The sequence below is a fragment of the Prorops nasuta genome, unplaced genomic scaffold (assembly GCF_024137725.1).
Source record: "Prorops nasuta isolate Cenicafe-Biocafe unplaced genomic scaffold, Cenicafe_Pnas_1.2 PNAS00020, whole genome shotgun sequence".
Classification (NCBI taxonomy): Eukaryota; Metazoa; Arthropoda; class Insecta; order Hymenoptera; family Bethylidae; genus Prorops; species Prorops nasuta.
The window spans coordinates 1,078,361-1,150,449 of record NW_027116817.1 but is presented as its reverse complement, the minus strand read 5'-3'; the positions used below and the strand labels follow the sequence as shown (position 1 = coordinate 1,150,449).

At 32.9% G+C, this 72,089-nt stretch overlaps 3 protein-coding genes and 2 long non-coding RNA genes across 5 annotated transcripts in view; 3 read left to right on the top strand and 2 right to left on the bottom strand.

Annotated features, from left to right (window-relative positions):
• Window positions 1-35,499: 35,499 nt before the first annotated feature.
• On the bottom strand, window positions 35,500-36,626 carry LOC136780764 (uncharacterized). Its single transcript, XM_066739322.1, has 3 exons — window positions 36,227-36,626; window positions 35,923-36,125; window positions 35,500-35,853 (listed from the first exon to the last, which is right to left on the bottom strand). The coding sequence occupies exons 1-3, from the start codon at window positions 36,624-36,626 to the stop codon at window positions 35,500-35,502; spliced, it is 957 nt and encodes a 318-aa protein (XP_066595419.1).
• A 14,243-nt stretch (window positions 36,627-50,869) lies between these two features.
• LOC136780782 (uncharacterized) lies at window positions 50,870-51,993 on the bottom strand. Its single transcript, XR_010823833.1, has 5 exons — window positions 51,875-51,993; window positions 51,565-51,792; window positions 51,326-51,491; window positions 51,055-51,235; window positions 50,870-50,985 (listed from the first exon to the last, which is right to left on the bottom strand). It is a non-coding gene; the product is annotated as an uncharacterized lncRNA (long non-coding RNA).
• Window positions 51,994-54,983: 2,990 nt separating this feature from the next.
• LOC136780784 (uncharacterized) lies at window positions 54,984-56,107 on the top strand. Its single transcript, XR_010823834.1, has 5 exons — window positions 54,984-55,102; window positions 55,185-55,412; window positions 55,486-55,651; window positions 55,742-55,922; window positions 55,992-56,107. It is a non-coding gene; the product is annotated as an uncharacterized lncRNA (long non-coding RNA).
• A 10,619-nt stretch (window positions 56,108-66,726) lies between these two features.
• Window positions 66,727-68,007, top strand: LOC136780763 (uncharacterized). Its single transcript, XM_066739319.1, has one exon. It carries the CDS (start codon window positions 66,727-66,729, stop codon window positions 68,005-68,007), a length of 1,281 nt encoding a protein of 426 aa, XP_066595416.1.
• Window positions 68,008-68,046: 39 nt separating this feature from the next.
• LOC136780762 (uncharacterized) overlaps window positions 68,047-72,089 on the top strand; it is a 5,021-nt gene continuing 978 nt past the window's right edge. Inside the window, exon 1 of the mRNA XM_066739318.1 lies at window positions 68,047-71,791. Coding sequence (XP_066595415.1) covers window positions 68,047-71,791 — 3,745 coding nt within the window. The remainder of the gene's footprint in view (window positions 71,792-72,089) is intronic.

Sequence of the window (72,089 nt, the reverse complement as noted above, 5' to 3'; positions counted from 1 at the left end):
TATCTTGGTTTTCACCCAAGATTTACGGTATCATGTTTTTCCGCTCTTGGAGTGTCGTAACATTCTCGAGAAATTTTACGAAATCCTCTTTGCGTTTTTTGAACAGCACTTAGGGCACTCCGCTGTAGAAACACCTTTGCTGCCACATCGATAACAGAACATTGTTATCTGCTCTTTACACGCACTCCAACCGTGTCCAGCTTTCCCGCAATTAAAGCAGGTAGCGCTCGGGCCCGGTTGTTTACGTTTCGAGCCTTGCCGGCTGTTATTGTTGCCAGCTGCCTTATCCGATTAAGGTTTCGACTTGGAACTGGTTCCTTGTTGATTTGAAGGTTTTCAAATGCTCTTCGTTATCATTCGAATCATCCGTTGTTGATTCGTCGGTATCAGAGCTGGATGTTTTATCAACTTCTAGGGCACGCACACCGTGTCGCCTAGACTCTCGGGATCTTCCATGACTGCCGGTATACGCCAACTCAGGAACTAAGCTTTCCTCAGGCGCGGCAGGTGGACGGTATTTTAATGACAGCCTATAAGCGGTTTCGAAATTGAGTGCCAAATGCTCGAATTCTCGATACGTCATGTATTTGTGTATAGCAATGCCTCTTCTATACACCGGTAGCATATTCTTGTGCGCGATTGCGATTCGGCTCCAATCCGATCTTTCTCTTCCTATTTTCCGAATATACGACTGTATAGTCTGCAAATAGGCTCGCACAGATTCGTTAGCACCCCGAGTTCTTGTTAGAAGCTCAGTCTCCAGTTCTTCCTCCCATGATTGTGATCTGAAATAAGACATTAAGTAGGACTTAATGTCAGACCAGGTTGAGAATTCGTTATCCTCAAACCACATCCTCGCTACACCTGTTAGGTTGTGGGGAAAGACGTCAACCAGGTCGGAATCTCTTACCCTGAGGAGGTTCAGGACGGCATCGGTTCGAAAAATAAAACTCTTAACCGCCTCCGTTCCGTCGACCGCAAAGGTTAAATTTGACCTCTGGAGAGATTCGAGAACACGCCAACGGGGCATACAGTCATCCCCTTGGCCGGTAGCTTTTCCAGGTCTTCCCTTCAGGATCCTCGTCCTGTAGGCCCCCTGGAATAACTCAGCCGAAGCATCGTCCGATGTCGGTTGAGATTCGGGATCATCACTCGGCCTTGTCACTGTCAACAAAGGTTGACCCTGATTGGCCGATGCCGGTAGAACGGCCGCGGTCTTTCGCGGTCGGCCTCTAGCGCGCTTATCGGTAGCAGATGCAGCTGCCACTGCTGCTTCATCGGGAATAGTCTTATTTTTCAGCAGCTTGTCAAAAGCCTGCTGGACTTGAGATATGAAATCCTGGAAAGACCCTTCCAGTTTTTCCATTCTCTCGTGTAGACTCGAGATCTTCTCCAGGCTTGCCTGGGAAGCATCGATAGCCGTAGGTTCTGCGAACTCATCAGAGTCGCCCGACCCGGCACTCCTTTTCCGTCCTATGGACTCAGCCATCTACGTATGGATATAATAGTGCCAGTTGTGTCTGGTCCAAGGGTTGTCGCTGGAGTTATCCGGCAAAGTTTTTTTTGCCCTGTTAGCCGTCCGTCGGGAAGGTTACCCCCACCCGAGCTTCGGACATGCGCAGACGATCTAAGTGATTCTCGTATTCTCACTTATCGCTTCTGCTCGATAACAATCGCCTTTCGATTAATCGAATTTCGATTTAGGCGTTCGATAGCTCTGCTTCATCTAAGGGCCGTTAGATGGCAGCACTAGGATCGAGTTTATCGACCTCTAGTACCATCGATCACGACAGACGGCAGCACTTCGACGAATTATTGATCGTCTTGCCGGCGATTACCGCTAGATGGCAGTACCGGTATCATTTTCCGACAGAGGGTCCACGTGTGGTCTCTGTCTCAACTCGTCCTGAAAATATTGGCCTTTATTGGCTCAAGCTCATCAATATTATTTTGTTTTTGGATGGTTGGGAAAGGAATGAAAAGGAAGGAAAATAGGATGGAAATTGATGGGAAATTCACCGAGGTGTACGATAGCGTGCGGGATCGTACGATTTCTCGTACCGGTAACATTCGGTAGCTTTTAGGAAGAGTAGCTTTAGGGCTCCACTAATTGCAAAACCCTATAAATACTAACTTCCTTACGAGCCGCCTTCGTGTTTAGCGGCTTCGGATGTTTTTCCTTCGATGGGGTCACCACCTGGGGAACTCCCTTCGGAGTCGCTTCGGTAGGCCGTGTACTTTCCCACGCTCGGTTCTGCATTTTGCCGCTATCACCTTACGTGGTACGTTCGTACCCGCTTTCGCCACGTATGGACCGATTGTTTCCTAATGCGGCCCACAGGAAGGACAGGTGCGCAATGTTTTCCCGGTGTACCCACGCCCTTTACAGAAAGCATCTGTAATTGGTGTAGGGCATTCGGAAAACCGATGGCCTTTACCTTGAAATTCCAGCTTACATGTATGCCGAAATTGGCGGCAGCGTGCGTGGCCACCGATTCAGTGGCAACGGTTGCTCTGCTCCTCTAGGAGGCTTAGCGGACGCCATCGCTGCGTAGATACGACGGCCGCTTCGTCTCCGGCACAGCTACCGCTGTCTCCCGTTGGGCCTCCCTGGCCCTTGTTACGTTAGGCGCTACATCATCAAAGCAGCGTGGCTCGAGTGGCTACCAAATATAATTTGGTCAGGAGACACACTACTGAATTGCGTTAACAGAGCCGACGATACAATCAAAACGTCGGTCTTCGAGCGGCGAAAGATCGACAATGTCAGCGGGATTCGTGGTATTTCAAATAGAAGGGAAAATGCCTCTTCGTTAGAGTTCAGATGGTACCATGGAAAATGACCTAATAAGAATATCGCCTAAAAATGCTATATTCACATTGGTCAAAAGCCGGTATTACAGATTATTGATTAAATCGTCTAAATGCCTAAAATTGAGGAGCTGGCAACGTTGCACTACATTTGGTTGTGTGCGTGTATATATCCATGAATTCTCTTAACCTAGAAGTTTGAAGATTTGACTGCAAAATATATCTACTGTGTAATGTGTACCCTGTTACCATTTTCATGAATTGTGTGCCTATAACCATGTTAATAAAGTAGCAGATAAATAGCAGGCAAGCAGATAGCATTACCCTTGCATTGATAGAAAGTAATTTTCCTCATGTCATAGAAAAGATACAGAACAAGAATGAGAAGGGGTGGTTTGCAGCTGATTTGATAACCTTACTTTATAATAGAATAGTGGTAAGCTTAATATTCAGTATAAAAATCAAATTAAAGTTAGCAAACAACTTTATGAATCCCTTCAACTATAGTATGGCACTACGATAATGAGCTATCACTCATTATGGCAACGTGGTGCTACTTACCTGATGTATCGTGAGTGCAAGGCAAATCATTATTAGAGATTCTTTTGCAGTCACTGCCAATGAAAAGTGAATCTAGAATATCTAAAATAATAGATATTGTTAAGGATAATATATGAATCACGTTGGTAAGTAATTTAATTTGCTTTTTGATGCTGACAATTAATAGATATTTAAAGGACTTGTATTAATTACTAGAATTTGCAAGATCCAAGGAATTCAGTGCATCAAATAAGGACAAATGGGATATGCTTTTACTTAGGCATTTAAAGCGCAAGATAATGGATTTATTACTTATATCCCTGACCAATTCTTGAAGTATTATGCTGATAATGTTGAATTGGAATGTCGTTAGCTATTCAAAAACTTGGGATCCTGTATGCTGGCTATTGGAAGAATCATATTTTCAGGTTGGTGAATATTATATACTTCGCTAGTACCAAAATTAACGCAAATGGAGTATATTTTGTATAGACTTATAAAACTTGATTAATTCCCCTAGTAGAAATTTTCTCTAGGTATTTTCTAGGACCTTACTAGTTTTCCCATATTAATAGCTAGGCCCTACGTAGGAAACTACCAAGGGCCCAGGCAGGCATGTAACGCACTGCCTATCTAGCGCCTACAAATTAAACTATGCGGACCCTAGTATTGGCATTAGCTAGGCCCCAGTATTGGCATTAGCTAGGCCCTAGCATTGGTATTGGCTAAGCCCTAGGCTGAACCTAATGTTGTTATTATTGAAAATTTCAATTAAAAAACTGGTTTCATAATAGTATAATAATACTGGCACTTCAGTATCATTAGTACTATTACAAAATCAGTTTTTTAATTTATAATATAGTGGATTACTGCATTGTAAACGTCATTCTATATTATTTAATTATTAATATAAATTGCATTTCTTTTACAAAGGTACTTTCTTAAATAGAAAACTTAAATTTATTTCTGCATTTATATTATTTATATTGTAATATATTATCTATTTTCTTCTTAAGTTTCTTCCTCCATCCCAGTCTTTAGCATTCACTAAAGTAGTAGAAATTGCGTTATATACAGCTTTATCAGTAATATCAGTTCCTGTTTGTCGATCCTTATGCTTTGCACGAATTACATCTATAATAATACGTAATTAGAATTTATAAATTAGTCATTTATTTATGATTTTTTTGTAATAATTAAACAACGATAAGATTATTATAAAACTTACTCAAAATACATAAACAAAACATAGTTTCTTTGAAAACTTTTTTTCCAGGACGCTCTCGTATGCAAGAGAAAGATGAGGTTAAATCTCGGGACATAAACTTCTTTAACATATTTACAATGCTTTTTGATAGTACATTATTTAGATCAACGGACATAAGCAAAAGAGTCATCTGAAAAATAAAGTTATATGAATTTAGATAATCAGATTAAGAAAATTCAATAAAACAATTATAATATTCTCTATACAAATATACATACCACATTTTGGCGAAATATTTCATCCTCTTTCAACTTTAAGTCGAATGTTATAAAGTCTTCCATATTTATTAGGGGTAAATTAAATTCATCTGATAAATCAATTGAGCCTACAGTTTCGGCCATTAATCTTGCGCCGGGCGAGGTGAAGTAGGAATTAGAGGGGTGAAGGGATATCTAGGGTGTTTGTCCGTAGCTGTCAAATGGCGCGATTAACCCTCAATTTTGGATCGTAAACAAAAGTAATTTTTTCGGAAAACGATTGCGGAAAAGAAGGAAGGATTTTAATACATAACAGAGAAGAAAAAATATATCAGATGAGTATAAATTAATAACACAAAATGAAAATTATTGTGAATTTATAAAGAAATATACTTTGTGGTTATTTTATTTCTGTTACAGGCTAAATCCAATTCTTCATGAATTTAAATCGCAGGAAAGAAATACTTAAAGAACAATTAATGAAAAGGACTAATTTATAAAGCATTTCTGTGTGGATCAATAGTTTCAATAATTGTGACATAATGTTATAATAGTGAATGTGTAAGAAAGTTTGCTGCGTATACAAAGAAATTTTATTATAAAATAATGATGTTTAATAAGGTTTTGATTCCTATTATTATAAATTAAAGTTAGTTCAATAAAAATATTATTTTAATTTCTTCCTTAACCATACACAATTTCTATACGTACATAGTAATTACATATTCTTGCAGAACCTATCTTTAAGCTACTTTAACTAAATTGCAACTATTTTAAATCTACAGCTTATAACTATATACTTCAATGATTTTTATTATTCAAATTGAGACAAATTGCGTAGAGTTTCTGCAAATTTCTTATTAGTCTGTCACATTCTTCGACATATTACCTTTTATGATATTTATATGCCTCCTTTGCACTATTTTCTTCTAGTCTATAACATATAACAATAATTTTATTATCAATTTTAAATACATGCAGATAAGATGATTATATGTTGATATGTAATTAATTTTATAAATATTGGAATGTTTGTTAAACCATTGTCTTATTAAATTTGGAAAATTGGCATTTGAATGATGCTATGTAAATTGGGCCTCTCTTCTGTGAGATATGTTTTCATAATACTTGGATAGATAAAGTTCCTTAAAAGTTATATGTGTATAATACTGAGTTCATCTTATTTTTTAGCTTCAAGTAGTTTTCCAGCTATGTGTTTGAATATACATTTTGAATATAGAATACTCTTATTTCCTTACTCTTATTATAATGTTGTCAGGATTGATAGAAAGATATTTCAATCATCTGAAAATGATAGGATATACATATGACGACTGGATAAATTAAGGTTTTAGGACAGATAAGTCTCATGAACAAATGGGAATAATAAAATAAGTATTGCATATTGGGAATGGATATCCAAATATGTATAGCTGGAAAATATAATTTGAAGCTAAAAACAATACATAAACATATTGGTCGACAATATCCTCTCAAATGGAAGGAAAAGATATCATGTGGATGAGGTGCCAAACATATTTAAGTACAATAAGTCCAGTGTCCCATGCATTCTTCAAATTTAATACAGCAATAGTTTACCAATTATCCTAATTATTATAGAAATAATTAGACAGCAGAATAAGCATATCTGAGCATATTTGAAAATATTTAGAGAATTATTGGTATATATGTTCAAAACTAGAAGAAGAAGGAATAATCAAGGCAAATAAATGTCATACGAGATGTGGAAGCATGTGAAGTACGGATGAATAAGAAATTAGCAGAAACTTTATACAAATAATCTCACATTGAATAATAAAAATCATTGAAGTAAATAGTTATGAGCTGTGGATTTAAAATACTTGCAATTTGGTTAGAGTAGCTTAAAGATAGGTTCTACAAGAATATATAATTAATATGTACGTATAGAAATTATGTATGGTTAAGGAAGAAATTAAAATAATATTTTTATTGAACTAACTTTAATTTATAATAATAGGAATCAAAACATTATTAAGCATCATTATTATTTTATAATAAAATTTCTTTGTTTACGCAGCAATATTTCTTACGCATTCACTATTATAACATTATGTCACAATTATTGAAACTATTGATCCACACAGAAATGCTTTATAAATTAGTCCTTTTCATTAATTGTTCTTTAAGTATTTCTTTCCTGCGATTTAAATTCATGAAGAATTGGATTTAGCCTGTAACAGAAATAAAATAACCACAAAGTATATTTCTTTATAAATTCACAATAATTTTCATTTTGTGTTATTAATTTATACTCATCTGATATATTTTTTCTTCTCTGTTATGTATTAAAATCCTTCCTTCTTTTCCGCAATCGTTTTCCGAAAAAATTACTTTTGTTTACGATCCAAAATTGAGGGTTAATCGCGCCATTTGACAGCTACGGACAAACACCCTAGATATCCCTTCACCCCTCTAATTCCTACTTCACCTCGCCTGGCGCAAGATTAATGGCCGAAACTGTACTTTTAAATTCCCATTTATATCACATTTTTCAATCAATGCTCTTATCTCACGCATCTCAAGCTTCATTTCTTTCATGTCCATATATAGATCTCTTACATCTGTACTTAGTTTTTTTAATAATGTTATGACTACATTAAAACCTGAAAAAAATTATTATTTAGCCCAGACATCACCTTACAATGCCATGACAACCATTGAATCTTAAATTACCCTCTTCATCTCTAATTGACACTTTATTGTATATAGCATTAAAATCCCGTTGTCTTTCAGCTTGTATACTGGTCCTATTTTGAGTTTCTTTAATTACAACGTTATTTGTATTACTTTTGTCAATCTCGTCTGGATATGTATCATTGCTGTCTGCTATTTTAAAAAATATTTGTTAATATTAATATATAAGTTCACAAAATTAAATTAAAAAATTATAAACACTCACAGTTATTGTTACTTCTAATCTCTAAATGAGACAATTCTGTGTTAATGCTTTTAGTTACCAAATTTTTATTGATCGTAGAATTACATTTTTTAGATTTTTCAGCTTTCGTACCATGTTTCTTCTTAATTTGCTTCGCAGCACCTTTATTTTTCTTTTTCATTTTCTTTTTACTGATTTTATCAATTTTACCTGAATCTGTGCTAGTGTCTGCAGCTTTTAAAATATTGTTCAGAAAATATGTATAAAAATAAAGAACAAATAATATTGAAATTTAAACAAATTAAACAATGACTTACAGCTATAACTATTTTTCATTTCATGATCAGAATCTTCAATCGAAGGAACATTCATTAAATTATTCAATTTGCTTTCACTCTTCTTCAAACTGTTTGTTTTAAAATGATTTGTAATTAACTTCGCTTTATCTTTAGGTGATATCTCAGATTCCGTAGTGAAAGAAAATAATTCAGTTTCTAAAATTTTTAATTTTTTGATTGCTTCCTTATATGTTCCTAAATTTAAAACAAAATGTAAAATGAATAAAAAATTTCAAAGTAATCACAAAATTATTTAAATAAACTTACTGCCCTGTCCTCTAATTTCCACAGGATACTCAATCCAGCTTTCTGGGGCTTGTGATCCTAGTTTGATCATATCTTGCAGCAAATTAATATCATCCTCAGAATAAGGTGGCTGTAAAAATTTGCACACACACTTTCCTTTTTTAGGATCAAATCTGATCCACGAATTTGGTACACAATCAATTTGTTTACTTTTGCTTCTACCTCGTTGAGAAAATTCAACTAATTGGTATTCAAAGATATCAGTAGAATCTTTTGAAGAGCACATATTAATCAATCGTAAATTGAAATTCAATAACGTACTAATGTAGTTATAATACAACTTTTTAGGTTAAGATTGTATCATTCGAACTTTTCTTCCGAAACTTTTTGTTGTTTGATCGCGTGGTTGGTTCGCTTTCAGAAAACATTCGTTCATTTGTTTTCTGCATTCAGCGCTTTACTATACACACGACACGATTGGTTGATAAATTAGGGCTTTTATTTTAAAAATAATTTACTTAGTTGTGCAGTGTAATATAGGAACAACAAATACCTTTTTCTTTCCACTTATGAATAATGATAATTTCACAAATTTATTAATGATATTTTTTAATTTGCTTACTACAAAAGAATTTGATGTTTCTTGATCATGTAGCTCAAAACTATTCAGAACAGATGAATTGCAAGGATACTTATAAATATGTTGTTTTACTCTCAATTTATATCCATATATAATGATTTCTTCAGAATCCTTAATAATTTGACTTATTTTTAAAATTTGTTTTTCTCTCGTTAAAATTATATTATCAGGCTCGGTACTTGTAAGGACTATATTATTATATTTAATTTTTACTATGTTTCCATTTACAGTTTCTTTGAGAATTTCATATAGTGGAGGCAAAATAGGTTGACTATTATTCAGCATATTTGATTCAAAATATCTACGATAAAATTGCTGCAGTACACAATTTGCTCCACGTAGTAACCGTTTGATATTCCCTAGATAATTTTCGAAACTGAAAGCTGTAAATGTAGTAATGTTACAATTCATGTAATCTATGTCTTCACATATATGACTTAAGTGATGCATATTTAATGATAATGCTTTTCTACCATATATAATCTCCAAACTTGCACAGAAACTTTCAATATAAATTTTGGCTTTTTCCTTATATTTTTGCAACAATATGTCTGAACTTAAAATTCTGAATGCTACATGTAACAACAAAAAGTGCTTGTACTGATCTTCTTTCAATAAACCTTTTAAAACAACTGGACCACAATATAACAGTATGAATCGAAATTCTGTTGCTTTAAATTTCTGATGATAGAGAGTGGATCTTGGTTTTCTTAAAAATTCACAGGGAATTTTTGTCCTTAAGACAGACATTCTTCGATGCAATTCACTTCTATTTCGTCTGCACATTCGTACATTTAAATCTACAAAAATCCAATATTCTAATAAATTTTTCATTGTGCCCAGGCAAACCAAATGCATTGAGTCTAAAATAAAACATGATATCATATCTATAGGTGGCTGTATATGTATTAATGGCGTTGTACTGTTATGGTGGTCTGGTTGCAAATAATTTCTAAATGAAAAATCAGATCTTTTCTTAAATTGACCTAATGGGTACGTAGTAGTACCATCAATTTTAATTCCTGTTACTTCACACCTTTCGCATGCAGAATAACCTCCATGCCCTTTTGTACGTTTCAAGAAAGCTCTGGCAGGTGTATCACATATGAAACATTTCAGTCGTACTAAATAATCATTGTTACAAATTTTCAGCCCTTTGTATTGAAGATCATTTATTTCATAAATAAACTTGATCAAATACTCTTCTAGACTATTAGGTTTTGAATCACCATGATAAATGGCAACAACAAATGGTTTATATACATCTTTCTTACTATGCACTTTGCATAAAATTGGCCAAAAATATTGTGAGCCTGATTGAAATAACTGTAATCCATCTATGTTCACTTGTAAATCAATTCGTCTTGTTTTGTGTAAATCAGTATTGATACAAGCTTCTAATTGTTTACGCATGCCAATATATAAGAATTGACCCATTTTTCCATTGTGAGCATCTTGCATTTGCTCAATTTCATAATGTGCTTGTGATGTAAATAAAAAAGTTTTTGATGATTTTGGTAATTCAGGCAATAATCTGTGTCTTAATATTTTTAATAGTTCATCTAAATGACTATGAGGTATTTTAAATTTAATTGCCCGTTCTCTCAGCTGTTCTACTTCATTTAAAATTGGACTGGGATTTTTACCTAATATACAATAGCAAATTGTTCGAGATTGGGAGGAGCAGAAAATGTTGCGAAGTAGATTCCGCATTTCTCTGTTATATCTCCCATCTCTATTGCGCTCACAATAGACGGCTAGACCGACAGCGTCTAGCCGCTCTATCTGTCTCTCTCTCCGCGGCGCGCTTGCGCGTCTTCTGGCCCTGGCGCGTCGCGGCCGCGAAGCGACACTACTTGCGCGCTTGGCCACTAGGTGGCCAGCGCCCGCGGCAGCTCTCTCGCTGGCAAGATTAGTGTCGCGTAATTATATAGATGGGTCCTTGATAAGGACCCATCGCACCTCAGCATTGCTCGACCGCTGCTACCCGCAGCAACCGGAGCACCTTTTTTTGAGCCTGTCGGCACCACCGCCTCCACGGCAATTTTGACGCCTCCACCAGGCCAGCCAACGAGCGCCTCCACCGGCGAACTCTACGGGTCGACTACTTTGGTAAGTATCACCCACCACCCACTGCCAACCAAGAGGGGACTACCCCTCTGCGGCATTTCCTCCCTCCTAAGGGAAATTTCTCCGGGGACTGCCCGGGAGAAGTCCACCCTCTCCTTCCCCTCCACACTGCCTCCGAGGACTACCTCGGACCCAGTGTTCCGACCCTCAAATCCAGGGCTCTCGACGAGTCGGGTAGTGGGAGGGGTAGATTCACCCTAGGGGTTGGGGTGGCTCGGAGCCACCATAGCTCTGGGAGAAGGGGGCTGAGGGGTAAGGGGACTTCCCCTTCCCTAAATCCACCTCTCCGACTTCGCTTCCTCCCGTGGCTGGGGATTTTACTAGGGAATACCCTAGGAAAAATTGTCCAGTCAGGGAGTTTCTAAGTCCGCGTTCCCTCCTGGGGAATTTTGAGTCTTGGGATTCTAGGGAATCTTCTGCGAAAAGAAAATCCCTAGAATTTAACGGCAGCAAATTCCCTAGGCCTTCGCCATTGTAAATATCGCGGTTTTTCTTGTACATAAAAATACTTTGTAAACGTTTGTATATATTTTATTTATTTGAATAAAAAACACTTTTACCTATTACCTCTGCCTTGAATATTTTATTCTAGAATAAGACCTTCCTTTCTGACCACAGGTTAGGAGCCAACTTGGGGCACTGTTTCGCACACAAATTTAGTTACATATTAACAAAATACGTTGTATATAACTTACTAAATTCGTTGAAACTATTATTGGAAGAAATGGTATTCAAATTTAAATTTAGCTCACAAAAAGGAGATTGATTTTCACTGTCAAAAGATTTCCTAGAGCTATTACTATCGGAATTTTGAATATTTTGCCCTGAAAAATTTAATCCAAATATTTTAAAAACTGTAGAAGTTATTATGGTGGTACAAAATGGATGCAAGTACTAATAACTAACCTTCTTTTTCCGTTGAACTTGATTCACTTTGCACTGTATATATGTCACTATTTTTCGAAAGATCAAGAGTCTCATTAGGTGAAATTATATTATTTTCCCTTTTAACCAAATAAAAGCAAAGAATTAATTGAATATATATATATATATATGCATGTAATTTAGAGTCGGCGACATTTTCCCACCTATAGTGAGGGACTTTTATGACACACTGTTGGCTGCACTCAAATTCACCCTAATACCCCTATATCCCAAAATTTATTGCGGAAAAAGTTTTGACCAATATGACAGTTAAATGGAAGGTTAGTTTTAGCCGCAATTAGGACTCTTGCAATTAATTGAATTGACACAAACACATATGTGTGTGTTTCTCACTCCCAGTTATTATTGCACTAGTTAGAGAAAAAAGGCACGGAATTGAATCGTAAGAATGATTGTACAAGTGATTTAGTTAAAATATGTAAAAGTGTACATAATACTTTGAGAATAAATAAATATACAATTATAATTCATTTTCACTGTGAGAAAGGGTACCGAATATACAATCTCATTTTCACTTTATATAAAAATAAGCCTTAGATACTTTGTAGATTCTAGCTGCAATATAAAAAGCGCCAAACTATTATAACTTTATCAGATAAGTAACAAATCAGTTTAATCTTTTATCCTGCTCTTCTTAGAAAGGAAAAATTAAATCAATTTCTTTGTGAACAATTTTATTTTCATTTTCAGGTGGAGAGAAAGGGATCGACCTATAGCAAGGATAGATATGCTTCTCTCTGGTTTATATAATACCTTCATTCTTATTATAAGAATAAAATAGTAAGAATTTAAAATGAAAACAATTATAGTACTTCTTAAAACAATAATACTATCTCACAGACATCCCTAGACAACATTATTGTGCAGAAATCATCCTAAGAAATTTTTGGGGATACCAGTAATAAAATGAAGGATATCCATAGGAGCTTTTCAGATTGTTTCCTGTACCATTGTGCTATAGGGCTGCTGTAACAATTGGATTCTCGTAACTAAAAATTTTTATATTTTAACACGTTAACTGCCATAAATGTTACCAGTAATTGTCAAGTCTAAATGGATTATATTGTAAGAAATTGAGCATTGCACACAATGTATTAAAATTAGAGATTTTGTATTTTAACAGGATTTGCTAAGTGCATTAATTTTTAAAGTATTAATATAGAATAAAATTAATATTAATTTTATTCCTTTTTATAGATATGAAAGGCTTCAAATGTTGAAGGCTGTATTATTACCGAACATCTTTTTCAACAATAAAACTAAGCGATCTATAAAGAAGCTGAACGAAGATGTAGATGTGAATGCGTTCTTATATATAAAAGTAGTTGAATATCATAACCAAAAGCAGTAAAATCCGGACTTATAACAGCTTAAAATCTACTGTTTATGTTAAGTGTTTTTCATGATTTAAGCAGCTTTGTGATTGGACATAGTAAAATTAGTGTTTCTAAATGGTCAAGGAGTACATAACTTTCATACTATATAATATCTGTATATACAAGGTGAAAGTCAGATTGTTTAAACAATGCTATATTGTTAATAGAATATAGTGATATATTTTTTTCTATGGTATATAATTTTAAAATTCAAATAATTAAGGTGCTTCTGTATGTTTCATTATAATATGTTACCATACCTTAATTATAGGATTATTTATTAATGATTTTTAATTATTAAATATTTATATATATATAGCATTGTATAGAAATTAATATGTATATACATTCGAAATTAGTCTTTCAAAATATTACAATTCTTTATTACAACATTTAATCTCAGTTTTATTATTTTTGGCTGCGCATCTACTCTTTTTCTAATAATTCAAATATTCACAATGATTGTAATTTCATCTTTTTAATGAAGTTTATATTCTGTTTTAAATCATGTTATTATTAAAATTATTATTAATCTGTTTTTTAACTTATTCTATCTGCAAAACTCTACGCGACATATACAAGATATTATATAAATATACTTAAATGTATAATTTGCCCTCTATAAGATGGAAGTTCAAAAATTAAATATTTTATGTGCCTAAATTTTTACCTAGAAAAAGGACATTTAATTCCAAACTTTACACCGAAATAAAAATACATATAAACCCGGTTTAAAAAATTAAAATAATAACAAGTGAATGCAAATGTAGAGTTTTGTTTTGATTTTATTTTCGAAAATTGCTTCGAACAAACTCTCAGTGCCGATTTATAATTTTCTGCAAAATTATTCAACAGTTTTTGACTGATTATTCATTCTAAAAATTAATATATTTTTCGTTATACGTATATAAATATTTTTGCAACTTCCGATCAAAAGTCATATTACATTATTCTAATTCAAATAAAACGAAGGCTATTTTTCTAATTTTTAATGGTCATCATTTGAATACACCAGAATTTTTTTGTTTATATGCAATTGGACAACCTGTTGTTTACTTTGGATAATCCCTTTTTAGTTTAGAAGTTGCAGTCAGAGAAATCTTCTATACAGAAAGAACATTTTTCTTGCATGCCCAAAATAGTAATATTTACAAAATGTCAAAATTGAGAAGTGAGAAGAAAAGTTGGGTGTTTGAAAATTTTAGATATTGCGTGAAGAAGAGAAGTGATGATAAAATGTAAGCTAATATTTCCTAATAAAAAAATCTGGTTTTCCGTAAAATATTCGTTTAATTAAGTTATGTGCATTATCATATATGTTTAGATTGTTATACTGTATTAATAAGAAAAGTAATTGTAAAGCCCATGGTATTTTTAAAGATAATACCTTTTACAATTCAGGAATAATGCACAATCACCTATCCGATGAAAGAAAAAATTTTAAATCAAAACTATTTGAAAAAACTAAAGAACTAAGCAAAGTGCCAGGTGCACAACCAAAACAAATTTTTAATACAGCAATATCAAAGTGAGTTTTATATACTTTATATTTTAAACCATTCGCTATGTGCATGTATTACTCAATTCTATAAAGTAATACTTATATATATTATTGAAATTATCAGAAGCAAATAATATTGATGGTTAATATTTTAGTAATAATATATTATCTATTGTGAGTATACATATATTGAATAAAAAATGAATGACTGTGACAGAAATTTATTGTTGTATATTTGTCAGGATTAGCTAATATACCTATGTATAATATATATATATATACTCTAACATTAAGGAATTTGTGTTCTACAAGAGTTTATAAGTTATATAATCATTAAATGTAGTGATAGAATATTTCAAACTAATTATATTTTACCTATTAATAATGAATCAATAAGTACAACGTTATCTATTAAAACTATATTATTATACTACTATATTATATAACAAGATAGTATTAAAATAGTTATTACATTATATGTATACATACAATAGTCAATAATAAATATGGAGTGTTTTCTTCCCCATAATTTTCAAGTATGATCAGTAGGCAACGTTGGATTATTTTGTTAGTCATTATATAGTTCTTCTAAAATACATTCTTTATCCTTTTCTTTATGTAATATATAATTACTTTTATTACTCTAATTTATTAAAATAAATGTAAAATAAACTTTACTTTTGCTGTGCTGTTAAAAGTGAACCAGACATAGCTACACAAATAACTTTTACTGAATGCAGACGCACCATTCAGAGACAAATGAAACAATATCAGGAAACCAGTAATATTCGCTTAAAAGAAAATACAATCAAAGAATTTGGAATGTTTCTGGAAAAAAATATAGATCATTTAAAATATAAATTTGATAATGGAGAATGTAAATTATCTATAAAATTATTAAGTACTAATGAAAGCATGAATAATTATAATAATGTTTTAATATTTTATGAAGAAGATATTATTAATAATCTAAACGTAGAGCAAATATATGTAGACGCTACATTTAAGAGTGTCCCTAATTTTAAAGATAAAAATAAACAGTTGTTAACATTAATGGTAAAACTTAGTAATACTGTTTATTCCATAGTAAGTTCCTTTTTTTTTTAATTAAAACTTTCACGACAACCATTAATATACACTTTCCTATTAATGTATAATATATATATATAATACTGAATCACACATAAAATTTAATACAGGCTGTTCCATGCTTCTGGGTTTTGATGACCAGCCGTACTACACTTAGCTATATTACTGTCTTTAATTTTATAAAAGAATCATTTCCAAACTTTAAACCTCGTTTGGCCATGGTAGACTTTGAGAAGTCATTGGAGAATGCAATAAAAATTGTATTTACTGAAACCAAAATAACACATTGTTACTTTCATTATACTCAAGTATTTATATATATATATTAATATAAAATGTTTCGTTACTAATTTCATTGAATAATTTGAATTCACATCATATGCCATTTTACATTATCCATGTTATATATATAGTTATGTTTCTATTTTTCAGGCCTTAATAAAAAGAGCACAAACTCTAAAATTGATTACTAGAAATATAAATAAAGAAACGGCTCCTGAAAGGTTTATTGTAATTAAACAATTGATGCATTTAGCGTTATTACCAGAAGACATTATAAAGTCCACCTTTTATATACTAAAAGAAAATATACAAAAAACATATGGAGAACTTTTTAATGATTACATGAAATACATTGAAAACTTTTGGTTGAAAGATTTAAATTTTTCAGTATACAAATTAGAGGATCGTACAAATAATTATTGTGAAAGTTATCATAGAACTTTAAATAGAACGCTTGGAAAAACCCCTGCTCTCTCCTCCTTTTTAAGTACAGATATATCTCAAATTAATATATATAATATATTCAATAACCACTGAGCAGATTTAGTAGCTTGATAAGTAGATTTATTTATTAATGTAACTGATTAAAATTTTGCAATATATTGATAATATATAAGCCCTTCATTACATTTTTCATCCTATATTATTAATGATTATGAGACAAGATTTATTTTATACATTACAGGTGCAATAAAATGTTTAATAAAAGAAAACAAAATAACTATTAACTTGTTAAGAAACAATTACTATAAACCACGAGAGAAGAAAAATGGTATTAGGGATGAGGAGATCATAAAGATTTATAGCAAAATCGACAACATAAAAGAACAGAAGAAATACGATGAAATTATAAATCTATTTAACAGTTTACAAGAAGTGCAGCAGCTTAAAATTAAAGAGAAAGAAAATATGATTAAACAATTACAAACTATTCAAATAAGACATGCTAATACTATTCATAAAAGTGATTCAATTAAAATAATAGAAGTCAATAACAATAATAATTATGATGATGTTATAGAGAAACTAATATTGTTGAAAAGAAAATATTTAAACACAAATAATGATGAAATTATGTTTCAAATTATAAACAAAAATGAATAAAGTATATGCTCTATATATCTTCAAATGAATAGCTATCAACTTAAAATATTCTTTTCTCTAAACATCTATAAAATGTATTCACAGCAGTACATTTATTCACCAATATTTATTATTAATTGCTCAGTTAGATCGATAAAGATATAACACTGATTTCTGATTATACTATAATATATAAATGTAATCTTAACAATTCATAACACTTCATGCCTGCAAAATAGAATAAATTGTTCACACTTTATTATATTATAATACTCTTACAATCATTGCCAGTTAACTAATTATATTAAAATAAGGATTGTGTTATTCCAAAATATAAAATAATTCCGTGCCTTTTTTCCCTAACTAGTGCAATAATAACTGGGAGTGAGAAACACACACACATATGTGTTTGTGTCAATTCAATTAATTGCAATAGTCCTAATTGCGGCTAAAACTAACCTTCCATTTAACTGTCATATTGGTCAAAACTTTTTCCGCAATAAATTTTGGGATATAGGGGTATTAGGGTGAATTTGAGTGCAGCCAACAGTGTGTCATAAAAGTCCCTCACTATAGGTGGGAAAATGTCGCCGACTCGTAATTTATATTTGATCACTTATCACTTTTAAACATGTATAGTATATGTAGCTTACCCACACAAAACTGGGAGTTCTAGCTTTAATTTTTTTAATTCTCTATGTTTTTTCACACGGGCACTAGTTTTTCGTTTTTTACTATCCATTTTTACTACTTAAATAGATATTTAGACAGCCCATCGAACTATCGAGGAAGAGAAGACAAAGACCGCCATTTTAGCTCCTTAACGCCGCTCTTGCGGTCACTATTGGTACTATATTTAGCACTTACCCTAGTAGAAATTTCTCCAGTTTTTCCCTATTAACAGCTAGGCCCTTCCTAGGCATATGATAGGACTTTACTAATAGGGTAAAACTACCAAGGCCCTTCCTAGGCATTTGATAGGACTTTACTAATAAGGATAAACTATCTAGGCCCTACCCTGTTTCCATTAAATTGCCAGTTTGCTGTGTCTATACATGGATAAATATGGGAAAACTATGAAGGTCATATTTTTTTTGCCATTGAATTGCCAGTTTAATGAGGTTATAGGAAATTAATATGGAAAACTATCAAGGCCCTATTCTGTTTGCCTTTGAATTGCCAAATCAATGAGATTGTAGGAAATTAACATGGAAAACTATAAAGGCCCTATTCAAATTTGCCACTAAATTGCCGGGTTTGCCAAATTATTTGAAAGCCATTAATGCCCTGTATTTTCCTCCATTAATTTGCTTGTATTGAAACTGCATGATATGTAAAAAAAAGTATGCAGCCTGTGTATAGCGAAAAAAAGTTAAATATATATTCTGTGATTTATTTTAAGAAATAGGAAATATACGGCCCTATATCTACCAATGTTTATAATTGAAATTTTGTAAGGACTATTATTCTTTATAACGATAGTTACAGGAACTACATTTTAATAAAAAGGTACTTATCGAAACTAGTTGTGTAGACAGTTTAATAGTATATGTAAGGACATACAAAACAAATATTTTAAATTAATTAGAGCTTACAGATTGACTTAAGTAGAAATTTTAAAAGAAATGAAATAAGAGCTTCTGCGTTTTTATATTTAGTTACTATATTTTTTATATTTTGTGTGTTTTAAAATGTCAATCTACACGGATAATAAGAAAAAAATGTATCAAATATACAGAAATTGTAGAGAGTTCAACTAAAAGACAGCAATTTAAAAAGAAGGGGTCGGTGCAAAGATATAATTAATAAAAGATAATTCACCAATTTGATAAGATATTTCAGATTTATTACAAACAAAAATAATATAATCATTAACAAATAATCATTCTAACTATACTAAATATCATATAGAGATTCGAATTTCTTAGATTCAAAATGACGTCATTTTAATGAAATCTAATACTTTATAGTAGGTGGAGTATTATGCTCATCCATTCCCTAAGAATTTTTCAAAAGAAAATCATTTCCAGTCCAGTTTATATTATCTACATGCTTTGAAAACATTAAAATTAAAAAATAGAGGAGTTGAAGCTTAATGATATAAGGACGGATTTCCATTTTCGATACAAATAAATGTATGAAAATATTAAATTATATTGAACATTACAAAAATGGTTATAAGTACATGGATAGTTTGGACATGGATAGTTTGGTAAACAGATCAAACGGCAGCACTGAGAACTTTAATAGAATTAAAATTTATGGTTAGCTAATCTAACAACTTTTTCAAGAAGTATGATGCTTATAATGATGCGAAATTCTAATTTAGAATATTTTCATATCATTTCAACGTGTATATATAAAAGAATAACTGACGTAACGTTTTGAAAGAATATTCTTTGAGATGAATCAACGATATCAGCTTAATTTAGCATGATATTATAGAAATATATTGTAAATTCAGATTTCTTATCATTATAAACGATAGACATTTGAAGTAAATTGTTAGATTCGCTAACAACATTTTTTATTACTAGCATGGTCCTCGAATCTACCGATTGGTGCAATTATTATAATTATCAAGTTCTCACAAAAACCTTTTCAATATTGAAATTATAATACTATTTTCAAACATGAAAACAAATATATTTTAATAGATCTACCCGCTATTCACAATATCAGTACCTGAATACCTACTTATACGTTTACATACATATGTACAATCAAGAAATTTCAATATTTAGTCAAAATAAATACAAATGCGGAAACTTATATCAACGTGCAGAATTGCACTCATCATTTACCAGACAGAATTTCTTGACACAATCATTTTGAGAGTCTGAAATATTTGTACGTTTTTAAAGTTTTGCGTATAGAACCCAGAAAATTCAGGGCTTCATAATGTAAAGTTAGTGGCCCTTGTTTAGCTTGTTTGAAGGAATGAAGCAAAGATGCTATAATTAAAACAGCAAATGAAATATTGGGAATGGTAGTTACCCGTGTAGAAATTTGTCAGGGCATGCCCTTAGTAAAGCTAGAAATTCGTTAGTAATTGACAAGTAAATATTTGATCATACATATCTTTATAGGACCTAGCTAGTTTTTAGACAGTAAAACTGTTTTATAATATTTCAAAAGTATTTAGCTAGTTTCCCTAGAAGAAAATATCGTCTAATTTCTTCAATAGTTTTGCCTTCTTAAACCTATCCAGAAACTGTCCAGTTTTCAGAAAATAAATCTGTCTAGATTATTTTCTGAAAACTGGACAGTTTCTGGATAGGTTTAAGAAGGCAAAACTATTGAAGAAATTAGACGATATTTTCTTCTAGGGAAACTAGCTAAATACTTTTGAAATATTATAAAACAGTTTTACTGTCTAAAAACTAGCCAGGTCCTATAAAGATATGTATGATCAAATATTTACTTGTCAATTACTAGCGAATTTCTAGCTTTACTAAGGGCATGCCCTGAAAAATTTCTACACATACCTTTCCCTCCTTAAACCTCCCCAGTAAAACGTGTGTATACCACTATAAATAAAATAAATCGTTTATACAAAGTAGTAGAGTACTATATTTTTATTATATTATTATAAAATATGAAAACATTGAAATAACAGCTATAGATATGTGTATATTAAATATTTTATTCATATTTATGTTATATATAAAGCTTTAAGTATATTTTATCTTTCTCTTTATCATAAACTAATTTAGTAAAGACAATTAATATTGTCCTTCTACTTTATGGCCTATCCTTCTTCATGCTCAATATCATCATTTTTTTCCAATAAAATAGGATTATATGTTTTTCTTTGTGCTCGTCCACGTTCCCAATCTTTAACATTAATAAAAACATTGCTTAATGCTGTGGATAGCTTTCCTGTGATGTTCCCTGAAGCATATTTGCTGGTAAACACATCTATAATCAATAATTATAATTTTGTTATGCATAAACTGTATATCATTATGTATTTCCTGTGTGTGTGTGTTAAAATAATTATTCAACCTCCTTACCAAATAAACAGGTGCAAAATTTTGTTGTCTTAAATGTAAATTTCCCTTTAACTGGCCTTATGGCAGTAAATGTCAATGGCACTTCTTTCGTTAAGAATTTTTTTAATATGGTACTAAAATATCTGCTTATTGACATATCAACATCAACGTACAAACTTATATAGTAATTCTGTAAGTAATATATAGGAATTATCAGCTGGTCTGCATTAAAACAAAAAAAATAAATAATGAACAAATAGCATTATAAGTAATACTTACAAATTGATCACAAAAATCCTTATCTTTCTCCAAAAATGAATTAAATTCATTAAATCTTTCCATATCTTTAAGCGGAATATCCAAATCTTTTTTTGTTAAAAAATCTGTTGGATTTGGCGTATTAACTCCTTCATTTTTTACAAGTTTTTCAAGCAGAAATTTTAAATTATTAAAGGAATCAATCAAATTGTTTAATTTGTCAGTGTTTTTAATAATATCAGATTTCATAGATAGTACGGCTGAAAATGATAAAATAATTACTATTTAATATATATTCGCAGACAGTTCAAAGAAAAATAGTTTACCTTCATATATCTTAGGCCACTGAAATGTTTCAATACTCTTGACCTTGACGGATGATTGTAATGAATCTGAAAAAATATTTTATAATTATTCATTTTAGAGTCAAAGCTTATTTGAAAATTTTTAAAATACCATTATTCATATTCCTTTGAAAAAAAACATTAGATGGCTGTTCCAAATCTGAAAGAAATGTTAATTAATATGTGGCTATTATATTCATCCTTCAATTTTTTGTTTCTGCTTTCTACTATTTAAAAATGTTTCTTACTTTGCTTTGATTTTTGATAAGTTGGTTTAGTGGAAGTGATGTTTTTTTTAGGAAACTCAATATTCGCTGTAAAATAAATAAGTAATTGCTGGGCTATATACGTATAACTGAAGCTGGATATTATAAATCCAAATATATTTAAAGAGTGAAACTTACATTTCTTTTTATTTTTAAACTTTTTATATTTTCCTGACCTGTCACTGTCTGTCGAGTCTAAAAATTTTAAATTACATGTATGACTTAATTATTTTATGATTATTTCTTAATTTTGAAGTACTACAACACATCATTAGTGAGTCTAAATATAAGAAAGCTAACATATTGCTTATACATCCAGAAATTTACTTTTATAACCCCGTTGGAGTTAATTTTACAACTAATCTGTAGCGTACAACATGCTACATTGAATTTGCTGACACGATTATAATATTTACTTACCAGAACTACTTAGTATATCTGGAACTTTCAATAAATTCGTAGAAATTTCTGTTTTTTCACCTCCTTCTTTTACTTTTTTTATAAAATTCTTCTTCGTATTACATGCCAACTGTTCTGCTGTAGTGTCATTATCCGTTGTATAGGCATATTTCTTTTTATTTAAAGTTTGAAGTCTTGATACTGCTTCATTATACGAATCTAAAATATTAAATTAATATATTACTGTAATATTTAGATAATAAGTTAATGTTGATGCATTGATATTTTTTTAATTAAAATAGGAAGGATTTTTACTTAATAATCAACTTACCAGCATGTCCTTTAAAAGTAACTTTATAAGTTGGCCACGATTCTATCGGCAATTTTTCATTTTTTATTAAATAATTAAGTTTTACACTCTTTTCAGTGGTATATGGGGGAGGCATAAATTTGCATAAACAACAATCCATTTCTTCGTCATAAGATATCCATGATGATGGAACAAAATCGTATTCATTTTCTTTTTTATCCTTATCACAAAATCCAATAATTTGAAATTTTCGCATTTGGGCCATTTCTTAAACTTGCAGTAGGTAATAAGGCAACGAAACACTTAACCTACAATGTTTACTTTCTGCACAAAGCATGTAGGAATTTATAAACATGAACTACGGCGACTACGCGGCTTCAGCGGTTTTACTCAAAGGTGCTATTGCACATATATATGTATATGATGATGGATTAGTTCGTTCGAAGTTCGAACGAATAGCGGTTTGATGTATCTTTTAACTTGTCTAAAGTATTAAGGACGCAGTAATTTTTAATTTAGTTCTTGCTTAATAAATACTTTTTCATAACAGTTTTTATCTTTAAAAAATGAGAAATTAATAATTCTAATTATATAGTAATATTTTACATATGTAAATATGGCATGATATAAAAATTGTTATTTAAATTCAACAGTATCATTTTATGCTATATTAAATCAATTGGAAAATTTATTTTTTCAGATAACATTCTATTTTCAACCGACCACATTTTTAAATGTTTAGATTCGCAGGGATATGTAAATAATGATTTTTTTATATACCACTGCTTTCCCACCATGAAAATATTTTCTTTAGAAATACTATTGGATGTTCGATATATTTCTTTGATTTCTATAATCTTTCCTGTCTTTAAAAATACCATATTATTTGGTTTTAAGGGAGTTAAAGTTATTGCCCCGTATTTCAGTTTTTTAATTATAGTTTTGTTTTCATAGACGTTTTCTTTCATAATCAATAAATTAGTTGAAATGAGTGGTTTTTTAAATTGATCAAAACAGCCTTCACTAATCCGTCGACAAATTTGCGATAATGGTTTGTTAGGCGTTCGTACACATTTTTTTATTTTCCCTATAGCATTTTCAAAAGGGAAAGCTGTAAGATGCGATAGGGAACATTGGAAATTGATAGCATCATCTGCTAAATGAATTAAATTATGGGCATTTAACGTTAATGAACCTTTTCCATAAAACTTTGGTAATAGTTCAGCAAATTTAGTTAAATATATTTTGGCATGTTTGTTATATTTTATGGCATGTTCATCATTGCATAACAATCTACATGATACTGCGAATAAAAAGAAATGTTTTAATACATTTTTACTTAACAATCCTTTTAAAACAATAAATCCGCAATAGAGAAGAAAAAATATAAATTGTGTTGCTTTCCATTTCGCTACATGTTCTACGCTACTTGGTTTGCGTTGAAACTCATATGGTATTTGGTTCTTTAGAGATTCTAATCTTTTTGATAGAATTATTCTATATTTTCTTGGTAATCGAATATATAAATTTCCATAGAGCCAATATTCTTTCAAAAGTTTCTTCATAACACCCATGCAACATAAATGCATAAAATCTAAAGGAAATGATTTAATCATATCAATTCTCGGTTTTAATTGTATTATCGGTGAAATACTGTTATGATGTTCAGCTTGAGCACGTTTTCTAAAACTTTTATCCGTTCTTTCGGGGTATTTTGGTTCTACGGGAAATATAACTGATTTTAATTTGATTCCGCGAACTTCGCATCTCTCGCAGGCATAGTAACCAGAATGACCTTTTGTGCATTTTATAAATGATCTTGCAGGTAAATCACATATGAACGAATGAAATTTAACATCAAATTTAGTACCACAACTTAAAATTAAACTGTTAGTGAAGAGGTCATTCGCTTCATTAATAAATTGCGCAAAAAAATTGTCTATAGATTTAGGCTTTGATGATCCAGCATATATTGCTACTATAAAAGGATAATATAAATTGCTAACATCAAAAACTTTAGATAATATTGGCCATATTTCAACGTTGCCTGAAGTAAAAAGAGGAGAGCCATCAACATTAAACTGAAGATAAATTGAATTGTTTTTATGCAACAATGGATTTATAATTCTCTTTAAATTTTCTGTCAATCCAAAATAAGCGAATTGACTAGGTTTTTCGTCGCAACTGTTATCAATATCTATTATTTGAAAATTTGTTGAAGTTTGTAAAAATGTTTTGGAAGATTTAGGCAAATCAGTCAAAAGTCTTTGTCTTAAAATATGTAACAATTTGCTTAAGTGATTATGAGGTATGGACGTATCTATAGCCCATTTCTTAATTTCCTCAATTTCCGGATTAATGTTTATCTTATGTTCATCGTTCTTTTCACCACTATTACTTTCTGTTAAAAGAGAAGCATCTACATTATCATTTTCAATATCCTGTACTATTTCGGATGTAACATTTATATTGTCACTTGTTTTCATTTCTACCCTTTCCACGCTAAGTTTACTTATCGCCTCTGTCGTCTGTTCACTTGGAGATTTTTCTTCCAAATTTTCCACTAATTCCAATTGATCAGCATTGGTATTTTCTTGTGAACAATGCACTTTTTTAAACTTTCGTGCTCGTTTACGAGCCAAACAACGCTTCCTTTCGTCGTTATCCATTTTAATAAGCCACAACGGTTAACTGAACGCTTATATGAAAACTAGCGAACTGTTCAAATTTCTAGATAAGTCTCGTGTTTACAAATACCACACATACGTCTAATACACATACTTCTTCAAACATTATACATATCTATTAGGGATTTTTTATAAATTTTTTATTTATAAAGGCGCTCTATATTACGAAAAGGTTACAGCAAATAATAGCTAGAAGATTTTTCTTAATTAATAATAGATTAGTCTTTTAAACATTATTTTGTTGGAATAATTCTTTTCTGTACAATAATTTTATTAAGAATTATTTAATAACGATAAATAATATTTAAATGTATTATTAACAGGTTTAGTTCAGGTAGCTATACTTTTGAAGTATATGTAGACAATAAACATATGCATTAACGTCAAGTTAGGATAGCGTAATGGGCCAAGCAGCAGGTGTATCAACTTAAGGATCCTCGGTTCGAATCCCACTGGAGGAGGTGTTTTTTCCGCAAGAAATTTTCAAACAGTATAATTATATGTGATGTTTTAATTGATTTCAGTATATAAATGTTTAAGAAAAAATGCAAATTATTAAATAAAAAATGTAATATCATCTATTTGAGATATCTGATGCAACTGCAAATTAGACGTGTAAAATAGTAATGTCAGAGTAATTGGTTAATATAATTGTGACTACATATGAGTTGAGCTTTTATTTTGTTGTTAAAATATTGTTTAATGCTTTTTTTTCATATGAGGACAGTTTTTCTACCTCGTACCTCTACAAAATTGTTAGCTAGAAACTAGGAGAAAGTGAGTTACTAGGCTCGTTGGGAGTAGCTACTTTTTTTTACAAAAAACTAGCAAGTTTAATTATAAGGGCTTAGGCTAGAAAATCTCTTAAGGATCACGGTAGTTTTCGTAGCTAGATTCTATCGAAACGAGCGTTACTGACCCTGCTAGTACTAGCGAGTTTTCCTAGCTAATTTCTAGCAGTTTCAATAGAAAAACTGGCGAGGGCCTGTGAAACGCCTAGTTTCAATTTCTACACGGGATAAGTACTTGCATATATGATAAATACATCAATCGGTAGCACTGAGGACTGTAGTGGAATTAATAAATATGCTTAGCTTTTTCTAACAATTTTTTCAAAAACTATAATGCTTATAATGATGCAAAATGAAATTTTAGAAAATATTTATATAATCTCAACGTATATAAATAAATAACTGATATAAGTTTTTGAGAGAATATAGCCTTTGGGATGATTTAACTATATCAGGTAAAATTAGAATGATATCATAGAAATATTATAAATTGAGAGTACTTATCATTATAAATACCTAAAACATCCGAAGTAATTTGTTAGATTCATTAAAAATATATATTTGTATCATCCTTATAGTCAGAAAGTGTTCATCAATTCGTGTGCTCAGCAAAACAAGCAAGTCGCGATAAAGGCTTTTTCCAATACTTTATCAACTGTTTTAAATTTAACTAGTATTATCTTAAATATATTTAATAGTGTTTAAGTTAAGTTAAACAATTTCATATCATACGGGTATAATTCTTTTATCTTGTAAACCATAAAACTTTTTGAAAATTTATGCAATTCATATTTATAATATTATTTACTGGAGAAGAATTTCGTGGTGTTCGATGGATAATGCTTTCCATATATTATTAGTTGCTGCATATCTAACTATTATATTGCTTTTCTAGTTTTTCGTTCGCATCATATTAATACATACACATTTTTAAACATTTTGCATAAATAACGGCAAGATATTTTAGCGTATTATCATTTTACTATATGAAAATATTATCATAGTTTCATTTGTGAAGGGGTTTTTGTGAGATATCGCTGATTTTTCTAAATATACCAATCGGGGGATTTGAGGACTATATTACGGTGCGCTCTCACGGCCTGAAAACTTTCGCGCCTAGATCGCGGTGAATAGTGAGAGGAACACAACGCAATTGACAGTCGAAACGTGTTCCACTCACTACTTATCGCAAGCCAGGTGCGACAATTTTCAACCCGTGAGTTCGCACCCTTAGCAATATAAAAGATTCTTTTAGAATAAAATAATTTCTTTTAAATCTGTTCACTATAGTGATAAGAAATCTACTTTTAAATGATAAAAGACTAATATATACTTTAATGTTTTTATCATTATGACCGATATGCATTTATAGATATGAGTTATATTTGATTTGTTGTGTGTATTATTGTTAAAGTCTTCATACCTACCGTTCGGCGTATGTAGTAAAAGGTTTTGTCCCCATACCAACCATTTCTAATATTTATATATATTTTATATACAGGGTGAGGCACTTAAGCCGCCCCAGAATACGAATGCCGAAAGAGGTGTATCTCTTTAACTATAACAGATATTCAATTTTTCCATAGGACATTTTCGAAGCCTCTTGTTATTTGCTTTCAGAAAGGTTCTATGCAAAAATTGAATATCTTTTATAGGTGAAGAGATACGCGCCTTTCTGCATCCATATTCTGGGGCGGCTTAAGTGCCTCACCCTGTATAATATTTATTTATATGAAGTATTATCATCATCCTTCGTTAGGTATCAAATTTTAGAAAAATATATTTTATACTTCATTCTTTAGATGGAACCAGTTGCACCAAAACAGTTAATGTAGAAGCTAATATTGAGACACTGTATATTATATCTGTCCAAGGTTTATCGCCTACCTTAGTAGTAACTTGCAATTCAAAATCTGATAAAGCTGTTTTAGAGACACTGACGCTTAATAAAACTTTTGAAATAGGTAACCATAATAGCTATAGTATATGAAGTATTATCATAATCCTTCGTTAAGTATCAAATTTAAAAAAAAATATATTTTATACTTCTTTTTTTAGATGGAACAAGTTGTATCAAAACTGCTAACGTAGAAACTAATATTGAGACGCAGGGTAGAATGTCTGGCCAAAGTTTATCACCTACTTTAGTGGTATCTTGTCACTCAAAACCTAATAAGAATATTTTAGAGACAGAGACTCTTAATGAAACTTTCAAAATAGGTAGCTATAATAGCTATTTGAAGTATTATCATAATCCTTCGTTAAGTAATAAATTTAACAAAAACATATTCTATACCAACTCTTTTAGATGGAACTAATTATTCTAAACTTATTATTGAAGAAGTTAATACTGATACACAAAAATCTATGTTTACACAAGGTTTATTAGCTACGCTAGTAGTATCTAGTGACACAAAAACTAATGAAAATATATTGCAGTCAACTGCTTGCATTGATAATTTTAATATAGGTATTAATTAATACATTTTTTGTATTAATTTCATTTATTTTATTTAATTATTTATCAAGTTTTAATGAATTGTTTCCATTCACCCTTTATAGATGGATTAATATGTTATTCTCAACCCACAAATGAAGACATTAAAATTGATAGGCAGAATACCACTTTTACACCAGATTTAAGTACTCCTGTAACTACACTAGTAAATCCTGATACGGCGAAACGTATTGAGAATACATTATACGAAACAACTTTCGACGAAAATTTTAAAAAAGGTATATGTAATTACATACAGTATTAATTAAATTTTATTTCGTGTAAATATATTCATTAACATCACTATTGTGGTTATACAGGGTGTATCACCGAAGGCGCACCAGCCTCGAAATGACTGTAAGAGGATGGAGAGCGCGTGGTGGGGGATGAGGCACAGCATTGGACGGTGTTCGATAGAGAAAGCGCGAGCAATAGACGGAGATAGGTAGGGCTATACGCTGCTATACGCTTAGCCTAACCCTTCCCCCCTCCCATCAACGCAACACCGTCACCAATAGCCGTAATCTCTCACTCTTTCTCTCTCTCTCTCCCTCAACTTCTTTCTCTTTACCCGCGCTTCCATTTCTTTATTTATTATTCTATAGAGGTATCTTGGTCTTTCTCAGCTACGAATGCAATGTCAATTCTGCGGAATATCTGACGTTTTAATTAAAGTTGTAATTTAAAAGCGTTAGCTATCTTTTCCACACCACCTTGAGGTAGATAGCTAGGCGCGTTTTTTTTTAAGTGGTTTCCCCAGGAGGCCTAATCCACTGAATAGAGCTAGCCTATAAATTCTCAAAATATCCCCCTCTTTGTTGAGAACAGAGGTTAGCTCTTCGACATATGTCGCGTGTTGCTCGTCTCACCATGTCCGGCGTGATTGTTCTGAAGGCCGAAATAATTTGTTCACGAACCTCCGTCATTCCGCCATCACGCCGAGTTTCCATTAGACTCTTTATGTGCCCAAGTGGGAATTTCCTCCCGGCTTGGTACAGATTTTTGGTATTAAACACCGATTCTGTACAGATAGCCATTACAGGTTAAGTACAGACAAAGCACTGGGATGATAGAATCGGGCCAATATTGAAATTCAGTAACATAAAAGTAGCGATTTCTCGTAACGTAACTGTACGTAATTTTTAAGCAGGACGGTAATGGGACCCTATACTAATCATAGTACAAGAAATACAAAGAATAAAATTTGACAACATATATGTATAGGCTCCACGAATGACTACAACTACTATATTAATTTCGAAAATGAATTATAAGATATAGAATTGAAATAAAATTTATTGACATATGTTTGCAATATGTTAATATATAAATAAATGTATATATTTATTATAGAACGTATGTATATATATATAATATTACGTATTTTAAATCTATAAGAATATAAATAAGTTTCAATTTGTTTATTTAAATTATAAATTGTTTTTTTTTATTGTGCCGCTGATTCTCTACATGTCGATTCTTCTGTGTTTTTTCTTCCTCCACATTTATCGATTGCTCCTGAAAACCAGCGACTCATGAATGATTTCATATGCTTTATACTTCATGTCTTATTTTTAAAACGACTACACTGTGTATCAACAATACATACAACAATCTTAACTCATATTGAAAGTAAAAGTATTAGATAAAACTTTCTTGAGAACTATTATATAATGTATTATTAATTTTTATTTTTACATTATTAACAATGAAGAAATTCTGTACAATATAACTTATTCTCAATTTTTAAAAGCACACATTTATTTTTAATCTCTTCAACATGATAAGTAACATTTAATTTACTTTTAGTGAGTTTCCATAAACCTACGTTTGATGATTTGCACGGATAATTAAATACAGATTTCGGATTAAAATATAATGTTCCCTTAATCATAACTTTTTCTGCTACTTTAATGCTATCTTGTAATTGAAATATTTGCTGTATCTCCATAATTTTCCCACTTTTCAATTGGATCACATTGTTCGGAGATTTATTTGTAATAATAGCTTCATTTATTTTAACACTTTCAATAACTGTGAATCCTTTTTTTTTACTTATTACTATTTTGGTATCTTTCATTTTTATTAAAGATGTTTCAGTTGTATTCAATGTTATTTCTCTAAGACGATTCGCAACTTGACTTAAAGGATTTCTCGGAGAGCGAACTAATTTTTTTAACGTCATTAAAAAATTTTCGAATGGAAATGCTGATAAGAAGTTCAGGGAACATCCTGAATGAATTACGTCATCTGCTAAGTGGATTAAATTGTGAAAATTGATACTTTGTATATTAGAATTATAAAATTTGGGTAATAATCTAAAAAATAATATAAGCATCTTCTTGGCATTTTCATGCATGCAAAACAGCTAATTTATCACTATTTAATATTCTTGTTGCTACGTATAAAAGACAAAAGTGCTTATATTTATTTAATGAGAGAACAGGACGAAGCACTAGTACACTGCAATATAATAAAAATAATCGAAATTGTGTTGCTTTCCAATCTTTTACATGAGCGATGTTAAGAACTTTCCTTTGAAATTCTAAAGGAATCTGATCAGATATTGATAGTAATAAATTTGATAATTTTATACGGTTTCGTAATCCAATTCCACCGGTTTTTGGACCACCTAGCAAATAAATCAACAATGTTTTCGTTATACCCAAAAATAAAAGATGCATTGAGTCTAGAAATACTGATCTAACGGGATCAAATCCAGGAATGATTAATAAAGGAGATGTTTCGTTGCAAAGGTGATGCTCTGGTTGAGATTTCAGTTCAAACGTTTGCTTAGTGCGTTCTTCACATGTTGTTTTTGTATAAATACGTTTGTTTTTTTCTACAGTTCTACCTTTTACGATGCACCTTTCACAAGCATAAAATGCTACATGTGATTTAATGCATTTAATAAATGCTCTCGCTGGCGTATCACACACAAATCCAATTATTTTTACGTTGTACATTTTGCTGCTTATTGTGATCTTTTGGTTTTCTAATATTAATATTTCTTGAATAAATTCATGTAGAAAGGTTGTTGGAGACTTTGGTTTAGATCTGCCATGATAAATACCTACAACTCGTGGTTCTGCAGTAAATTTCATATCATGTACTGATATAAGAATGGGCCAAAATTGTTGCCTTGAATTTGTAAAAATTCTCACCCCATCAATATTCACTAAAAGTTCTATCGTGTCTTTTACATATGTCACTGGATTTATCATTGCTATGAGGACCTTTTCTAAACCAAAATAAAGAAAACTACCAAAAGATCCGTCAGCATCTCACATTGGTGTTGCGATATTTTTATATTTTCTGGTACTTAAAAATGTAGTTGCCGTTTTTGGAAATTCCGGATGTTCGGTTTTTAAACTGCGCAATAAATCTGATAACATCTCGTTATTAATACTTTTAATATGTTTCATGGACCAATTACGTATTTTCTGTTCGAACGAAACATTAACATTTTCTTCTGCTTCGACAACTTGATTCATTCTAGTAGTCATTTCTTCAGATGTGGAAGATGACTGAGGAACTTCAATCATTTGTTCATCGAGCTCATCATCATTGCTGAAACTAGATTCATTACTATTTTCCACTGAATAATTATTTTCATCCAACATTCCTGCTTCGATTGTTTCATAATCAATTGCAATGGTAGCCATAGACGCATCATTATCTTTGTCAAAATTCATCGAATTTTGTGACATTAACGGTGATGTCGAGGAGGAAGAAGATGTATTAAATAATATTTTCTGTAGAGTCCGATATTTTTTTGTATAATAATATTTCTTGTTTTTCTACAAATAAATAAAAAGTTAAATACATAAGTAAGGTTAAAGAATAAGGATTGACGAATAGAAGATATAGGAAAGTTTAATATATTTCCATACCTGTAAGCTTTCCATTATTCTTATTTATATTTTTCAATGATATTAACCTATTAAGTAGAAATTGAAAAAGTAGATAAACTAATTTTGTAGAAAAAAATAAATGCACATAGCACTACCGCTTTAACGAAATGCGCATTTGACGTGTTCCCACTTCTGTCATTGGCTTTGAGTAATTGTAAGTATATATTTTATCCTCGATATATGTATATATATATCGATACAACGTGCGATAGCGCTAAGTATGAAGTATAAAACATATGAAGTTATCTGATGTAACTTCTCGCCGATTTCTTTGTCAATTATTTAATTAAATAATAAACAGCCTCTGCAGAAGGTATTTATTATTTTTTAGAAATAATTCTGATTTCAATAATATGGAAAAGCCCATGTATCTGTAAGTAAAAATTTAAAATAACGTATATCTTACAGCAGTATTATTTTTCTCTAATTATTTTTGGTATATTGTTACAAAATTAGCACCGAACTACAAGACGATAGTACACACATCATTGTGTTATTCTATAAATTTAATCGTGGAGATAAAAAACAATCTGTTGACCTTGTGCCAAAAGGATGGCTGACAAAGAATAAGCGCACGTGGTTATACAAGTATCCACCGAAAAATATGTACAAAAATGTACTAGACTGGAGCAGAGAAAACAAAATTCCCGAATCTACTTGGAAAGATTATCCTGTTAAATTATTAAAGGAATCAAGTTAGTTTTCTAAATCCCAAATTTATTATATTATATTCAACTGAGAATATTGATTTTCGTATAGATAATTTTCAAAAAGGACTACGCAGAATTGACCGTCTTTCCGAAAACGTATTAGTTGTATCAAGCGAGTTATCCGATGATGATGAGATGGAAGTCAATGAGAATTCAGAAAATGAATCGTATAATTTGACCGATTTCAATGATTCAGATGCCAGTAATTTTTCACTAGAAACCAGAAAAAGACCATTCACCCTTGCAGAAGGTATTTTACTACCCCAATACGAGCTACAATACATAAGTTAATCATGTGTGTATTTTAAAATACTGCAGAAAATTATATATCAAATGAAGAAGATTCGTGTGCACTTCCTGCTAAAAAAAATAGATTTCATAGGTCAACTGATAATCATGGAAAATATATGGGAGCCCAAACTCAAGAGAATTCGTTTCTACAAGAAACATCTGACAACAATGTTTCAAAGAAAAGTGGTATAATATTTACGGGTATCCAATAATATAAAAATTATAATATAAATATATTTAATTGTTCACTTCCATTTCAGAATTTATTTCCACATTTAGTAATGTGTGTTGCGAGAATCTAAAAGATTTTTTATAAAAAAAATTAAACAATTTAAAAAATAGTATAATGTATGATATATACGTAGAGAATTCCAAGATTTGAAAAATAATATGCTTCTCAATTTACCGCAAACAGAAAATTCCGGATCTATACAGAGTATAAAAGCAACTGCAGGAATTACATTGCCTATAAACTCAGAAGAAGATTTTGAAATTTTCGATGCATCATTGAATGAAGAAGATAAGCAAAACGCTGTGGTGAATAATCTCTTTAATTTTAAACAGATAGAAACGATTCTATTTTAATGATTTTTATTTAGGTTAGTTGATTCACTCTGGATAATCTTATAAATTTGGATAGTAGAAATAATTCTGAAGAGAATGTCTTGTATTATTAAGCAATTCTTAACCCCTACAGACTTTTCATTGAGGTTTAGATCTTAATATGGTATAAGAGCTTTTTTCTCCCTTATAATTATTCACATTGTCCAAATTTACATAAGCTTGTCTACATGGGTGATATTTAAACATCTGATACACTTGCATTTTAAAGCATTTAATGTTTTTCAGCACTGCTTCTTAAAAAAGTATGTAAATGTAGCAGAATCTTATTGAAAGGCCATTCATAACACATTGTCGGCTGTATTAGATAAGAAAGTGCAATTGAAATTCTCTGCTTTTGGTAAAAGTAAAAATTTAAATTTTAGTAAAGCGAGATTGTATGCACTTCTTATGGGTATGTAACTTAAATAAAATTATACTCAATATGCCAAAGTTGTAAAATGTATCATTCTTATATTTTAATATCCTATCATAAAAGCATCAGTAATCTTTAACTTTCTTTAATTAGATATACTGATAAATAAATATGGTGTTCAAGAAGAGAAGCATATGAAATCGTTTATGAGTCGCTGGTTTTCAGGAGCAATCGATAGATGTGGAGGAAGAAAAAATAGAGAAGAAGCGACATGTAGAGAATCAGAGGCATAATAAAAGAAACCAATTTATAATATAAATAAACAAATTGAAACTTATTTATATTCTTATAGATTTAAAATACGTAATATTATATATATATATATACATACGATCTATAATAAATATATACATTTATTTATATATTAACATATTGCAAACATATGTCAATAAATTTGATTTCAATTCTATATCTTATAATTCATTTTCGAAATTAATATAGTAGTTGTAGTCATTCGTGGAGCCTATATATGTTGTCAAATTTTATTCTTTGTATTTCTTGTACTATGATTAGTATAGGGTCCCATTACCGTCCTGCTTAAAAATTACGTACAGTTACGTTAAGAGAAATCGCTACTTTTATGTTACTGAATTTCAATATTGGCCCGATTCTATCATCCCAGTGCTTTGTCTGTACTTAACCTGTAATGGCTATCTGTACAGAATCGGTGTTTAATACCAAAAATCTGTACCAAGCCGGGAGGAAATTCCCACTTGGGTGTCCCCACAAAAAGTAGTCTAATGGATTAAGATCTGGTGATCGAGGCGGCCAGGCGATCGGGCCACCACGACCCATCCACCTGTCCGGGAATCGCTCGTGTAATTTTATACTCGCACTTATATGAAAATGTGCAGGAGCTCCGTCGTGCTGAAAAATCAAATTTTTCCGCACGATGAGGGGCACATCTTCAAGGAGCAACGGTAGTTGCTCCTCAAGAAAGCTGGCGTATTTTTCGCCGTCAAGCCTAGGTGGGAGGAAAAATGGACCAATCTGGAATAAAAAAAAATCAAGATTATTGTATAAATTTGAAAAGAACTTATTCAAATATTGAAAACTTACAATTTGATCTCCAATAAGCCCAGCCCATACATTAATCGTCCAACGTTGTTGGAAAGCTCCGACTCTGACGGCGTGGGGATTTTCTTGAGACCAGAAAACAAAATTTTTTGAATTGAATATTCCATTTGGCGTGAAGGTCGACTCGTCGGACCATAAAATTTTGTCCGGGAACGTCTCATCGCGGCGACATTGAGCTAGAAATCCTAATAAAGAAGAGTCACAGAAATATTGAAAATTATTTTTAAAAGAAAGATGTATTCAAAACTGTGTGCTTTCATGAATACATTGAATAATGGAAATCTACCTTCACAAAAATTGACCCGCGGTTGATAGTCCCGAGGCAACAACTGGTGCACACGCTGAAAGTGAAAAGGGTGGAAGCGATTCCTCCTCAAAATTCTGTGTGCTGTCATCGCACTGGTATTTGTCAGCCGCGAGAGTTGACGCACGCTAGTTAGAGGATTCTCCCTGATTCTCCGCAACACCCTTTCCTCCCTCTCCTGATTAATATTAACCTTTCTTTTTGGAAAGGCCACTGAACCACTACTCTTAAAATTTTTAATCACACGTAGAATGACGGTGTGATGTGGATGACGCCTCAATGGGAACTTTTCCCTGTATAGCTTTGCAGCTTTACATGCACTTTCTTGCGCTGCACCGTACGCGAAAACCATATCTACGTATTCTGCTTTCGTGAATCGCATGGTTCTCAGCTATATGAAACTTCCTCGTCAACTAACAGTGCCAGTAACTTTTGCTTCATATTTATATTATTGCGGCAAAAATTAAAGGAAAGCTTACTAAAGGCGCGGTATCATTGATATTGTTTTTGCTTCTAGCATCGGTATTATTGATACGCTTTGTCCTAGCCGCCTGTGACGCCGACTTCAGTTAGTTTCTTTAATTTTAACCGCATCAATAATACCGATACTAAAAGCGAAACAATATCAATGATACCGCGCCTTTAGTAAGCTTTTCTTTAATTTCTGCCGCAATAATATAAATTTGAAGTAAAAATTACTGACACTTTTAGTGGATGAGGAAGTTTCATATAGCTGAGAACCATGCGATTCACGAAAGCAGAATACGTAGATATGGTTTTCGCGTACGGTGCAGCGCAAGAAAGTGCACGTAAAGCTGCAAAGCTATACAGGGAAAAGTTCCCATTGAGGCATTATCCACATCACACCGTCATTCTACGTGTGATTAAAAATTTTAAGAGCAGCGGTTCAGTGGCCTTTCCAAAAAGAAAGGTTAATATTAATCAGGAGAGGGAGGAAAGGGTGTTGCGGAGAATCAGGGAGAATCCTCTAACTAGCGTGCGTCAACTCTCGCAGCTGACAAATACCAGTGCGATGACAGCACACAGAATTTTGAGGAGGAATCGCTTCCACCCTTTTCACTTTCAGCGTGTGCACCAGTTGTTGCCTCGGGACTATCAACCGCGGGTCAATTTTTGTGAAGGTAGATTTCCATTATTCAATGTATTCATGAAAGCACACAGTTTTGAATACATCTTTCTTTTAAAAATAATTTTCAATATTTCTGTGACTCTTCTTTATTAGGATTTCTAGCTCAATGTCGCCGCGATGAGACGTTCCCGGACAAAATTTTATTGTCCGACGAGTCGACCTTCACGCCAAATGGAATATTCAATTCAAAAAAATTTGGTTTTCTGGTCTCAAGAAAATCCCCACGCCGTCAGAGTCGGAGCTTTCCAACAACGTTGGACGATTAATGTATGGGCTGGGCTTATTGGAGATCAAATTGTAAGTTTTCAATATTTGAGTACGTTCTTTTCAGATTTATACAATAATCTTGATTTTTTTTTATTCCAGATTGGTCCATTTTTCCTCCCACCTAGGCTTGACGGCGAAAAATACGCCAGCTTTCTTGAGGAGCAACTACCGTTGCTCCTTGAAGATGTGCCCCTCATCGTGCGGAAAAATTTGATTTTTCAGCACGACGGAGCTCCTGCACATTTTCATATAAGTGCGCGTATAAAATTACACGAGCGATTCCCGGACAGGTGGATGGGTCGTGGTGGCCCGATCGCCTGGCCGCCTCGATCACCAGATCTTAATCCATTAGACTACTTTTTGTGGGGACACATAAAGAGTCTAATGGAAACTCGGCGTGATGGCGGAATGACGGAGGTTCGTGAACAAATTATTGCGGCCTTCAGAACAATCACGCCGGACATGGTGAGACGAGCAACACGCGACATATGTCGAAGAGCTAACCTCTGTTCTCAACAAAGAGGGGGATATTTTGAGAATTTATAGGCTAGCTCTATTCAGTGGATTAGGCCTCCTGGGGAAACCACTTAAAAAAAACGCGCCTAGCTATCTACCTCAAGATGGTGTGGAAAAGATAGCTAACGCTTTTAAATTACAACTTTAATTAAAACGTCAGATTTTCCGCAGAATTGACATTGCATTCGTAGCTGAGAAAGACCAAGATGCCTCTATAGAATAATAAATAAAGAAATGGAAGCGCGCGGGTAAAGAGAAAGAATTTGAGGGAGAGAGAGAGAGAAAGAGTGAGAGATTACGGCTATTGGTGACGGTATTGCGTTGATGGGAGGGGGGAAGGGTTAGGCAAAGCGTATAGCAGCGTATAGCCCTACCTATCTCCGTCTATTGCTCGCGCTTTCTCTATCGAACACCGTCCAATGCTGTGCCTCATCCCCCACCACGCGCTCTCCATCCTCTTACAGTCAATTCGAGGCTGGTGCGCCTTCGGTGATACACCCTATGTACATGGTGGATGATGAAATAGAATTTATACCCATTGCATTTTTGGTTAAAAATTACACAGGTTTGATCGTTTTAGCACAATTTAGCACGTTTTAGTTATACTTTTTATACTCAAAATTGTATGTAAATACACATTACGTATACAGGGTGTAACGAAACGACCGCCTTTTCTCGTAACTGGAGGTTCGGGGTGACAAACTGAGTGCACGTGTAAAATTTCGTTCGAATCGTTCAAGAGGTTTAAAAGTTCTCTCTATTTAAAAATCACCCTTTTTCAGTCCTTTTCGAACGACTTTAACTGCATAATGGAAAGTGGAGAAAGTGAAAAACAATTGATGGGCACTCAGCTAGAATGTAAAAATTATCGATCGCGTGCGATAATACTTTTGCTATTTATTTCTTTAATCTGGCTATTAGATTAATTTAAAAAATAACAAAATCCTTTACATTACAATTCCAATTCAATTCAGTACAAGCATCATTGACTGATTTGATGGAAAGAGCGAGTTGACGCAATGTAAAGGAAAGTATCAAAAGCTAAGATATCGCGCGAGCGCAATGATAACTTAATAGACAATGCATGAGGGCATTCTCTTTCTACTAACGAAGCTAAAGGGAATGATTCAAAATCAATACATTGATGAAGGAGAAAACTAAACTCACCCATTAAATGTTCTGCAAGTTCCTTTAAATCGAAGTTTTTGAAAAACCTTAAAACTGGCTCCTCGATGATTTCCAGAAAGCACACTATCACTGATTTTGCATTTAAAAACTTGTGAATTTAAACAAATTAGGTATTAACCTACGTTTCTTCAAAACACTGGTGAATTTGACACTTTTGAACTGTTTGAAGTAGGGTGATTAAGAGTGGTCGAAACGAATGATTGATTATTCTATCTCTCTGTGTCTCTCTTTCCAGCCTACTTCAAACAGTTCAAAAAGTGTCAAATTAACCGGTGTTTTGAAGAAACGTAGGTTAACACCTAATTTGCTTAAATTCGCGAGTTCTTAAATGCAAAATCAATGAAAGTGTGCATTCTGGAAATCATCGAGGAGCCAGTTTGAAGCTTTTTCAAAAACTTCGGTGTAAAGGAACTTGGAGAACAATAATGGGTAAGTTTAATTTTTTCTATCATCAATGAATTGATTTTAAATCATTCTTTTTACCTTCGTTTGTAGAAAGAAAATGCCTTGATGTGTTTCCTATTAAAATATCAGTGCGGTCGCGTGACATCTTAGCTTTTGATACTTTCCTTTTCATTCTATCTTCTCCCTCTTTCCATCAATTCAGTCAATGATACTTGTATTGAATTGATTTGGAATTGTAATGAAAAGGATTTTGCTATTTTTAAAATTAATCTAATAGCCAGATTAATGAAATGAATAGCAAATGTATTATCGCGCGCGATCGATAATTTTTACATTCTAGTGGGGTGTTCGTCAATTGTTTTTTCACTTTCTCCACTTTATTATGCAGTTAAAGTCGTTCGAAAAGGACCGAAAAAGGGTGAGTTTTAAATGGAAATAACTTTTAAACCCCTTGAACGATTCGAACAAAATTTTACACGTGCATTTGGATGGTCACCCCGAACCTTCAGTTACGAGAAAAGGCGGTCGTTTCGTTACACCCTGTATAAGAGTCGGTGAATCAAGTATAAATTAATAATGAGAGAAGTCGTCTGCTTTCTACACTGGCTAGACTTAGACAAACCTTTATTAAGATAATATATTTAATGTAGTAATGCTTATGTGAGGGAACTATACTACCTTAACTCGAAACTGTACAATACATGTCACATAAATTGTACTACTTTAATAATAATAATTAAGCTTAATAAAGGTTTAGTAGGACTAGGCCTTACACAAGTGCAAATAGACAGACAAATAAAGGAAATGAATAGAAAGTTATTTTAATTATACTTGGATTAAAAATCTGTACAGTATACGTAACGCTTATTATACCATATTGGTTATAAAAAAGTAACTAGGGTGAGTAAAATCAGCCTAATTAGCTTAATATACTCTATAATTTATGTCACGTAGAATGTAAAATGTTTTAGTTTATGGAATTGATTTTACTCTCCCTAAGCTTCAAACATAATATGCTTTTTCCCATATTAACCTGCTTGCTTAATTTAAATATTTATTGTTGATTGGTTAAAAATGAAGACCTACCATCCTTAAGTTAAGTTAAAGTGGAATAGTTCACATGACATGGACATAATAGCACTCTAACTTAACTCGAGGAGAGTTAGTCATAGGCTTAGCAGTATTGTATATCTTATTAGCAGTTGGTCTATATGTATTCAAATCTCGCAAGAAATCCAAAATGTAAAAAAGCATAATGTGTTTCAGGCTTAAAACGAAGAAATTTATATAAATTTAGAAAAGATATTTTACTCTGTCTCTCTCTGTCTCTCCTATTGTGTTTTATTTACTTTGTAAATAAGCACTATGAATAATAAAAATTGTTTATTTATCTGTCAAAGGGAGAAGTAAGAATAATATATGTATGTATAATATAGAAGAGATGATGTATCACCTATCCATTATTTTCATCACTCTATTTAACTTTAATTAGGGTAAAAAAGACCTAGGAAGCGTAACTTAAAATCAATTCATGGCACATGAAAAAGTATGCTCATCAATCCGCGTGTACATTATATTTTTGTTTACCTTCAATTAAACTCACCTTAGATTCACCACTATAGGCACTAGCTCCTAAAAATTACTTTGTGGAAAAAGAGTGATGATTATATGCTAGGAGAAACTAATAATGATGGTCTATATTTAAATTTAAATTAATAAAACTTATCTTGATTTACTCTTTTAGATGAACCACGCAGTGCTTCCAATAAATGTAGCGATAGTCCAATAATTATTAGCGATCAGTATGTTAATGTTTTGTTACCTAATTGGATAAGTTCATGTAATACAAGTATTCATGAAAAAGAAAGCAGTAACATTCGACAAACATTAACAGTTTCTGATAAAAATTTAAACAAAGGTATCCTCAGTGTCTCTAATACAATTTTCTCAATAATTAACAAATTAAACACTTCTTTTTTTTGCTATTTTATGTAGTGATTGGACCATTGTCTAGCACACCAATAAATGATTGTTTTGTTAAACCTGTAGAGTATGTTAATCATGCAAAGGAAGACATTGAAGCAACCGACTATAATGGTAATATGTTTATAGCTGTAATTTCAATTATATAATTAATATGATATAATTTGTTTAAATTCATATATAAAAAGATAGTAATATAATTAGTATTTTTAATGTAAAAAGAAATTATTCACTTTCCTGTATGGTTTTCAGATTTTAAGCTATAAAACTTTATAGTTTAGTATTAAATTTTAATTGCATGCTTGTACCATACAAAAATTGATATATCGTAAGAAATGTTATTTGTAAACAATTATTGCATATGTTATATTTTTTTTAGATACTACGATTTCTTCTAAAATATACGAAAAAGAAAATATAATTCCTGTTAAAAATATGATTAAACTAAGTTCATCATTTAATACTTTAAATGAAACTTCAGATGACGAAAAAAACTTAACATTATCCGATAATGGTAAGCTTCATGTAATATATTTGTGCTTGATCTATTACACATATGCAGGATGCTTCATTCTAATATGTATAGTATAATATCTCAAAATTATTTAATAATCCTTTTAAAAAAAACACAATGTCAAACAAAAGTTATTTTGCTGAGATGAAATATAACCTAGTACCATTAGTTTTATAGTGTTTAGTCCAGTTGATATATATTTACACTAAAGTAATTATTTTATTTTGTTCAATGAAATGATGTTTCCTATTTATATGTCTCTTATATTTATCTTAAGAGCTTTCAAAAATACAGTACATTTAAAATTTATTTCAGTCATTCACGAAATATTTTCATTTCAAATTACAAGTAGTTGAATGACCATTCGTGTGAATGTTTTTATGCATAGTGAATGCATATATCTATATTTAAAATAAAATATAAATATCTAATGAACGATTGAATGAAGTTACAAATTTATATAATGTTTTAAGAAGCCTTTTAGGTAATTTATGACGATATGTGATAAGAAACATTCTGTCTTAATTAAAAGTAATAAGATAACAATGAAGTAACTTTCATTTAACATAATTTTATACTAATCAAACCAAATTATATTCCTCCCTCATCGATAACATATTTGATTGATATTTAATTTATACAATTTTTTTTTATTTGACTTGTCATATTAAAATGGGTCAACTTGAATATGTGTGCATATTTAGGATATTTGTTGTAGTGTATTAACTGAACTTACTATTATATTTTGTTAAAAGAACGAAGTCTATTAAAAGCAGTAAACATAGACGTATACGATGCTCAGTCAACGTCTTTTGATGATTTGGTTTCTGCTGAAAATATGAGGTAAGTTTCAAAATATCTAAAATAATCCTTAATTTTACTATAACATTTTTAGAAGTGTTTATGAAATTAAGGAATGCATTTTCTTTTAACAGAGAAGAATATTTAAAGAATCTTCAAGACAATTGTTTCGAGATAGCAACAAATACGGCAGATGGTCCTAATCGTAAGTTAAAATCTCTTTTCCAATCTGAGATTTTACTAATAATACATTAGTATTATTATCTTTACCTTATTATTCATTTCAGAATCTGATAGGCATAGTAATGAATTCTCTACACTGACTGTAAATAATGAAATATGCAGTAGTTTAGAGAACACTACACAATTTGATTTAAATAGTGTTTTAAGTAATATAATGACAAATGCCCCTACTGAAAACGAATTAAATATAGTTGATAAAGGGAAGAAAAGACATTGCTGTTATTTTTGCAAAAAACTATAGTATTTCAAAATAGCTCGACATCTAGAAACATCACATAAAAATGAGCTAGAAATAATTGAAATCAATAAAATACCAAAAGGAAATCCAAGGAGAAAAATATTACTTGCGGAGATTCGCAAAAAAGGCGATTACAATCATAATATTAGTCGTACAGTAAATACTGGTGAACTAATAGTATGCAGATTACCTAACAAAAATTTAACAAGACGATCAAATGACTATATAACATGTGCGAGCTGCAAATGCGTATATATGCGATTTAACCTATGACATCATTTCGCCAAATGTTCTGGCCATGCTATTGAAGGACAAAGAGTAGTCAAAATTCTAGGTCGCATGGCTTACGCAAGAATACATGCAAATGCTAATAATAGAGTGAAAAAAGATATAATTCCCTATATGCATGATGGGCATGTGAAAGATGTAATACGCTATGATGAACTTTTGATATTGTTTGCTAATAACTTGACTGAAAAATATTCGCTTGAAAATCACTCCATGATACGTTCCAAATTAAGACTTTTGGGTCGATTTTTGATCGTGGTAAAAGAAAAATGCAGCGAAATATCAGACTTTTCTTCTTTGTATAGACCTAAGTTTTTTTCATATTGCTATGATGCAATTAAAATAATAGCCGGTTATGACGAAAGTAACGAAATTTATCTTAATCCTTCTAATATACTACACGTCGGAACAATGCTGAAGCAAATTGGATTACTTTTGGAAACACTATACATAGAACGAGAGGAAAAGGAAAAACAAACTATGACTAAAAATTTCATTAAATTAGTTATGCAAAATTTTCAGGTTATTAATAAAAAAGCAGTCGAAGCACAAGCCACAAATAAGCGACAGAAGAAATTGCGATTACCAACCGATCATGATATCGAAAAATTACAATTATACCTAAAAAATAAACGGAAAAGTTCCTATAATAATTTAAAACAAAAGTTTAATTATACTGACTGGGTAACACTTAGTGGTGCGGCGTCAATTTACCAACAGCAATAGTAATTTTCACTCTATGAGGTTGGCAGCACTGAGTGCATGAAGCGTTTTATTCAAGATGTGCTCTCAGTACAATTTTATGTGCATATCAATACATATGCAGTGCATGTGTGTGATTCGGGTAAATTTTAAATATCTCAAGTTAGATTAAGAGTAAAGTATTTTGAGAAATTAGAAAGATATTTAATGTAAGTTCTAGATATAAAAAACTAATTAGTATTTAATTAAAAGGATTGATATTTTAATTATTTAACTAATATAACATAAGTAGTCATTTGAGATTAAAATTTATATAGAGATGTAATATCAATAAGACAATAAGTTGATATTATATCTTATTATTGCTATTTAGATAAAGAAATTAGTGCAGAAATAGTAAACGCAAAATTGTTTGTATTGAAATGTAGGTTCGATTTTTCAGGTTATTTTAAATGAATACGTTAGACTATAAATGAAGACTTAATAGATAAGCAATTAATTTCACTAGTTGAAAGAAGATGCTTTTACTATGAATGAAATAATAAAAATAGTATCAGATAAGTTATTATTACATTAATTTTGTAGTTATTTGATCAATAATCAGTATAAGAGCCAATTTCTTTGTTGAAATGTGTTTCTTTCTTTCGCAGGCCATTTAAAACAATATATCACTTTTCTCAATGTTGTGTAAGCAGCAAGAATAAATGATCTCTTCTCTGGTTGAAACATTGATGGATAAGACTAATAACATATGTGGCTGCGTTTTAATTTCTTAATGTTCCAGTCTAAAGATGGTTACGTTGAAAGTTAAATGAAAATGACAAATAGCACTGCTATCTTACAGTCTATGTGAAAAATAATTGCTGAAAAGAAATCAGTATATGCACTTCAAAAATCATTTTTAATTAAAATACTCATAAGTGAGTACTTTCAAATGTTTAGTGGCACGTTTATGCTTTAATGAATATAAAATTAATTGGATTAAATACAAGAAAAACTATAAATAAATGGGTATAGTTTATTGCTGTGAAAGCGGTGCAAGAAGAATGAAATGAAATACTTTCAGAAATAAAAGATTTTTATATTTAATTTTATTCAGTATCATTCTTAGTGATTACAAATGCTATTTCCTCCGAATTTTGAAGGTATTTATTTTTAATTGTAATTAATTTATTTATAATTACGTTGGGCTCATTTTTATTAAGTATAATTTTCGGAATATTTGCTTTATCCAATATTTCGGTTTTCCCTTCTTGGTGACCCATATTTGTTAAAGCGTTGAACATATTTATTTTATCCTGTTCTATTAACTCCTTTATACAGCTGAATTCGTCCATGAATCTTATAATCTTCATTTCTATGTCTTCATTGGTTTCATTCTTTTCTATGTTATTATAAAATTCTAGTATTTCTTTATTAAAATCCAAATCTTTCCTTTTTTTCTCTCTAGGCTTATATGTGTTATTTTTAATTTGAGAAAATTCATCTTTCTTCTCTTGCAATATCATCACTAGATAGCCTAAAAAATATACAACTTTAAAGTTTATTTAAAATTTATGTTACAGAAAGAAATTTGATTACAATGATTCCTGAAATAATTATTACAATGACAAATGGATTTAAATTCAATCGAAATGCATTGTCCGTCAAGAAAAGAGTTGAAGGAAATTGAATATTAAGAATGATGGGTACACTACTTTAACGACTTTGATCCACAATAATTGTTATAAGGAAAAGAAACGTTTACACCATATTATCAATTGGAGAAGATACTAGATGCATTTTGGTGGAAATTATTAAGGACAAATTTTACTTACTGATAAACGAATTTATATCTAGTCTTTTTCCTAAGTGTTTATTCAATCTGCTATTGTATGATTCGGAAAAGTTGTTAGTCCTATTTTCAAGCTTATAAACAGAAAAATTAGCAGGCTTTATTTCTTTTATCCAAAATTTTTCATAATAAGAGAAATAGTTTTCAAAGAAATTTCCGAATTGCGATTCAGCCATTTTTCTTAATAGTTGGAATGTACCAATTATATAATTTTGCGGCAATAATGCTAAGAGTATCATTTTTTTAATGATTATAAATCTCTCCGGGTATACCTTCTTATTTATAGTTTGATTTATTAATGAAAAATTTTGAGCTTTTTTGATTAAAGCCTTAAATCATATAAAAATTTAAATAAAATTTAATTTGCTTTAATCTTACATAATTTAAATTTTATAAAACCATGAAAGGGTGTTCAAAAAATATGAAACCCCATGAATATTTCAAGAACTCTAGCTTTCAGGAAAAGAGTATAAATTAACTTTTATCTTATTTATTACATCTAAAATAAAATCTATTATGCGTATAAAATTGGTTTTGTACCTTGCAAAATGTATACTAAAGAAAACATGTACAAAGGTTACCTAGTCTGTTTCAAATGAAAACTTATTTGGTATTGCACATATATTATGTTAACTGACAAAGGCCTTCCAAAATGCTGCATCAATTCATTACGTCATTCTGTTGTTCATCTGTCGATTAAATTTGTTAAATAACTAGAGATAAATTTATTACTATGTTTTACTGAAATACCTTAGTTTTGGAGATATACATATATCTCCAAAACTAAGGTATTTCAGGAAAACATAGTAATAAATTTATCTCTAGTTATTTAACAAATTTAATCGACAGATGAACAACAGAATGACGTAATGAATTGATGCAGCATTTTGGAAGGCCTTTGTCAGTTAACATAATATATGTGCAATACCAAATAAGTTTTCATTTGAAACAGACTAGGTAACCTTTGTACATGTTAGTAGAGGAGCTATGCGGTTCCGATGACAGGGAGTGGGGGAAGCTGTTTTGTGGTGTGGAAGGGGGATGGGTGGGGATAAGACTCTCTTAGTATGGTAGTGGTGGGGATGAGGAAGGAAAGGGTCTTATAGTGGGATCGCGTTTGGTTAGGGAGGGTGGGGGTATTTTTCACCCTATGTCACAGTTGGAAGGTCTTATAGTGGGACCGAGTTTGGTTAGGTAGGGGGTATTTTTCACCCTATGTCACAGTTGGAAGGTCTTATAGTGGGACCGGGTTTGGTTAGGGAGGTGGTATTTTTCACCCTATGGTACCGTTGGTTAGTTATCCTACGGGGACCTAAGTTATCCTACGGGGCCCTAGTTGAGGGAAGGTTTTTTCACCCTTCGAAGTCGATGGTTAGTTACCTTACGTAGCCTAACTATTTCCGACTCTGCTACACAGATAAACTAGGTTGAGTTAATTGCTAGTTCCAGTAGTCACCGCTAGGTGACTGCCTTCCTTAATCTTCTTTCGCGCTAATGGTATTTTAATATTACGTAATTACACACACGGGTGAACTAGTTCAATTTAATTGATAGTACCAGTAATTGCCGCTAGGTGGCTACCGCAATCCCCCCTTTTCTCGTTAGTTAAATTGTAGATAGCTATTGTGATAAGTTGCTGATATCGTGCAAGGAATTAACTTTCCATCGAGCATGGAATTATAACTTTGCATGGCTTTAACAAAACCTATGCAGCGTATAACGAAATATCCTCTAAATGAAAGAGTATAGTTTTAATAGTCTCCCCTATTGGGGAGAATAACAATTTAACATCAATTTCAGGAATATTAATATTTTGATAGGGCAACTTATTAAGTCCTAGCTGTTACTATACCCAGGTCAGGTTCACCAATTTATTAGGCCTTACAGCTCCTCACTTATAGTATGTCCTTAGAGGGTACTATTTGACCATTCAGAACCAATCCTAGATCCTCCCACTATTCCCTCCTTCTATGGACCCTCTCTAGACTTTCATTCAAGAAATCATTTACCTTTCTACGAGCGAATTAGTTAAAGTGATAAAAAGATGTTTGACTAAAATTATACATTCGCGGTACCACGGGATACGGCTATAGAGAAGCTAACCTTCAAGAGGAGGATGTGGATGAAAAAGGAGGAGGAGGAGGAGGATGAGACATGGAGACTGGATGAGTAACTGATAGTAAAACTTTAGTTATTGAATAAAAAACAGTTTTAAGAATTTTTATAGCCTTCCCTGACTTATCTTTTAGCCATTTTTAGCTTTTCAGGTAAGCATATCATACGATCCATCTAACAAGCAGGCTAGGTATTAGAAAGGGAAAGAGTTGTCAGTGCACTTCATTTTTTTTTGAAGGGTAAAGCAAAACATAACTTTTACCTAGACATTAAGAAGCTGTATTGGCACCATTCTAGCGATTGGAGAACTGATTGCTGAGTGTGCTGATATCCTCTAGAACGGATATGCTCGAGTACCTGACGCCTGAGATCACGTCATGTCATGACTTGTTACTTGATTTATGACCTTTTAAATCCTCGATTTTTTCATATTCTCTCAATTTTTTATATGCCTAGCTATCGAGAGGAATGTGCTCGTAAATTTTACCGTTTCACTTAAGAAAAGTCTGCAACACGTTTATGCAATTAAAAGAATTCTGGAGAAACCACTGGTAACGTGTCATGACCTGTTTGACGCAAATTTTCCCCAGTTCACTTTAGAAAAGTCTACAACATGATTATGCAATTAAAAGAATTCAGGAGAAACCGCTTGTAACGTGTTACGACTTGTTTGACGCAAATTTCGTAGGTGGGAAAGAATACCCAACCACCCAAATATTAACTTCCAATAAGAATGCATCTCATCCCCTTCCATGAATGCATCTCATCCCTTCCACTATTTTTAAAACCCTTGTTGTCAGCAATCGGGAAATTTCAGTCAGTCAGTTTTCATTAGAAGCTTCAAGGAGGTGAAAGATCCAGTGCAAAGCTATATTCCGAATATTTTCCTTGCTGTACCACAGAAATTCTTTTGGGTGGTAAGAATTATTCTTTTATTATTATTCTCTTTTCTTGCTATTCTATTTCAATATTTTTCTTTTCTCAATTTCTATGTTTTTTCACAGAAAAATGGATTTAACCAAGATCAATGCACTTGCAAGTGTAACTTACGAACCTAAGACTTTCGTAAAGCTGAATACTTTTGAGGAGAATAAGGAGTATCAAATCACTGAATTAGTGAAAATTAAGACCAAATATGGAGAGAAATTAATAGCGAAGCTGGCTACCGACGAATGGTTCTTCCTACCCTCAAGGATGATGAAATTACTGGAGTCGCCTGAACTAATCAAAGAACTTCAAAATGCTGCATCAGCGAATACATTAAAAATCTTATATGTTGGAGGACGATACAATAATTTAGAATTTAAAGTTACCCAATGATAATCATAAGATAAATTTTGGAAATGTTTGTAAGGAATGTTTTTAAGGAATGACACCAATAAATGTTTATTATATCTTATTTATTTATTTTTTCTTTATCCCTCACTACATTAGTAAGATACATATAAATCTAGTCTATTAACTTACATTTCTAACAATACTAGTAAGCGGGTTATATTCAACGATTTTATCATGTATAATTAAACAAAACGCAGTAGTATTACTTGGAATATTTCTAGTACAATCAATCTCAATTTTAACATCAACAGTGCCTGACTTTATAGATTCATTTTGATGCGAACAATCGATGACGAAGAGAGGACCGTATTCCACAAAGTTTTTGTAATTAAGCATTGGTTTCGACTGTTTTTCTCCTGCATAATATGAATGGATAAATTTAACATACACTGACATTCATCGAATCTGCTCGTGAAGAATGGCCTACTAGATTTGTAACTAGCTGGACAGCTTCAGGTCTCTAGTTCTCACCAAAGCGTAAAACGTCACGGTGACGTCAGATGACGTCACGATGACGTATAGGAGTCGTGGTGGGGAGAATAAGGAGAATCTGGTAAATTGCATATACTCGAGTGTAGCGGTTGATCGTCTTACTTTTGTCAAAAGTATATCATCTCGGGATAAAATGGTATAGTAAGAATTTTCTTCTTTCTCTGTCTAATAGCATAAGAGTGAGAGAGAAAGACATATGATACCCCATGTGCCCATTGATTCTGCTCGAGCACGTTTTTGGTATAGTGATAGGAATTTTGGTATACTGATAGAAGCGGTAATAATATAGTAATCAAACGACAGATCAATAAAAAGAAGAGGGCATATTCCAATGAGTGAAGTGTCAAAATGTGCAACTTAACCTCTGTAATTTGTATTAATTTATTAAAATAACTTGTAAGTGATGAACTTTTAATAAAATCATATTAAGTGTTATAAATTTGTATAAAAAATATGTATTTTAGTTTTAACCTATTATTGTGTAACATATGGTGTATAAAAATAACTGAAAATATATATTTTAAATTAAATTTATGTTGTTGATATTTTGTCAAGAATAACACATCATTAACTTTTATATTAATAATAAGGAGCTATATTCTTGAGTCGTAAAGTCCATTGGAGCTTGCAAGTCAACTATGGATCCCAAGCTTACAGCAATAAGATTCTACGAATAAAGAAGATGCAATTCATTATTAAAATAGATAATCGTTAACTCAGATTTTTTTGCAGAAACCTAATATCAATAGTGACAAGCTTTCGTATCTATTTCCAATTGATGATGCTGGAAGAGAACCTCTGAGAGCTCCTGACAGCTCAACTGCCACAGGTCCAAGAAACAGCTATTTACGTAAATCTGTCCAGTGTCATGCAATACATTATCCAGAAGCCATTCTGCTATTATCCAGCTAATGTTTCTACGCAATATAATTAATTTCTTATTAATTTTCAAATATACTAAATATGTAAAGAAGAAAAAGCCAATATATTAAAATCCATTTACTTACACTACATCTCATTACGTAACCATGAGTGAATATTGTTGAATGGTGACAGAACAGTTTATAGTTGCAGAATCAGAATACATTCCTGTTGTGGGTAATGTTGCTGGGTCCTTTTGTTCTTTCGCAGTATCCAAAAGCAGCAAATTTGCAATGATTTTACAATTATAGCCTATATTCGAAGAAAACTTTAATACTTAAACTTAAATTGAAGAATATTCAAATGATTAATAGTAACTCCTTACGGATTAAGATATCTTGCATTATTTTCAATTTCTGCTACCAGTGCATATAGGCAAATTCAGTGGTAAATTGTTATTCTCATCACTTAGAGCTTGTTAATCCTGTAAGTTACGTAGCACTTTAAAGTGGGCAAACAAATCCTTACGCTGCATTATATTAGTCTTCTCTTCCTTCGCTAACTTTTGAAAATTCATATATTACTGTTATCCACGAGTATATTTACCCAGTGGCTGAAAAATATTAGAAAGAGTATGAAAATTCATTCTTAAAAGTAAGCATAAATTATTTCCATATTCATAAAGTTATACATACCTATTCTATTATTTAGCTGGATGTTAGCTGCCACGAAGACATCCATATGCAATGTGCCTGCCCTCCTTCCTTTTTATTCCAGTGTATTATCCTAATAGTTTGCTGCAGGACAGTCTTAAGTCAGAAATAGATTGAAGTGTGATAATTCGGTTCTACTTTCTCTTTACCCTGGCCTACCATGAGGAGATACTCTTTTTTATCTTGATTTTTCATAACGTAAATGATAAATAATTATTCCTGAAATAAAAACGTGCACACACACATATATATATATATATATATTATTGTCTTTTCAGATTATATACTGTATTTTTTATCTTATATAATTTATTTTTTTTTTCTTTTTTTCAGTACTCCGAAAATTGATTTACGTTAAATAATATTGGTGGCCCTGAAAAGGGCCGATTTTTGGATCCGACACGTGGCAGAGCACATTCCTTTTTTATACCATGCAATCCGATCCATCTAAAAAAATACCCATTCGAAACCAACAACAGTAAAGCTCATTCAATAATCCGTCCAGTAGCCATTCCGCTCGATCACTTGATTAAGTCGATTAGGTATCGAGTTAGTCAAGTTAGCTAAGAACTCTGGGTCAGACCTAAGGCCTTCCCAGATATTCTTCGCTTGATCGAGAATCGCTGCCCTCGTCCTCGCGCCTGGCTCTATCCATCGTCTGGACATCAATGCCCAGACGTTCTCAATTAAATTGAGATCCGGTGATCGAGCGGGCCAATCCACCACTTCCAACTCCGGGTGTCGCGCAAACCACGCTCGCGTTTCGCGTGAGGTATGGATCGCTGAATTGTCCTGCACAAATCGGATCACCGGTACTTCATCCGCGGGATATACATTACGCACGCTTGGGAGAAAAATTTCTTCCAAGATGCGAATGTATTCCCGGGAATTCATACGTGGAGAAATCTCCACAAGATCACCGATATGTTCACCGGAAATCCAGCCCCATACGCCACACGATACGCGTCCAGACCGATGAGTCTGGAAGACGTGGTTTGGCTGCAACCGGGTATCGTTCGGGCGCCACACGTGCAAGGCCTGAGCCTGAGAGGGCAACGATATGAAAACCTTTTCATCGGTCCATATCGTAGCCTTCCAATCTGCACGGCTCCGCGAAAGATTCGCGAGGGCATAGCCAACTCTCTGCTCACGGTGAGCAGGAGTTAATGGGATTTTACGCGCTGGACGACGGCAGTGAATACCTGCAGAGTGTAAACGCCGCAGGCCGGTGGTCACTGAAGCTGGATAATCTATCTCCTCCACTATGTCGCTGACACTAGCGAAGGGATCTTCTTCGATCCTGCTCAGCAGCTGCTGGTCATCGATCTCCGAAGTCCTTTTCTGCCCTCTGTTCTCCGCTCTCCGGTCACGCAGTGCGTGGTCTCCGCCTTCGCGGTACCGACGTATCCAGCGCCTGACGGTGGTCTCGTGTGCCCCGCAGAGTACAGCGATCTCACTCGCGCTTTTCCCGCACTCAAAATAGCCAATGGCTCTTCCTCTGGTAGCCTCACTATGCTGTGACATCGTCGACGTATCCAATAGATATGATTGTTATAACAAATTAACGTTATTATAGATAAAAGTGAATAATGCCTCGATTATTGAATTAGAAGTATCGATAATAACGTTAATTTGTTATAACATTCATATCTATTGGATACGTCGACGATGTCACAGCATAGTGAGGCTACCAGAGGAAGAGCCATTGGCTATTTTGAGTGCGGGAAAAGCGCGAGTGAGATCGCTGTACTCTGCGGGGCACACGAGACCACCGTCAGGCGCTGGATACGTCGGTACCGCGAAGGCGGAGACCACGCACTGCGTGACCGGAGAGCGGAGAACAGAGGGCAGAAAAGGACTTCGGAGATCGATGACCAGCAGCTGCTGAGCAGGATCGAAGAAGATCCCTTCGCTAGTGTCAGCGACATAGTGGAGGAGATAGATTATCCAGCTTCAGTGACCACCGGCCTGCGGCGTTTACACTCTGCAGGTATTCACTGCCGTCGTCCAGCGCGTAAAATCCCATTAACTCCTGCTCACCGTGAGCAGAGAGTTGGCTATGCCCTCGCGAATCTTTCGCGGAGCCGTGCAGATTGGAAGGCTACGATATGGACCGATGAAAAGGTTTTCATATCGTTGCCCTCTCAGGCTCAGGCCTTGCACGTGTGGCGCCCGAACGATACCCGGTTGCAGCCAAACCACGTCTTCCAGACTCATCGGTCTGGACGCGTATCGTGTGGCGTATGGGGCTGGATTTCCGGTGAACATATCGGTGATCTTGTGGAGATTTCTCCACGTATGAATTCCCGGGAATACATTCGCATCTTGGAAGAAATTTTTCTCCCAAGCGTGCGTAATGTATATCCCGCGGATGAAGTACCGGTGATCCGATTTGTGCAGGACAATTCAGCGATCCATACCTCACGCGAAACGCGAGCGTGGTTTGCGCGACACCCGGAGTTGGAAGTGGTGGATTGGCCCGCTCGATCACCGGATCTCAATTTAATTGAGAACGTCTGGGCATTGATGTCCAGACGATGGATAGAGCCAGGCGCGAGGACGAGGGCAGCGATTCTCGATCAAGCGAAGAATATCTGGGAAGGCCTTAGGTCTGACCCAGAGTTCTTAGCTAACTTGACTAACTCGATACCTAATCGACTTAATCAAGTGATCGAGCGGAATGGCTACTGGACGGATTATTGAATGAGCTTTACTGTTGTTGGTTTCGAATGGGTATTTTTTTAGATGGATCGGATTGCATGGTATAAAAAAGGAATGTGCTCTGCCACGTGTCGGATCCAAAAATCGGCCCTTTTCAGGGCCACCAATATTATTTAACGTAAATCAATTTTCGGAGTACTGAAAAAAAGAAAAAAAAAATAAATTATATAAGATAAAAAATACAGTATATAATCTGAAAAGACAATAATATATATATATATATATATGTGTGTGTGCACGTTTTTATTTCAGGAATAATTATTTATCATTTACGTTATGAAAAATCAAGATAAAAAAGAGTATCTCCTCATGGTAGGCCAGGGTAAAGAGAAAGTAGAACCGAATTATCACACTTCAATCTATTTCTGACTTAAGACTGTCCTGCAGCAAACTATTAGGATAATACACTGGAATAAAAAGGAAGGAGGGCAGGCACATTGCATATGGATGTCTTCGTGGCAGCTAACATCCAGCTAAATAATAGAATAGGTATGTATAACTTTATGAATATGGAAATAATTTATGCTTACTTTTAAGAATGAATTTTCATACTCTTTCTAATATTTTTCAGCCACTGGGTAAATATACTCGTGGATAACAGTAATATATGAATTTTCAAAAGTTAGCGAAGGAAGAGAAGACTAATATAATGCAGCGTAAGGATTTGTTTGCCCACTTTAAAGTGCTACGTAACTTACAGGATTAACAAGCTCTAAGTGATGAGAATAACAATTTACCACTGAATTTGCCTATATGCACTGGTAGCAGAAATTGAAAATAATGCAAGATATCTTAATCCGTAAGGAGTTACTATTAATCATTTGAATATTCTTCAATTTAAGTTTAAGTATTAAAGTTTTCTTCGAATATAGGCTATAATTGTAAAATCATTGCAAATTTGCTGCTTTTGGATACTGCGAAAGAACAAAAGGACCCAGCAACATTACCCACAACAGGAATGTATTCTGATTCTGCAACTATAAACTGTTCTGTCACCATTCAACAATATTCACTCATGGTTACGTAATGAGATGTAGTGTAAGTAAATGGATTTTAATATATTGGCTTTTTCTTCTTTACATATTTAGTATATTTGAAAATTAATAAGAAATTAATTATATTGCGTAGAAACATTAGCTGGATAATAGCAGAATGGCTTCTGGATAATGTATTGCATGACACTGGACAGATTTACGTAAATAGCTGTTTCTTGGACCTGTGGCAGTTGAGCTGTCAGGAGCTCTCAGAGGTTCTCTTCCAGCATCATCAATTGGAAATAGATACGAAAGCTTGTCACTATTGATATTAGGTTTCTGCAAAAAAATCTGAGTTAACGATTATCTATTTTAATAATGAATTGCATCTTCTTTATTCGTAGAATCTTATTGCTGTAAGCTTGGGATCCATAGTTGACTTGCAAGCTCCAATGGACTTTACGACTCAAGAATATAGCTCCTTATTATTAATATAAAAGTTAATGATGTGTTATTCTTGACAAAATATCAACAACATAAATTTAATTTAAAATATATATTTTCAGTTATTTTTATACACCATATGTTACACAATAATAGGTTAAAACTAAAATACATATTTTTTATACAAATTTATAACACTTAATATGATTTTATTAAAAGTTCATCACTTACAAGTTATTTTAATAAATTAATACAAATTACAGAGGTTAAGTTGCACATTTTGACACTTCACTCATTGGAATATGCCCTCTTCTTTTTATTGATCTGTCGTTTGATTACTATATTATTACCGCTTCTATCAGTATACCAAAATTCCTATCACTATACCAAAAACGTGCTCGAGCAGAATCAATGGGCACATGGGGTATCATATGTCTTTCTCTCTCACTCTTATGCTATTAGACAGAGAAAGAAGAAAATTCTTACTATACCATTTTATCCCGAGATGATATACTTTTGACAAAAGTAAGACGATCAACCGCTACACTCGAGTATATGCAATTTACCAGATTCTCCTTATTCTCCCCACCACGACTCCTATACGTCATCGTGACGTCATCTGACGTCACCGTGACGTTTTACGCTTTGGTGAGAACTAGAGACCTGAAGCTGTCCAGCTAGTTACAAATCTAGTAGGCCATTCTTCACGAGCAGATTCGATGAATGTCAGTGTACATATCATATAGTACAGAATAACGGTTTTTTTCGCTATCACTATCAATTCGGTCATATGGATAAAATTCTGAATTCAGATAGACTTTAACATCACGAACAGAACTGTCATTGAATCTAAGCACCTCCATATGCTGCGTACTCTTCTTATTTTGTCTAAATGCTAGTATAACATATCGAGGTTTCTCCAATTGTGTTGCAGCTTTTACGGCCCATGTATGCCTCTGTGTTTCAGGTAGAAGTGGATATTCGTAGAGTTCCCAGGAACGAAAAGCCATGGTTAAACTTTTGTTTTGCTCAATCAAACGTAGAAATTTAAGTTTTGTATAATCATTCAGTGATACATGAGGAATCCTCCATTGCACTTTTTGCAAATCAATTTTGGAGTTGATGATTTTTCTCGAAGAATGTAGTGAATTTATATCATCACGTGCTCGAATAAGAACGAGTTCATGACGTGCATTTATTATAACTCTTCTGTAGTCTTCACAAAAATCCAACAGCATTTGCAATGGTACACAAAAGTTGAAATGATTCGTAGACCTGTGATCTGTTAGAAACCATCCTGAATGACGTAGACTTGCACTTTCCTCAGCAGTTAAGGAGATGAGATTCTTCATGGAGCTAGTAATACCCACATTCTTACAGCGATCAATCTCAATACCATTCAATTCATAACGAATTTCATCAAACAAGAATGCCATGGAATTACAGTCAAGTCCTACGACATCTTGGGCTGTTGCATCTGGAGCACGGGTTCCAACGATTATCTTTCCCTCAATGTAGAGATAACTTTCACAGGGTAGAAGAATTAAATCTTGCTGTTGTATAGGAATTCGAATTTCATCACTATTTCCCAATGAGGCATTTGCATAAGGATTGTATGCATGCATTTCCATTTTAGTGATGCGATTGTCGAACACCGGTTGAGCGGTTACATCTAATGGATCCATTTTTATTTCTAACGTTGAAACCCAGTGATTGTAGAAAGGTGATATTTCTTCTTGTTAATGATGCGCCAACGTTACCTTCGCTCAATGTATTTTGTCCTCCAGCGTTACCTTCACTCAATGTATTCTGTCCTGCTGCAGCAGTTGGACTGATAGGCTCATCGAGTATCGGTGATTTATAAGTATTCTTGTAAATCAACATTTTCTAATATGTAAACGAATTGTGATTTCTTCACCTCCGAAATTTACTATACGATCTTCCTGATCGAGAATACGCAAGGTGAGACGGTCAATTACTTTCGCAATGACTGGCAAGTAAATGACGTTCTTCGGTGTTTCTGCGATTTTATAACCTGGCGGAACACTCGGAAAAAATTCATGTATAACATGTCGAGGTCTACCGTTTGTGTACGCACCAGCTGTAATGTTGCATTCAATTCGTAGAATATTTACTCTTATAATGTTTACGGGCTCGTCTGATTCAGCTAGTGTGTTCGGTGGAATAACACGATCTGATGAAAAACCCAACAAAGAGCCTATATTGTTAGGTTGTGTAAAATCAATCTGATATTTACACTTTATTTCACTTTTTAATGTATTATTATTAGCACGTAGAAAAATTACTTCTTCTTCATCACCTTCGAACATCTGAGCACGTAAAAAGTCATTTATAGCATTGAGCTCATAACAACCTGTAGGTATAGTTAGCTCCTGATCATCAACGTAAAATATATTGTTTGTCTCATCAACATTAGAGATTGAATTGAAGCTCTGAAAGTCTACGAGACCGAGTTCATAATGTCCATCTCGAAGATCGATCGAGGGGAAAAAATCTGACCCCAATACCGAGTCACGGCCAGAGAGTGTAACTGTTAAAGACATTGTTCACGTAGAAACTTGACACACAACTGACCGCATATGCTTGAATCATACGATTGATATTGGTCGTGGTTGTAGTAGATTATAGCAGAAGGTCCAAAATATTCCACAAGTTCAATTGGTGGTTTTAAATTTCCGAAGGAATCGAAATACTTAACGTGCTTATTACGTTTAACGTAAGCGACCCAATGTGTTCCAGGACCTTGTTCGTCATCAAGATTCACAATTGCGCACTCATTGCGTTGCGCATTTTGAGGTAGAGATGTACGCATAAAAACTCCCCGAAAATGCGGTATTTTACGACAGACGTTTGATAATTGCATATTACTAGTAGGTCCAGATTTTGGAAGTCCATTTATTTTCTTTTCCTTTTCCTTTTCACTCCCTCTCCTATTCGACTGTATGGTGCGAGGTATAAACCTTGTCCCCGTCTCGCTTCCATTAAGCGATTGTGTCGATGCATTTCTTCCAATTGTTTTTTGGCAGCTTTGGTGTCGTTTACAGCCTTTGCTATACCTGCTGCACCGCCAGCTAATGCGCCCACCGCACTCAGCAGCGGAAGCAATGGTAATAAACCCCCCCGTTTTGTTTTAGTAAGTGACTTTTTCCTCAATAAACCACCTCGTTTTTTCGGTACACGAATTTTTCTTTTCTTCGTACTTTTTCTAGGCAGTCGCAGTCCTAAGCCGAGTTTCCGTTTTGCATTCATTGATGCCCAGACAGCAGTCGCTGTCGCTCGTTCACCTACGGATGAGTCACTAGCTATGATACGTTGTCGTGCACGGCGTGCAAGTACTTTATCAGCATGATGACGCGAGGGCAGGTCCTTATATACTGAATATGCGATATCATGCTCACGGCAAGCATCATCCAGAGGGTTTATTCCTCGATCACCACGTGCTAACCGTTCATGAAGGCGAGTACCTGGACCGCAATAATTGTAGCCAGGTACATGCAGCTCGAAGGGTAGTTTATTTAGCAGCTTATTGAAAAAAGATCCACAACCATATCTCATCATGTCATGCTTTCCTAACGGGTTCGTTGGCACATCCAGCAATTTTTTATTGAAGGCGGTATTCCATCAAACTGATCTTGATTAGGTAAATTATAATGTTCCGTACAGGCACGATATTGTTGCACTTCAGGATCTGCACGAATGTGCTCAGGTAATTTACACCAAACAAGTCGAATACTGTTTGGAAAGCGCTTCAATAGTAAAATTTTTGGAATGTATTCAAGCTGCTCAATAGTTAAATCCTGCAAACGTAGCACATCTAACATTAACAACGACATAATGAGAACTGATGAGATAATCTGCTTCGAGCCTATAAATAGCTTGCATGATCATAGAGTTTTACAGTTATGGATTTCGTAAAGCAACCACTGCACATTCGTGTCTCCAACGCCGATCGTTTTATTGTCGGTGGGGGTTGTGGAGAAAGGAGTAAACGTCATGGATCCCTACTTCCATCTACAATTCGTAGTATAATTTGCGGACCCTCGAATTGCGGTAAAACAAACGTACTGCTTAGTCTCGTAGAAAGTCCTAACGGTGTGAGATTTGAAAATATTTATGTATACTCAAAGTCGCTTCAACAACCCAAGTATCAATACCTTGAACGGTTATTAAAAGGACTAAAAGGTATTGGATATTTTAAATTTTCAAACAATAGCGACGTTGTAAAGGTAACTGAGGCGTTACCCAATTCTATTTTCATATTTGATGATGTTGCTAACGATAAGCAGGATAATATCAGAGACTACTTCTCCATGGGTAGACATTCAAATATTGACTGCTTCTACCTCTGCCAGACTTATGCTAAAATTCCTAAACACATGATTCGTGATAATGCAAACCTTCTCATAATCTTTAAGCAAGATGGTACTAATTTAAAACATATTTATAACGATCATGTAAACACGGATATGTCATTTGAAAAAGTCAATGAATTGTGTTCAAAGTGCTGGCACCATGATTATGGATTTCTAGTGATCGACAAGGATAGTACAATTCAAAATGGTAGATATCGGAAAGGTTACGATGAGTATGCTAAGATTAAATAGTATACCGTTTGCTTAAGATTGTTCAGTTTAGAGCTAAGTGTCCATCAAAACACACACATCAAATGAGCATGGAATAAACCTAGTATAAACGTGGAAATAAAAACGTGGACTGAATCTAAATTGAACGTGGATTGAACGTGGAAACGTAGATTGAACGTGGATTGAACGTGGATTTGAACGTGGATTGAACGTGGATTGAACGTGGATTGAACGTGGATTGAACGTGGATTGAACGTGGATTTGAACGTGGATTGAACGTGGATTGAACGTGGATTGAACGTGGATTGAACATGGAAAGCAGGAAAATGGAAGAAAAGATGCTGCTAAAGAAGATTGCCACGAAAAGTAAAGTAATTCGTGAAAAATATCGTGCACTCAAATCAGGAAGAGAAATGATGGAAACCAATTTAAATGAAACTTTTAAACCAATTGTTGAGCCATTGAAGAAGCTCACTGAACATAATGAGATTACCTTCGTGTCCCCGAAATATGAGTATAAACAGGAACCGCTACAGAAGACTACTGCAAGCGATAATTCTTTGATTATTCCATCGGAACGTAAAAGAACTTATTTCTCATCGACTCCACAACGTAAATATTTCGCAGACAACTCTAGAATTAAAATTCCAACCCCTTCATCTGATGATGATGATGATGAGCAAGGAAATTCACGACCTAATGAAACATTATACCTTTCTCTGGAAGAGGATGGGGAGGAGGAGGAGGAGGAGGAGGAGGAGGAGGGAGTGAAAGTGGAAAAGGATGTTAATGATTTAGCAATACCATCACCAATGCAAGCAGAAACTCCATCATCACCATTGCAAAGATCCTTAGATTTAAATAGTTCTTTGTCAGAATATGCACCAATTGGACGTAAATATATAGAGATGTTTCTGCGTAAAAATAAGGATTTAATTGATGATAATTTTGGAATTGAACGAGATGTTAGACTTAAGAAAATGAGTTCGACAAAGAGTTTTATTAGGAAAAAGAAAGTTTTACTACCATCAGTGCTCGTTGTACCCCTGTAAACCCAACACATACCTGAAGAGTTATGGATAGTGAAGAAAAGAAAAAATTGGTCGATGAACTGCATGTACCTGCAAGACGGAATTTTCAACGTAGAAGAGTTATAATACGAGGCTTCGATGACCTCTGGCAAGCAGATCTGGTTGATATGAAGAATTATACTGACGGAGGTTACCACTATATTCTCACAGTTATTGATGCATTGTCGAAATTTGGCTGGGCAGTAGCACTAAAAACCAAAACTGGCAAGGAAGTGACAGACGCTTTTGGAAGGCCTTTGTCAGTTAACATAATATATGTGCAATACCAAATAAGTTTTCATTTGAAACAGACTAGGTAACCTTTGTACATGTTTTCTTTAGTATACATTTTGCAAGGTACAAAACCAATTTTATACGCATAATAGATTTTATTTTAGATGTAATAAATAAGATAAAAGTTAATTTATACTCTTTTCCTGAAAGCTAGAGTTCTTGAAATATTCATGGGGTTTCATATTTTTTGAACACCCTTTCATGGTTTTATAAAATTTAAATTATGTAAGATTAAAGCAAATTAAATTTTATTTAAATTTTTATATGATTTAAGGCCCTAATCAAAAAAGCTCAAAATTTTTCATTAATAAATCAAACTATAAATAAGAAGGTATACCCGGAGAGATTTATAATCATTAAAAAAATGATACTCTTAGCATTATTGCCGCAAAATTATATAATTGGTACATTCCAACTATTAAGAAAAATGGCTGAATCGCAATTCGGAAATTTCTTTGAAAACTATTTCTCTTATTATGAAAAATTTTGGATAAAAGAAATAAAGCCTGCTAATTTTTCTGTTTATAAGCTTGAAAATAGGACTAACAACTTTTCCGAATCATACAATAGCAGATTGAATAAACACTTAGGAAAAAGACTAGATATAAATTCGTTTATCAGTAAGTAAAATTTGTCCTTAATAATTTCCACCAAAATGCATCTAGTATCTTCTCCAATTGATAATATGGTGTAAACGTTTCTTTTCCTTATAACAATTATTGTGGATCAAAGTCGTTAAAGTAGTGTACCCATCATTCTTAATATTCAATTTCCTTCAACTCTTTTCTTGACGGACAATGCATTTCGATTGAATTTAAATCCATTTGTCATTGTAATAATTATTTCAGGAATCATTGTAATCAAATTTCTTTCTGTAACATAAATTTTAAATAAACTTTAAAGTTGTATATTTTTTAGGCTATCTAGTGATGATATTGCAAGAGAAGAAAGATGAATTTTCTCAAATTAAAAATAACACATATAAGCCTAGAGAGAAAAAAAGGAAAGATTTGGATTTTAATAAAGAAATACTAGAATTTTATAATAACATAGAAAAGAATGAAACCAATGAAGACATAGAAATGAAGATTATAAGATTCATGGACGAATTCAGCTGTATAAAGGAGTTAATAGAACAGGATAAAATAAATATGTTCAACGCTTTAACAAATATGGGTCACCAAGAAGGGAAAACCGAAATATTGGATAAAGCAAATATTCCGAAAATTATACTTAATAAAAATGAGCCCAACGTAATTATAAATAAATTAATTACAATTAAAAATAAATACCTTCAAAATTCGGAGGAAATAGCATTTGTAATCACTAAGAATGATACTGAATAAAATTAAATATAAAAATCTTTTATTTCTGAAAGTATTTCATTTCATTCTTCTTGCACCGCTTTCACAGCAATAAACTATACCCATTTATTTATAGTTTTTCTTGTATTTAATCCAATTAATTTTATATTCATTAAAGCATAAACGTGCCACTAAACATTTGAAAGTACTCACTTATGAGTATTTTAATTAAAAATGATTTTTGAAGTGCATATGCTGATTTCTTTTCAGCAATTATTTTTCACATAGACTGTAAGATAGCAGTGCTATTTGTCATTTTCATTTAACTTTCAACGTAACCATCTTTAGACTGGAACATTAAGAAATTAAAACGCAGCCACATATGTTATTAGTCTTATCCATCAATGTTTCAACCAGAGAAGAGATCATTTATTCTTGCTGCTTACACAACATTGAGAAAAGTGATATATTGTTTTAAATGGCCTGCGAAAGAAAGAAACACATTTCAACAAAGAAATTGGCTCTTATACTGATTATTGATCAAATAACTACAAAATTAATGTAATAATAACTTATCTGATACTATTTTTATTATTTCATTCATAGTAAAAGCCTCTTCTTTCAACTAGTGAAATTAATTGCTTATCTATTAAGTCTTCATTTATAGTCTAACGTATTCATTTAAAATAACCTGAAAAATCGAACCTACATTTCAATACAAACAATTTTGCGTTTACTATTTCTGCACTAATTTCTTTATCTAAATAGCAATAATAAGATATAATATCAACTTATTGTCTTATTGATATTACATCTCTATATAAATTTTAATCTCAAATGACTACTTATGTTATATTAGTTAAATAATTAAAATATTAATCCTTTTAATTAAATACTAATTAGTTTTTTATATCTAGAACTTACATTAAATATCTTTCTAATTTCTCAAAATACTTTACTCTTAATCTAACTTGAGATATTTAAAATTTACCCGAATCACACACATGCACTGCATATGTATTGATATGCACATAAAATTGTACTGAGAGCACATCTTGAATAAAACGCTTCATGCACTCAGTGCTGCCAACCTCATAGAGTGAAAATTACTATTGCTGTTGGTAAATTGACGCCGCACCCACTTAGTGAAACTTGTATAATTGAACTGCTATTGTTTAATCGCCGTCGTCAAGGCGAGATTTCAAAAATAAAACTAGACTTTTATGCTTACGAGGGAATTAATCCCGAAGAGAATCCTACAAGCTATAAGGCTCTTTCGGATGAAAGTAAAAAAATTGCAGCTAATTACGTAAGATTTACCATACGTGGAAAATTGAATCGCACCGTTACAGTTTTATTGAATCTAGAACTTGTAGAAAATATAAAACTTCTAATAAGTTACCGAAATAAAGCCAATATAGGTGAAAGCAACAAATGCCTTTTTGCTCTTGCCGAAGTTGATAAAACTAGATCTAATCGACGTTTAGTTGCCTGTGAAGTACTAAGGAGATTAGCTTATAACTGTGGAGCAACTGCCCCTGAAATATTAAGGGGAACCATCCTTCGGAAACAAATAGCAACTTGGGCTGCAAATAACAAATTAAATGAAGAACAAGTTTCTGATTTGGCGAATTATTTAGGCCAAGCATTGAAGATACACAGAGAGTATTATCGTCAACCTCTGGCAACCAGGGAAATTGTTCAAATGTCTCAAATATTAGAGTCAGTCCAAGGAAAAAAGGTATCACCTGAAACAACGAATGATATTGAAGAGCAAACATCAGCAGTCTCTGCATTCGAATTATCAGGTATGCACAATAATGTATATTAAATTGAAACTTTTGTCTACTTATAACTAGTTAGATTGCCACAAATTAATTTTATTTTACCATTTAGTGATATGAAAAAAATCAGTGTTTGTTCTAAATTTGTATAACAGTTAATTATACTTTATTTTTTAAATTGTGTATATATCATCAAGTAATGAACATAATTTACAGGCGAGAATGATTTCGAGGGAAGTAACACTATTGGTGACAAAATAATCATCAAAAAAAGAAAACGAATCTCTCCAAAGAAAACAGGTAACAAAATGAAAAATAGCACAGATTAGACTAAAAATATTATTAAAATAAATCACAACGAATTAATTGGAAAACGAGAAATATGATTAATTTAGCTGTTTCAATTTGTTTTCAAATTTTCTTCTTTTAGCTTCCAGATTCAGTAAGCAGAAGTGTAAAAGTGGAGACAAAGATAACAAGATTAGGAGAAAAATTAAAAGCAACAAAAAGAGAAAAATAGTTGAATGTTTGTTCTTCTTTTATACAAAAAATAAATTATAGTTATTGTTCGATCTTTGCATGGCAACAAATCGAATAAGGATCTGAAGTTGTGTAATTAATTTTACGCTCAGCAGCTTCTAGAAAAAATTGATACAGTTTGTGTTTTGTTTAAGGTAGAGATAGTCAATTTTTTAGATCGAGCATCGTCAGTCACCCAACAACTTTCTTACGATTCAGACGTGTCGGAGTAAGAAATGTAAAGGCCCGAGCCTAGACGTAAGACGTACAAGTTGAGTGAAATATGTAAAGGCCCGAGCCTAGACTTCAGAATTTGTGCGAACGGAGTAAGAATTGTAAGGCCCCAGCCAAACGAGTGGAGGTGAAGTTAAAGCAGCCCGGCTGTTTGTCCAAATCAAGGGCCCGGCCCATAAATGAGATAATAGCCATGCTATTAAACATAATATCAGGCCCGGCCTAAATTAATAAACGAGGTGATAAATAATTCAGATATTTAACGTGTATCGACCTGAGAGTGAAGAAAAATTGTGCACATCAAAAAGACATTTTATAAATTGTGTAAATTCTGGACAATAAAAAGGGTTTTTTATGCCTTCGGGCTTTTTCCCTTAATTCGTGTAGTTTTCTTTATTTCCTAAAAACCAAGGAATTCATCCGTGCGGAGTAATTCCTCAAATCCATAGAAAAATGATAAACATTGGTGCCTCCTGTGAGGTATTCGCACGAAAATAGTGGCAGTGAGAAAGAAGTGAATCTGAAAAAGACACAGTACGAGCAAACGACAGAGCTGAAGGCGGAGACAACTTCAAACAGATCAACAGCGGTGAGCAAGGAAGCAGAGTTTGAATCTGGGCAGCAACAACGAGGAAAGCGGCATACTTCACATCAATCTAGCAGGAAGGAGCTCCAGGGCCAAGCGATCGAGCTGCGGGCGAGAAGGCATAGGAACATCGAAACGGCGAGCGATATTATCTTTATCATATGCATATTTATGTTGCGTTTTCAGCTAGATATTAAGATAGAGCGTTAACATCGGTTCTCACCCCAGCAGAGAAATTCGGAAAAACGAAATAGATATTTAGCTCGGTATTCGCATTCGTTTTTTAGATAAAGATTTAAAATGAATCATAACGGGAGAGCACGATTAATATTACAAAAGCGAATAACGCTTAAAACTCAAATTACCATTTTAACAAACACAATCGATAATGACCGGTTGGATAATGTCAATGTAAAATTGAGGTTTGAACGTATATCGGACCATTTTAAAAATTATGAAGAACTGCATGACGAATTGATGATTCTTGAGCCAAACGGGGACCACCTCGAAGAGATGCTAGAGGTGCAGGATCGTTTTTATAGTTTAGCGAGTAAAGTAGATGCAATATTAAAACAAATTAATTCTAGCACTCCTAATCATTCGGGTAATAGCAATTACATAGAGACATCCCAAAATGAAAGAGTAAAACGAATTAAATTGCCGATCGCTCAGTTACCTAAATTTTCTGGAGAAATAGAAAGTTGGTTATCTTATAAAAATACATTCATAACGATGATAGACTTAAGAGAAGATATAACAGACTTGCAAAAGTTTTTATATTTAAAGGATTCTCTAAAAGGAGAAGCTTTAAATAAGATAAACATATACGATACAAGTGATGCGAGTTACAAACTCGCATGGAACTTGTTAATCGAAACATATGAAAAGCGAAGAATAATTATTGCAAAACATTTGGATGCAATATTAGACATGCCTGCACAAGAGAGAAATGGCAATTTAGAATTAACGCAGATAGTAGATAATATGAAGCAGCATGTAAACATGCTTGCGGCGTTGGATATATGTATTGATGAGATTATTTTAATAAGAATTCTAGAAAGATCGCTTCCATTAAACATACGCTCCAGATGGGAAGAAAGTTTAAAGTTCGACGAAATTCCTTCATTGAAGCAATTGTACGATTTTGTTGCCGGAACTGCATTCAGAATCGCTACAATTGAAAAGGAAAAATTGCGTAAAAGAGCAAGCAATAGCTGTGAACAAAGACATCATTCGAAAATTCGAAAACCAAATATAGATGCTCGAATAATGCTGAGTACGACTCAAGAAGAGAAATGCTCCATTTGTCAAGAAGAAAAACATGTAATATTTCGATGCCCGGTTTATAACAAAATGAACGTTAATCAAAGATGGGATAATATTCGGAGATTAAGACTATGCCAAAATTGCTTGCGCGCTCATAGTAACGATTGTAGATCAATAAAATGCAGAAGTTGTAATCGTTTTCATCACACTTCACTCCATAGAAACAGAATTAGAGAGGAACCGCGTCATTCATTGCAAGCTAGCTTAAACCAAAACACTTCCACGGAGGGGGGAACTCAGGGGGGAGCAGGTTGACGAAATGCGGTCGCGATGCAAACAATCGCGACCCGATTTATGTCTCAGCTGATTATGAGCGCGGAAGTAAGACTGAAGGATTTAAAAGGAAATTTTATTAAAGGCCGCGCATTATTGGATACATGCGCAACTGCAAATTTCGTAACAGAAAACATGGCTCAAAGATTAGGGGGGCCCATTAAGGCTTGCAAATTCAATATCAGCGCAATTGATGGTATTAAAATTTCGGCAAGAGGAATAACAGAAATTACATTTTATTCGATTCACGGGCAATTCAACAAAAAAATAACATGTTTATTAGTACCTAATATCGCAGAATCCATTCCGAGCGAAGTCTTTCCGCGTGAAAATATAGATATTCCTAAAAACATAAAACTTGCTGATCCTAATTTTCATTTACCGCAAGGAATTGATATTCTTATAGGCTCCGGAATAACACTTTCATTATTCAGTATTGGTCAATTAAATTTATCTCGAAATGAATACGATTTATACGCACAAAAAACATTATTAGGATGGGTTATCGTAGGTGAGGCACCCAATAAAGGGCAAAGAAAAGGGGAAATATGTCAATTAACAGGGTTTTTTAAACAAATTGTTTCATTAAACTTGCCAGGAAAAGAGCAAGTTATAAGCAACACAGATGCATGCGAGAGTCATTACAAATTAAACACTGTGCGGAATGAAGAAGGTAGATATGTTGTGCGTTTACCATTTAAAATAAATAAACCAGATTTGGGAGATTCGAAGATTATCGCCACTCGTCGATTTCATGCATTGTTGCGCAAATTTCGAAGTGATCCAAATCTAACAATTGAGTATAAAAAGGTTATGCAAGAGTATATAGATTCCGGACACATGACGTTATTAAATTCGGAAAAGGGAGATGGATATTATTTGCCGCATCATGCCGTAATCAAAAGGGATAGTCTTACAACAAAGGTTATAGTGGTATTTGATGCATCTGCTAAAACGGAAAAAGGAATATCATTAAATGACATTTTGTTAACCGGTCCAGTCATACGAGATAAAATATTTGAACATCTGATACGAATTCGATTAAATAAATACATAATTACTGCTGATATTGAAAAAATGTATAGGCAAATTTTAGTTAACGATGAGGATAGAAAATATCAAAGAATTCTATGGTTTCATCAAAATGAGATTAGAACGTTCGAACTAAATACGGTAACTTTTGGAATATCTTCTTCATCGTTTCTAGCCATTCGCACTTTAAAGCAATTGGCAGAAGATGAAGAAGATAAATTTCCAATCGGAGCAAAAATTTTGAAAAATAATCTATACGTAGATGATCTTATGGCAGGTGCCGATACATTACATGAAATATTGAAAATAAGAGACGAATTAATAGCCCTATTAAATTTGGGTGGATTCAAAATTCGAAAATGGGCTTCCAATCATCCCCGGGCTGTCGAATTTACGAAAGAACGAATGACTGATATGGAATTTTTAAAAGATGAAACAACTACAAAAAAAACCCTCGGAGTATTTTGGAATGCAGCATGTGATGAGTTTTCATATATAATTAAAGCAAATAATACAAATAATAGAGTAACTAAACGAATTATTCTATCGGCAGTTGCAAAAATATTTGATCCAATAGGATTATTGGGCCCTATAATATTTATGGCGAAAATAATGGTACAGGAGTGCTGGAAGGATAGGGTCGAATGGGATGAAACAATAAGCACAGCATTGAATAAAAAGTGGTTATTATTTTCAGTTCAATTACCTCTTTTAAATAATGTAGCAATAAACCGTTATTTATTAATAAATGATGCTTGCGAAATACAAATACACGGATTTTGTGATGCGAGCAAATTAGGATATGGAGCTTGCTTATATCTTAGATCTCAGGATAAAAACGGGAATGTAAATAGTAATTTAATTTGCTCTAAATCTAGAGTAGCTTCGCTAAAGGAAACAACAATTCCACGAATGGAATTAAATGGAGCTTTAATTTTAGTACGCTTATATAAAGAGATTCGATTTCTTATAGAGCACAGAATTCAAAAAATTATATTTTGGTGTGATTCCACAATAGTGCTACATTGGATACGCAAATCACCAATAGAATTAAAAACATATGAGGCTAATCGTGTAGCTGAAATACAGGAATTAAGCGAACTCGTTGATTGGCGGCACGTTAGAACATACGAAAATCCAGCAGATTGCTTATCTAGGGGACAGACTCCAAGTGAATTTGTGCAGAATAAGACTTGGTTCAATGGGCCTGCGTGGATTAAAATGAGCGAAGATAGGTGGCCTAAATCAATACAAATATTAATCCCAAACAATCACGGAGAACGAAATGAAGCGTGCTTATTGATTAGAAATAATGGTAACGAAATACTTGAGAAAATATCATCATATTCTCGTTTAATAAGAATAATAGCATATTGTTTGCGTTTCATAAAGGGTAATAAACAAGGAAGAGAATTGAGTAATGAGGAAATAAAACAAGCAGAAACAAGAATATTAAAGCTAATACAGGCTGAAAAATTTTCTTTAGAGTTAAAATGTTTAAAAGATAGCCGAAATATTAAAGAAAATCGGTTAGCATCTTTAAGTCCATTCTTAAATGATGATGGTTTAATGTGTGTAGGAGGACGATTAAAAAATGCTAAAATACCGTTATCGCAAAAACATTCTATTTTATTACCTGCGAAACATCATGTTACCGATTTGATTATCCGTAATTTTCACGAAAATCTTTATCATGCTGGGGTGCAGACCACGTTATATTCAATAAGACAACGATTTTGGATACCTGACGGCAAAAATCAGGTTCGGAAAATTATACGCAATTGTGTTCGATGTAGAAGATTTAATGCTAAAACGATTAATTACAAAATGGCTGATTTACCTATGTCGCGTGTAGAAGTTTCAACACCATTTTATCACACTGGAATAGATTTTTTCGGGCCCATGTTCATTAAGGAGAAAAAATACAGAAATCAAAAACGGCTAAAGGTGTACGGTTGCGTATTTATTTGTATGGCTAGCAAGGCGGTACATATTGAAATTGCGAGCGAATTGTCTTCAGAAGTATTTTTAGCAGCTTTACGAAGATTTACTGGAAGAAGAGGTATTCCTGCACATATTTATACTGATAATGGGACGAATTTTGTAGGAGCTAATCGAGAATTAAGTGATTTATACGCATTATTAGAGTCCGAAGAGTTTGTAAGTAAAAGAGATCATTATATGTTAAACAATAAGATAGTTTGGCATTTTAATCCGCCTATTTCTCCGCATTTTGGAGGGATATGGGAAGCTGCGGTTAAATCATTCAAGCATCATTTTAAACGAGTAGTTGGAGATCAATTGCTTACATTAGAGGAGCTTAATACTTTTGCAATCGAGATAGAAGCAATTTTAAATTCTCGACCTTTATGTCCAATCTCTTCTGACCCGAATGATGCATTAGCATTAACACCGGCGCATTTATTAATAGGAAAGCCTTTAATTATGTTACCCGAACACGATGTATCAAACGAAATTAGTACTAGAGGTAATGTTTGGCGAATAATACAAAAAATAAGGATAGATTTTTGGCGAAGATGGCAACAGGAATATTTAACTGAACTACAAAAGAGAACAAAATGGATTTATCCAGAGCAAAAAGTAACAATAGGATCTATAGTTCTTATCATAGAAAAAAATCAGCCCTGCATGCATTGGCCAATTGGCCGAATAATAGAAGTACATCCTGGTGAGGATGGAGTAGTAAGAGTAGTAACGATCAAAACTTCTAAAGGTAATTTTAAACGAAATGTAAAAGCTCTATGCCCTTTAATTGAATGTAAAGAAGATATTTGATCGCCAAGCTCTCAACGGGGGGAGGATGTTCGATCTTTGCATGGCAACAAATCGAATAAGGATCTGAAGTTGTGTAATTAATTTTACGCTCAGCAGCTTCTAGAAAAAATTGATACAGTTTGTGTTTTGTTTAAGGTAGAGATAGTCAATTTTTTAGATCGAGCATCGTCAGTCACCCAACAACTTTCTTACGATTCAGACGTGTCGGAGTAAGAAATGTAAAGGCCCGAGCCTAG

What these genes read in the sequence shown, in the direction of transcription:
- LOC136780764 (XM_066739322.1), bottom strand. Translation starts at nt 36,626, where the DNA reads ATGCGATTCACGAAAGCAGAATACGTAGATATGGTTTTCGCGTACGGT. An exon ending in GCGGGTCAATTTTTGTGAAG is followed by an intron (nt 36,126 to 36,226) that starts GTAGATTTCCAT and finishes CTTCTTTATTAG; the next exon opens with GATTTCTAGCTCAATGTCGC. An exon ending in GGCTTATTGGAGATCAAATT is followed by an intron (nt 35,854 to 35,922) that starts GTAAGTTTTCAA and finishes TTTTTATTCCAG; the next exon opens with ATTGGTCCATTTTTCCTCCC.
- LOC136780763 (XM_066739319.1), top strand. Translation starts at nt 66,727, where the DNA reads ATGAATCATAACGGGAGAGCACGATTAATATTACAAAAGCGAATAACG.